Raw genomic sequence first — 72,089 nt, forward strand, 5'->3', positions numbered from 1 at the left:
TCTCAAGATTGTTTTTGCAATTCTAGGTCTTTTTTGGTTCCAGATAAACATTTGTATCATTTGTTCTATTCTCCTAAAAAATGTTCTTGGGATCTTGATGGGTATAGCATTAAATTTGTAGGTGGCTCTGGGTAGTATATTCATTTTGATGATGTTAATTCTTCCAACCCATGAACATGGAATATCTTTTCACTTCTTTGTGTCTTTTGAAATTTCTTTGAGTAGTGACTCATAATTTTCAGTGTACAAGTCTTTCACTTCTTTGGTTAGATTTACTCCTAAATATTTTATTGGTTTTGTTGCTATAGTAAAAGGAATTGATTTCTGGATTTCAATTTCTTCTAACTTAGTGTTTGCATAGAGGAATGTCACTGACTTTTGAATGTTAATTTTATAGCCTGACACCTTACTGTATTGCCTGATGATTTCCAAAAGCTTCTTTAGGTTTCTCCATGTATACTATCATGTCATCTGCAAATAAGGAGAGTTTGACTTCTTCTCTTCCAATCTGTATCCCTTTAATTCCTTGCTCCTGCCTGATTGCTATGACAAGAGCTTTCAACACTATGTTGAATAGTAATGGAGATAGTGGGCAGCCCTGTCTAGTACCTGATCTGAGTGGAAATGATTCCAGTTTTTCACCATTGAGTATGATGTTGGCTGTAGGTTTGCTATATATATAGACTCCACTATCTTCAGGAATTTTCCATCTACTTCCATTTTTTGTAGTGTTTTGATCATAAAGGGATATTATATTTTGTCAAAGGCTTTCTCTGCATCTATTGATATGACCATGTGGTTTTAGGTCTTGCTTTTGTTAATGTGGTGGATCATATTGATTGATTTACATATTTTAAATCAACCTTGCATGCCTGGGATAAACCCCACTTGGTCATGATGAACAATCTTTTTAATATACTGCTGTATCCTGTTGGCTAGAATTTTGTTCAATATTTTAGCATCTATGTCTATCAGAGATTTCGGTCTGTAGTTTTCTTTTTTGGTTGTGTCCCTGTCTGCTTTTGGTATCAGGGTGATGTTGGCTTAATAGAAGCTGGCAGGGAGTATTCCAGTGTCTTCAGTCTTCTGGAAAACTTTTAAAAGCAGAGGCATTAGTTCTTTGAAGGTTTTGTAGAATTCATTTATAAAACCATCTGGTCCAGGACTTTTATTTTTGGGGAGTTTTTTGATAACTGTTTCAATTTCATTAGCTTTGATGGGCCTGTTCATGTTATCTACCTCCTCTTTACTTAGTTTTGGAAGTTGGGAGGTATCTAGGAAATCGTCCATTTCTTCCAGGTTCTTTAGCTTGGTGGCATATAGTTATTCATAGAAGCCTCGCATGATATGTTGAATTTCTGCAGTGTCTGTTGTGATAACTCCTTTTTCATTTAGTATCCTATTTATTTGGGTCTTCTCCCTTTTTTGTTTTGTGAGTCTGGCTAAAAGTTTGTCGATTTTGTTCACTCTTTCAAAGAACCAAGATTTACTTTTTTTGATCTTTTGTATGGTTTTCTTATTCTCAATGTTATTTATTCCCGCCCTAACGTTAGTGATTTCCGTCCTTCTGGTTGCTTTAGGGTTCCTTTGTTCTTCTTCTTCTACGTCTTTAAGATGTGCAACCAGGCTGTTTATTTGTGCTTTTTCTTGTTTCCTAATTTATGCTTGTATAGCTATGAAATTCCCTCTTAGTACTGCCTTAGCTGTGTCCCAAATATTTTGATAGCTTGTGTCTTCATTTTCATTGAAGTCTCGAAACATTTTGATTTCTTCCTTTATTTCCTCTTTGACCCAGAAGTTGTTAAGAAGTGTACTGTTGAGCTTCCACATTTTGGGACTGTTACTTATCTGTTGTTGTTTTCTAAGTGTTAGTTTAATTCCACTGTGGTCTGAGAAGATGCTTGGGATGATTTCAATCCTCTTGAATTTGCTGATGCTGTCTTTGTGGCCTAACATATGGTCTGTCCTTCAGAATGACCCATGTGGATTTGATTAAAATGTGTATTCCAGTTTCTTGGGATGAATGATTCTGAAAATGTCCAATAGTTCTAATTTATCTATCTCTTCATTTAGCTCCCTTATGTCTTTATTGATTTTCTGCCTGGATGATCTGTCAAGTTGAGAGAGTGGGGTGTTGAAGTCCCCTACTATGACTGTGTTGCTGTTAATATATTGCTGTAACTCTTTCAGTAGATGTTTGATGTATTTAGATGGCTTCTCATTGGGCGCATTGATGTTAATAATTTTTAAGTCCTCTTGATTGACTGATCCTTTGAGCATTAAGTAGTTTCCATTCCTATCTTTTTTAATCTTACCTATTTTAAAGTCTATCATGTCAGATATGAGAATAGCTGTTCCTGCCCTTTTTTTGTGGCTCATTGGCTTGTATGATAGTTTTCCATCCTTTCACTTTAAGTCTGTGTTTGTCTTATTGAGTTAAGTGGGTTTCCTGTAGACAGCATATTGTTGGATTGTATTTTCTGATCCATCTTCCTACTCTGTGTCTTTTAATAAGTGAGTTCAGGCCATTCATATTTGTTGATATCAAAGATTGAAGATATTTTAATGCCGTTCTTGTAGAGTTTTCGAGTGTTCTGATATATGTCCTATTTATGGTGGTCTGATTGTTTATAGGAGACCTTTCAGAACCTCTTTCAGGGCAGGCTTGATGATACTTGATTCCTTCAACTGTTGCTTGTCTGAGAAGGTTTTGATGCCTCCATTTAGTCTGAATGACAGTCTAGCAGGATATAGTATTCTTGGTTGAAAGCCTTTCTCATTGAGCACTCGATAGATATCTTGTCATTCTCTTCTGGCCTGTAGTGTTTGTATGGAGAAGTCTGCTGCTAACCTTATGGGTTTTCCTTTGTAGGTGACTCTTTGTTTTTCTCTTGCAGCCTTCAGGATACTTTCTTTATCCTTATTCCTTTCCATTCTAAGTATGATATGTCTTGGTGTCTTTAGGTCTGGGTTAATTAAGCTTGGCACCCTCTGGGCTTCTTGAATCTTTATGTCTTTGATGTTGTCTAGACTAGAGAAGTTTTCAGTTATTATGGCCTGGAGAATGCTTTCTTCCTATCCTTCTCTTTCTTCCTCTGGTATGCCAATAATGCGTATATCGTTTCTTTTGAAGTCATCCCATAGGATTCTGTTGTTGTTTTCAGTCTCATAATTTCTTTTTGAGATCTCTTACTTCTTTTTTAGTTGTCTCTAATTCGTCCTCCTCGATCTTGCTAATTCTGTCTTTAGCCTTATTGATTCTATTCTCTCTGCCCTCTACTGTTTTCTAGAGTTCATCTATTTTGTTGCCCTGTTCTGATACTGTTTTAGCTTGTTCAGCTGGTTGCATTCTTAGGTCAGCGATTTCAGCTTTCAGCTCTCTAATAGCCATGAGATAGTGTTTGTTGCTCCTGTATTTCTGATTACAATTTCTTCAATTTTTTTACTCACTCCTGTGATAATTTCCTTAGCCAGTGTTTGGATGTTGAACTCGTTATTTTGTGCTTCACCCTCTGGGGAACTTTTAGCTGGACTCTTGTCCTGGTTCATTTTCCAATATTTCTTCTTGTTGTTTTAACCATTTTATATATTATGTTATGAGTTCCTTCTCCCATTACTTTTCAAATTACTGATCACTATTGCCTGGATTGACTTGTGTCAAAGTCAGGTAATTAAAGGGTTCATAGTGGTGGAAGGTAACAGTTGTTTTTATAGTATTTTAATCCCTGAGTTGGAGCTCAGTGGTTTAAAGCATTTTTTTTTCTTTCTTCCCTGAAGGCTATGGGAGCCTGGGATTTTAAACTATCAATAAGCTTCTTAGCTTAGTCACTGACTCCTGACCAAGAGATAAATCAGGGTGTGGCAGAGTGGTTATACAAAGAGACTTTCACAGCCCCATAGCTATAGCACCGAGGTATAGGTCTTCTCCTGAGTTTCCTGGTTAGATCTCTGTCCCCTGGTGTCCTTCCCTGTTGCTGCTCCAGATTCTGAGGGCAGTAGCAATGGAGACTCAGAGTTGCACTTGGTGAGTCTCTGGGTAGTCCTCTCCACCCTTCAGCTGTCCCCTTGTTGGTGGAACAGACTGGAGGTGGTGTCTCAACTGATAAACTGCTGGACTGTTAGCAGTCACATAACCTCTCCCTACGCTCCTCTCTGTCACCAGCCACATGTGTTTGTACTCACTGGTGACTTAGTGGGTTCCTGTGGTCATTCTAGTTCTGTCTTGTTTCGGTCCTGGGTGGTCTCCTTTGGTACTCCTAGTTGATCTGGGAGAGGAAAGGAGAGGAGAGGAGAGAAAGAGACCTGCTGCTGCTCATATCTCCAACCTCTAGAAGTCCCTTTATGTGTTTCTTATTTTTGTGTTCTGTTGTTCCTCAGTTGTTGTGTTTTGAGTACAAGCAACACTGTGCTAAATACCTTTATGACAAATGCAATCACCAACCTCACGAATTACAATAGCAACTGAAGCAAGGATTGAAGCAGTTTAATCACTACCAGTTAGCCAAACAATGTCTCCAGTCCATGAAAAAATAGCAATCAAGTCCAAGTGAAGAAGAAATAGAAAGGAAAGAAGGGATAGCAAGAATAGACAATTATGCAAATCTACTATGCACTGTATATTCTAGGGATAGCAAGAGGAGAAAGGGAGGTAGAGCAGAGATACACACATAAAGAGTCCACTCTAACTCAGATTTCTTCCCCAAAATAATTCACAAATGAATATCAGTGAATTCAGAAAGACAAAGAAGAAGGAAGGAAGAAATGGAAGACAAGATAAAAAAAAAGAGAAACAAGAGAGAGAAAAGAAAAAAAGATAAGAAAAAGAGCTGTAATACAAGGGCAGTGAAAGGAAAGTTTTTTAACTGATTACTTAATTTTTTATTTTATTATATATTTTTAATTAGCTAGAAGGAGGGAGAAGGGGAGAGTCTGTAGAGGAGGTAGGAGCAGTGAAACAAGTTCCTCTCGCAATGGATAAGATGCCCAGTCCCCTAGCAATGAAAGATACCATAAGAGTTAATTTTGGTCAACCTAAAGGAGAGGGGATTGAGATACACCTTTATATAATTTTAATAATAAAATAGATCAGGGTAAAAAACCTGTCCCAGTTTGCCTCAAGTCTCCTGAGCAGAGGCAGCTGATTGTTAAGAAAGAGAAAAAAAAAACAAAAACCTCAGGACTAGACAAGAGTAGCAGGAATAGACAGTTATGCAAATCTACTATCCACTGTATATTCTAGGGGTAGCTAAAGGAGAAAGGTAAGTAGAGTAGAGATACATGCAGAGCAAGTCCACTTTGAGTCAGATTTCTCTCCCAAAATAATTCCCAAATGTGTATCAGTGAATTCAGAAAGCTGAAGGAGGAAGGAAGAAAGGATGACAAGAATGAGAAAAAGAAGGAAAAAAGAGAGAGAAAAGAAACAGATAAGAAAAAGAATAGTAATAAAAAAGCAGTGAAAGAAAAGAGTTATTTATTTATTTATTACTTAATTAGCTATGCGAGGGGGAGAGAATGGGTAGGGGTGGTAGGAAAAGTCAAACTAGTTATTTTAGCAGTGAATAGGACACCCAGTCCCCTAGCAATGGAAAATACACTAAGAGTTAATTCTGATCAACCTGGAGAGGGGGAAAGGGATACACATTTATCTTGTATTAATATTAAAATAGAACAGAGTAAAAAACCTGTCCTGTCTTCAGCTTGGATGACTCCAGGTTGCCTCAGGCCCCCTGAGCAGAGGCAGCTGGCTGGCTACTTAGAAAAAAGGCCAAAGGTTTCAGAAGGGAATAGAATTAGAATGAATGACACCCCCTGGTGGGACAGGAATCTTGGTAAAGAAAGAAGCTCAGCAGGGGAGCCTGCTAGGAGCAGATCTCTGGTCCTGAGGGTCTGGGTATGGGGGGGTTGGGGGAGGGGTGAGCTTCAGGAATAATAATTTAAAAGAGTTTTTTTCCCTTTCTTTTTACTCTATTTTCTAACCCAAACTGAGTTATAGTCACCTCCTTGGTGTTACCACTAGGACCCCTTATTGACTGGCCTACTAAAGGCAAAAAATCCTACCGTTACCAGTAGATGTGGTTGGAGCTCAAGCCACTTGCAGCTTCTCATTCTGCCATCTTCCAGAATCCCCCCTCAAATGTGTATTCTTAAAGGAGTTCCTATTAATCTATAATATTACTTTTACTGGGTGTAGGGTAACATTCTGAAAATTAAAAGTTATTTAAAAGTGAGATTTTAGGGAGTCTGGCGATAGCACAGTGAGTTAAGCGCATGTGGTGTGAAGCACAAGGACCTGGGTAAGAATCCCTGTTCAAGACGCCGGCTCCCCACCCGCAGGGAAGTCGCTTCACAGATGGTGAAGCAGGTCTGAAGGTGTCTATTTTTCTTTCCCCCTCTCTGTCTTCCCCTCCTCTTTCTCCATTTCTCTATCCTATCCAACAACGATGATATCAGTAACAACAACAATAATAACTACAACAACAATAAAAAAAAAAGGGCAACAAAAAGGGAAAATAAATAAAGTTAAAAAAAGTGAAATTTTAGTGAGAACAAGGAGTGTCATCTTTGTTTGGTTACTATACTGCAGCAAGTAAATATGTATGATGATCTCATAAACTATTTCAGACATTCTACAGGAATTTAGTTGTATATATAAGAGTGACTAAGATATTACAGTTATATACACAAAATTAATGCTACTTAGTGTATGCATATGCATGTAATTTAAAATTTATTAAGTGATTAACTATGAAGGTATTAAGGTTTATATTCAATACTAATTTTCCTATTAAGAATGGTTGATATTGTCAATATACTCTTGAGCTTTAGTTTGATATAACTTAAGGTTTTAAACTTAGTTTAATATTTTAGTTGCCAATGTATAGAAGCATTGTCTTGGTCACTGTGTAAGATTAATAAAATATATTTTCATCTCTCAAGTGACTTAAATTCTAATGAAGGAGAGGGTGCACAAATTTAATATATATGTCATAAATATTTATGTGCACAAATATATATGTCATAACATCAAAGTAAAATTGCATAAGTTGTCAATGGAAACTACTGTTCACATACAAATTATATGTGTTATGCTAGTAAGTGTCACATATTATAAGATACAAAATCAATAACTGAATTTATTAATATATGATATATGCTTATAAGTTCAAAATACATGAAAATACAAATATTTAATGGAATTGCTACAACAAGTTAATTTAATATTACAAATGTCAAAAACTGAGTAACAAACAATAAGATTATAACTACAGAAATTTATTTAAATCTTTTCTGATCCTCTCATAAAAACAAGTCAGACCAAAATAAGAAAACAATTTATAGATGATTCTTTCACTGAAACTGTAAGTGAAGAAATCCTCAAGAACCTAAGAGGGTAAGTGGTATGAATAAAGAACTTAGAAGTGCCAGATCAATGCTGGGTGAAATTTGAAGGATACAATTTATAAATTGAGTCACTGGGACATGTAATCAATGATGTTACTTCTGATTTTGCATTTTTATACTTAGATCCATTTGAGGGATACATCATTACATAAGTTTTTTTTTTATTCCCTTTTATTGCCCTTGTTGTTTTATTGTTGTAGCTATTATTGTTGTCGTAATTGTTGGATAGGACAGAGAGAAATGGAGAGAGGTGGGGAAGAAAGAGAGGGGGAGAGAAAGATAGACACCTGCAGACCTACTTCACTGCTTGTGAAGTGACTCCCCTGCAGGTGGGGAGTCAGGGCTCGAACCGGGAACCTCATGCCGGTCCTTGTGCTTTGTGCCACCTGTGCTTAACCTGCTGTGCTACAGCCTGACTCCCCATTACATAAGTTTTTAACTGACCTATACACAGTTTTCGGGGGAAGGGAGTATATCTAGCAAGCAGAAACTTCATTCATGTCTCTAATATGCCATGCCCGTTATTTGCCAACTTGACCGCCTTTGAAGGGTCCCTCATATGGAATAACCAGCCAACCAGTAGATAATTTTTACTATGAGTGTGAACTCCAAAACATACTTTTCTGTGAATTTAGGTAAAACATTCTAGCAGATTTCAATGCTATTTGATCAGATGCTTGGTAAATAATGGGATAATAGAATTTTCAGAGGTTTGTCTAATTTAAAATGCAAATACCTATTTAAAATTCAAGTACCTGCCAATATGAAGGCCACTAGTCTTTTCAGGATCAAAGAGACTCAAAGTAATCAATTTTTCAACTGAGTTGATAGTAAATCTTGTGAAAAGATCTCTTCATTTGGAGGATTTTTTTTACATTTATTTATTTATTCCCTTTTGTTGCCCTTGTTTTGTTTTTGTAGTTATTGTTGTTATTGATGTCATCCTTGTTGGATAGGGCAGAGAGAAATGGAGAGAGGAGGGGAAGACAGAAGGGGTTGAGAAAGATAGACACCTACAGACATGCTTCACCTCCTGTGAAGCAACTCCCCTGCAGGTGGGCAGCCAGGGGCTTGAACCGGGATCCTTACTCTGGTCCTTGTGCTTTGTGCCACGTGAACCCTCTGCTCTACCACCCGACTCCCTCTTTTTTTTTTTTTTTACCAGAGCATTGCTCAACTCTGGTTTATGGTGGTGCAGGGGATTGACCCTGGGACTTTGGATCCTCAGGCATGGGAGTATGTATGCATAACATTATGCTCCCCCTGCCCGGAGGCTTGGTTTTGATCTCTGTTCCTTCTATCATAGATTCCAACAGTAGTAGCTAGATCAGCCTTTGTAAAAATGAATTCATGTGGTTAGGCTCCATTTCTCTCAGCACAGCCACTTCATCCTTTTGAGTGATTCTGCCTTATAAAAATCATCAGTGTGCTAGTTTTAAAATATCTTCATTTCTACTTTCAAAATAATGGACTTGTGCAACTATCCCCAATGTTTAGATAGTACAAGTGTTTTTGGAGAACATTTTAATAGAGGAAATATGAGTTCTAATGTCACTGGAAAACTATATATGACTACGTCATTATCATAAGCAAACAAACTATTCAAGATTTTTTTTTATTATTAATGAAAAAGGAAAGACTTCACATGTTAAACCAATGTTCATGTGTCTTGTACTTGTTATTAAAACTACATTTTCATGGCAACTTCAGTAAAGACAACTACTAGAATTGATGTGCAGTTGTCTATATTCATCTTAAATGGCCCATCTGGTTTCTGTATGAACAACACTAGATACCCGAAATGAATATGCATCTCCTAGATACTTTAGCTACCATGAATCACCTAAAATTTCAGTGAGTACAGATTGTCATTTTATTTATTTATTTATTTTTAAAGATTTTATTTGTTTATTAATGAGAAATATAGGAGAGAGAAAGAACCAGACATCAGTCTGGCACATGTGCTGCTGGGTATCAAACTCAGGACCTCAAGCTTGAGAGTCCACAGCCTTATCACAGCACCACCTCCCAGACCACTGTAATTTTATTTTTAATAACTTGGTTGTTAAAGGGAAGACTTAGGAGGGGGGTGGGATATGGAGATTGGGTGGTGGGAATTGTGTGGAGTTGTACCCTTTCTACCCTATGGTTTTGTTAATTTATCCTTTCTTAAAAAAAAAAAAATTCCACTTAGTTTTCACTTTTAATGGTAGTTCTTATTCACAATGAAAGACTCACCTTAGCTTAACTCAATAACTGGAAAATATGTTAATACCAACTCAATATTCAGTATTGATAGAAATGACAATAGGTCATTATAAGTCTGTATATCATGTATTAACTTGTCTCCATATACACCTATAAAAATAGCAAGTCTATATGAATGTTTAAGTTGCCATGGGTCAGTGTTATGGAGACCCTAGTACTGATAGTGTGATCATACTTTGGGGGGGATAGAGATCAAGGTAGTCATATTAGTGTATATTAGAGGGCTACAGGGGTCTTTCCACTTGAAAAACTAGGTTATCTCACTTATTAATTGGGCTTAATAAAGTAGGAAAAGGGAGGAGAACACAAAGTGAAACATGGACTGGACATGTTTTATACCAAAGCAAAGAACTTTGGGCAAGGTTCAATCCCCTGCACCACCATAAACCAGAGTTCATCAGTGCTCTGGTAAATTAAAAAAATAAAGGAAGGAAGAAAGAAAGGAAGAAAGAAAGAAAGAAAGAAAGAAAGAAAGAAAGAAAGAAAGAAGAAAGAGAGTAAGAGAGAGAGAGGAAGGAGGAAGGAAGGAAGGAGGACTGAATATGGTGTATTGCACCAAAGCAAATGACTCTGGCAAGAGAGAAGAAGTGTGAATAGAAAGAAATATAATATAATTTTATAATAATAAAATTTATGCATATGTAAATGATTTCTCTGTAAGGCACCTTTTCAAAAAAAAGGAACTTAAAAAATTGTGCTACTATAAACATAGTTAAAGTACAGATCTCTTCAGATAGGTGCTTTTGTTTCTTTTGGGTAAATCCTTTGCATAGGTCCATTTCTAGTGTTCTGATAAACCTTCAGATTGTATTCCATTAGGGTTGAATCAACTCATACTTCCATCTGCAAGGCAAAAGTGACATTTTTCTTCATTCTCTTCAACATTTATTTTTTTCTGTTCTTTCCTAATAGGTTACATTCGCACTGGTATAAAGTGATATCTCATTATTCACATTTCTCTGATAATCAGTGACTGTGAGCATTTTATCATGTGTCTGTCTGTTAACTCTCTGAAAACCTCTTTTTCAGTGAAGTTTCTGCCCCATTGTCTAATGCTTTTATTTTTATTTATTTATTTTGCTAATTTTACTGAGTCCTTTTTGTATCTTGGTTATTGGTCCTTTTCAAGTATATTGTATACATATCATCTGAAATATATATATATATATATATATATATATATATATTTAAATATTTTATTTATTTTCTCTTTTGTTGTCCTTGTTGTTTTTCGTTGTTGTTGTAGTTATTATTGTTATTGATGTTGTCATTGTTAGATAGGACAGAGAAAAATGGAGAGAGGAGGGGAAGACAGAGAGGGGCAGAGAAAGATAGACACCTGCAGACCTGCTTCACCGCTTGTGAAGCGACTCCCCTGCAGGTGGGGAGCCGGGGGCTCAAACCGGGATCCTTATGCCGACCTTGTGCTTTGCGCCACCTGCGCTTAACCCGCTGCGCTACCGCCCGACTCCCATCATCTGAATTACATTGTATACATATCATCTACCGTACTGTAGTGTGTTTTTCTGTTTGAATAATGGTAGTTTTTACTGTACAGGATCCTCTTTTCACTTTGATGTATTCTTATTGGCTTATTTTTGTTTTGGTTTTTTTCTTTGCTGTTGGACTTGAGCTTTTGTTGACATTTCTGAAGCATAGTTCATGAAGTTTTCTATCAATGTTTTCTTCTATATATTTATAGCCTATTATCTAATTTTCATGTTTTTGATCTACTTGGAGTTAATTTTGTACATGGGAATATGTGATGGTTTAATTTCATTTGTTTGCATCAATATTTGTTGAACAGACTTTTCTTTAGCCATTTAGTGTTTTATCAAAAATGAGTTGTTCATAGGTGTGGGGTCTTGTATCTGGGATTTATATCTCTCTGTTTTAGTTCCATTATCAGAAAGTCTTGATTACAGTAACTTTGTGGTAAATTTTGAGGTTAGGAAGTGTGATGGTTCCAGTCTTGTTTTCTCTCAATATTTCTTTGGCTATCCTAGGTATTTCTTGGTTCCAGATAAATTTCTGTAACTTTTGTTCTATTCTTTTAAAAATTTTGGTGGTATGATGATAAATTTGACACTAAATTTGTAATGGCTCTGGGGTAATGGCTCATTTTCACAATGTCAATATTTCTAATCCAGGAACGTGATCTTTTTCCATTTCTTTGTATTTCTATTTCCTTGAGGAGTGACTTATATTTTTTGTTGTACATATCTTTTACTTCTTTTGCTCATTTTATTTCCTAATATTTAATTGAATTTTCTACTATAGCAGAAAATAATTGATATCTGGAAGTGTTCTTCTCTTTAATAATCTAATTTTTGTATATTGATTTTGTGGCCTGCCACTTTACTATATTGTTCAATAATTTTCAGGAGTTTTATTGTACTCTTTGGCATTTGCTATATACATAATCATCTACAAACAGTGGCAATTTAACTCATTCTCTTCTAATCTGTATCCCTCTGGTCTCTTTTTGTTTCCTGATTTTTATATTTAACATTTCCAAAACTATATTGAAAAGTAACAGAAATAATGAGAAGCCCTTCCAGGTACCTGAATGAAGAAGAAAACATTTCAGATTTTCACCACTGAGTATATTTGCTTTAGATTCTTTGTATAGCAATTTAACTTCTTCTTCTAGCATTTGCCCTTCTTCTGTAGCCAGTCAACAGCATCAGGTTGAGCCTGATGTAAAGTTTCGAGACTTCCTTTGAATCTGGAGAGGTAGCAGTCGTTGACTATGTGGGTCATAGTCTGTCTGTAGCCGCAGGGGCAGTTCGGGTCGTCTCTGGCTCCCCAGCGATGGAACATAGTGGAGCTCTGGCCATGGCCTGTTCGATAGCGATTGAGGAGGGCCCAATCATAACGTGCTAGGTCAAAGCCGGGTTGACGCTTGCAGGGGTCTGTGATGAGGTGTTTGTTCTTTACCTCAGCTGACTGCCAACTCTGTTTCCAAGAGACTGGAACAGAGAAGTTCAGTATAGGCGTAGGGGACCAGATTGGGTGATGAGACGTCAAGCGTTGGACAGGGTGGGTGAAGATACCTGCGTATATTGGCAGGTGTGGTCAAGTGTAGATGTGGGAAATGAACTTAGATGATGCCGCATCCTGACGAATATCTGGCGGGGCGATGTTGCTAAGAATTGGCAGCCATGGAACCAGGGTGGAACAGATGGTTCCAGAAATTATCCGCATGGAGAAATATAATTTGGAATCGACCAAGTGGACATGGGGGCTACGGAACCATACTGGGGCACAGTATTCTGCAGTGGAATAGCATAATGCCAGAGATGATGATCACAGTGTGGAAGCGCTCGAGCCCCATGAGGAGCTGGCCAGTCTTGCAATGATGTTATTCCTTGCGCCCACCTTTGCTGCAGTTTTTATGAGATGTTCGTGAAATGACAGAGCGCGATCGAGAGTAACGCCAAGATAGACTGGCTGGGCTTCATGCTGGATTCTCGTATCGCCAAGCTCCACATTAAGCTCACATGAGGCCGAGGCATGGTGTAGATGGAAAACAGATGATACCGTTTTTGCATTGCTAGGGATTGTCGCCATTTTTCACAGTAATCAGATATCAGAGACATGTTTTTCTTGAGTGTTCCCTCAAGGATGTCGAACTTTGATGCCTGAGTTGCACAGCAGATGTCATCGGCGTAGATGAACTTCCTTGAAGAAGTTTCTGGGAGGTCATTGATGTAAATATTAAATAGCATAGGAGCCAGAACAGAGCCCCGGGGGAGGCCACTTGAGACAAGTCTCCATCTGCTAGACTTGTCACCCAGATGCACCCGGAATCTTCTGTTTTGGAGAAGAAACGATATAGTGTTTAACTATATATTAACTATATATATATTAACTATATATTAACTATATATATTTAACTAGTTTGAAGGATCAAAAATGTTTCGATCATTAAAGGATTCTGGACATTATCAAAGGCTTTCTCTCCATCTATTTAAATAATCATGTGATTTTTGGTTTTACTTCTGTTGGTGTGGTGTATCACATTTATTCATTTGAAAAAGTATACTGAATCAACTTGTATCCCTGGCATAAAAACCTACTTGGTTCTAGAGCACAATCTCCATAATTCATCGCTGTATCTGATTGTCTATGATTCTGCTGAATATTTTAGCATCGATGTTCATAAGGGCTACTGGTCAATAGTTTTTGTTGTGGTTGTGTTTCTATCTGATTTTGGTAATAGGATGTCGTTGGCTTCACAGGTAATATTAGGGAGACTTGCAATGTCTTCAAAATTTTAAAAGTGCTTGTAGAGTATAGGTAAGTTCTCATCTTTAAAGGTTTTTTAGAATTCATTTTTAAAACCTTTTTGGTACTGGACTTTTGTTATTAGGGATTCTTATTATTAATGTTTTAAGTTCTTTGGATATAGATAGATAGATAGATAGATAGATAGATAGATTTTTTTTTTTTGCAGCACCTCCTGGCTTAGACTTGGGAGGGTGTATGTCTTTAAAAATGTAGCCATCTTTTCTAGAATTTCTAGTTTGAAATACAGTTTTTCATAGAAGCTTTACATGATACTTAAGATTTTTATGCTGTCTGAACTGGAAGACGCTTTGAAGAGGGTTAAACCGGGAACAGCTGCTGGCTATGATAGCATCACCCCAGAACTCATTCTTAACCTGGGTCCCGCAGCAAAGAAGTGGCTCGCTTCATTCCTGTCCCACATCTTAGAATCTGAGTCTATGCCCAAAGTTTGGCGTCGCACGAAGATTATAGCGGTTTTGAAACCAAAGAAAGACCCAACACTGGCCGCCAGCTATAGACCAATTTCTCTCCTTTCCGTGTGTTACAAACTCCTTGAGAGGCTGCTTCTGTCACGTATTTCTCATCTTACAGAGAAATTCCTATCACCCGCCCAAGCTGGTTTCCGCCCAGGAAGATCTACCTGCGAACAAGCCCTGGCCCTCTCAACTTACATTGAAAATGGATTCCAGAAGAATTTAAAGAGGGGTGCTGTCTTTGTTGATCTCACAGCAGCCTATGACACGGTCTGGCACCGTGGTCTCCTAGTCAAGATCTCAAGATGCCTGCCTCCATGGGTGGCCAACACTATATTGTTTCTTCTCCAAAACAGAAGATTCCGGGTGCATCTGGGTGACAAGTCTAGCAGATGGAGACTTGTCTCAAGTGGCCTCCCCCAGGGCTCTGTTCTGGCTCCTATGCTATTTAATATTTACATCAATGACCTCCCAGAAACTTCTTCAAGGAAGTTCATCTACGCCGATGACATCTGCTGTGCAACTCAGGCATCAAAGTTCGACATCCTTGAGGGAACACTCAAGAAAAACATGTCTCTGATATCTGATTACTGTAAAAAATGGCGACTAATCCCTAGCACTGCAAAAACGGTATCATCTGTTTTCCATCTACACCATGCCTTGGCCTCGCGTGAGCTTAATGTGCAGCTTGGCGATACGAGAATCCGGGTGAAGCCCAGCCAGTCTATCTTGGCGTTACTCTCGATCGCACTCTGTCATTTCACAAACATCTCAGAAAAACTGCAGCAAAGGTGGGCGCAAGGAATAACATCATTGCAAGACTGGCCAGCTCCTCATGGGGCACGAGCGCTTCCACACTATGATCATCATCTCTGGCATTATGCTATTCCACTGCAGAATACTGTGCCCCAGTATGGTTCCGTAGCCCCCATGTCCACTTTGTCGATTCCAAATTATATTTCTCCATGCGGATAATTTCTGGAACCATCTGTTCCACCCCGGTTCCATGGCTGCCAGTTCTTAGCAACATCGCCCCGCCAGATATTCGTCGGGATGCAGCATCATCTAAGTTCATTTTCCACATCTACGCTCAACTGGACTGGACCTGCCAATATACGCGGATATCTTTGCCCACCCTGTTCAACGCTTGATGTCTCATCATCCAATCTGGTCTCCTATGCCTACACTGAACTTCTCTGTTCCAGACTCTTGGAAACAGAGTTGGCAGTCAGCTGAGGTAAAGAACAAACACCTCATCACAGACCCCTGCAAGCGTCAACCCGGCTTTGACCTAGCACGTTATGATTGGGCCCTCCTCAATCGCTATCGAACAGGCCATGGCCGGTGCGCTGCTATGTTCCATCGCTGGGGAGCCAGAGACGACCCGAACTGCCCCTGCGGCTACAGACAGACTATGACCCACATAGTCAACGACTGCCACCTCTCCAGATTCAAAGGAGGTCTCGAAACTTTACATCAGGCTCAACCTGACGCTGTTGACTGGCTACGGAAGAAGGGCAAACGCTAGAAGAAAAAAAATGTACTTTCTCAGGTGTTTTGGTAATTGTTTTACATATTTTATTGCTTCTTTATCTGAAGTATAGATGTTAATTATTGTAAGCTCTTTTTGATTGACTGACCCCTGATCATTATGTAGTGTCTGTCCTTAATAATAATTCATTTAATTATATGAAATATGTTGTATCACAATGAGGATGTTCTGATCCTGCTTTTCTTTTCTCTCCTTTCTTTTCTTTCTTTCTTTTTTTTTTTTTTTTTTTTTGATATCTAGTGGCTTGTATGACGGTTTCCCATCCTTTCGCTTTGAGTTCATTCTTATTCTATAGGTCATGTGGTTCTCTGCATGCAATTTATGGCTGGGTTAAGTTTGTTGATCTACATTCTGACTCTGCCTTTTGATGAGTGTGTTCATACCATTAACATTTAGTGGAATTAAGGATTTGCGATACTTCAGTGACATTATATATATTTTTATACAGTCTCTTTCTCTGTGTTTGCTTTTTAAAGAGTCCTTTAGAACTTGTAGAGCTGATTTGATTGTGATTGATTCTTTAAGTTTTCCTTCTCTGAGAATGTTTTTATTTCTCCATCCAGTTTAAATAAAAATCTGTTGGGGTAAAATATTCTTGTTTGAAAGTCTTTCTCATTTAGTACTTGGTAGATATCTTGCTGCTCTTTACTGGCTTTTAGGGTTTATGTTGGAAAATTTGTGGATAGCCTATGGGTTATCCCCAATAAATAAATCTGTATAACTATATCCTCTTATGAAACTCATTTTTTCTCCCACTGCTTTGACTATTGTATGTCTCTGTATATGTATCTCTAGATCAATTCTACTTGGTATTCTCTGAGATACTTGTATTTATTTATTTATTTATTTATTTATTTATTTATGTTGATACTGGTATCTTTACATCTTTCCAGTTATTTATTTGGGGGGAAGTCCTTCTCTATAATTTCCTTGAGTCTGTGTGCTCTTCCTCTATTTCTTCTTCACCTCCCTCAGGCAGACCAATGACTAAAACTTGTTCCTCTTTAAGTCTTCAAACATTTCTAGTGTTCTTTTTATTGTCTCTTAACCTCTTTTATAAGCCTTTCATTTGGTTTTTCCTGCTTCATCTTCGTACTTCCATTCTTCCTTCAGTGAGCTGCTTTGTTCTGCTTTCTAGTCCTCCAAGTCTGCTTGTTAGTTTTGTATTGTATCCATTTGTGCACCTGCTGTAGCTTCTTGTTCATTTATTGTGTGTCTTTGTTCATCTATTGTGACTCTCAACTCTGCTATGGTATTGCTTTGTTGGGCTATTGTGATATTTACTTTAGATAATGTTGCTTTTAGTTCATATGTTTTCATTCTTAGTTTTGGCTCCTATTCTCTCTTCCCTTTCCATTGTGCTTTCTTCCATGAATATTATTACTTCAATGGTAAACATTTGGACTACGTTTTTAGAGTCTATCTCATTTTTTAAAATTTATTGGAGCTTGTGGGGGGAGGGATTTTGTCATGATTTGTGGGCGGATTTCTTTTGCTTCACCACTCCACCTGCTGCCAATACCCTTCAAGCTACACAGATCTCAGAGCTTAGTGGTTGGCCAGGAATGGTGGGAGTGTTATGCAGAAAGAGATGCTGCCCTGTGCTATCTGCAAAGTATTTGGGATAATCAGTGTACTAGAAGGTGGTTGGCAGTGTATGTGAAGGAGTGCTGAATCTGAGGAACTGCAGAGTTGTCCCTTGGATAGTCACAGATTTGAGGTCTGCCATGTACAGAACATGATCCAGCAGATTCTGGGAAGGGCTCAAGCAAGTACCGATGGTGAGTTGTAAGGGGTTATCATGCCATTGGAGGAATCCTTATGCAGGCTTAAAGCAAGCTAGCTTCTCCCTGGAAATGGTGTAGAGACTGAAAATAGTAAGCAGCAGGAACCAAAGCTACAAAAATTCTTTCAGGGCTCAAGGCAAAGACTGTCAGTAGGATAAAAGGGCTATTTTACCTCTATAGGAGACCCTCTGAAGACTTACAATGGCATGGCTTCTCCCAGGAATGATGTAGTGACTAGTAATGAAGTGTTCCATATGAGTTCTACTATTTCAAAACTATTTAAAAACCAAGGCCAATCTATTTTATTATTTTTTTTTAGCCCTGACAACCTGCCGGGATAGCCTGAGGGTACTTCTTCCCGAGCTAGTGCTCTCTGGGTTGGAGAGAACTCAACTGGAACCGATCTAGGCTGCTGCGTGGGAGAGGGATCAGGAACTTGTGCCGCACTAACTTCACAGGAGATACACTCTGGAACTCTCAGAGCCGGAAAGCAATTTCCAAGTGTCTTTAATCTGAAGAGCAGCTTTTTTTATACTCTCCAAGTAGGGTGGAAACAGGATGTGATATAGAGAGGGTGGAGCGAAAAGTGACTGGTGGAAGATCAGGGTGTGACAAGGAGAGGATCAGGGTGTGACAAGGAGAGGGGGTGGAGCAGGTAAGAATTCTACCACTAAACCACCAATGCCCTGGAGGGAGTGTGGTGCTTTATGTAAATGTAAAAGTGATTTATGTAAATAGACCAAAGCTTTGAATGGGATTAAATCTATCCCTATATAGGCATATGGTTAAGCAGAAGCCAGGGGGAGCTGGCATACTATCCAACAACAACCCATTCCATGAATATTACTCTCAGTTACCCACACCTTGTAATTATTTTTTCTACTTCCAATCCTAGATCAAAATGCTACTACTACTACTACTAATACACTATAGCATAGAGGCCAGCTGGTGGTGCACCTGGATATGTGCACACACTACAGTGCACAAGGACCCAGGCTAATGTCCCCAGTCCCTACCAAGGGAGAAGCTTCACAAGTAGTAGATCAGGGCTACAGGTGTCTCTCTTCCTCTCTAATACCCCCTTCCCTCTCAATGTATTTCCATTTCTGTTGCACGTTTTAATTGTTGTAGTTACTATTGATGTTGTCATTATTGAATAGGACAGAGACATGGAGAGAGGAGGGGAAGACAGAGAAGGAGAGAGAAAGATAGACACCTGTAGACCTGCTTCACCACCTGTGAAATGACTCCCAGGCAGGTGGGGGGCCAGGGGCTTTAACCGGGATCCTTAGGCTGGTCCTTGCACTTTACGCCATGTGCACTTAACCCACTGCGCTACTGCCCGACCCCCAAATTTATTATTTTTTTTAATAATATTTACTTATTCCCTTTTGTTGTCCTTGTTTTTTTAATTGTTGTAGTTATTATTGTTGTGGGATAGGACAGAGAGGAATGGAGAGAGGAGGGGAAGACAAAGAAGGGGAAAGAAAGATACCTGCAGACCTGCTTCACTGCTTGTGAAGTGACTCCCCTGTAGGTGGGGATCCCTGGGCTCAAACCAAGATACTTACTCGGGTCCTTGGAGTTAGCACCACGTGAGCTTAAGCTGCTGTACTACCACCTGACTCCCTTCAAATAATTTTACATATCTAGCATAAATGTATTTTATGAGATGATTTATATTGCTGCAGCTCTGATTACCTTTAGAGATTATTGAGCTGATTGCTTCTATTGGGAAAGAGTGAAGGCATTTCTGCAGGCTTAGAAAGTTTAGAGACTTCAATGAATCAAAATCTTCTGGTACAATCACACACATTTATATAAACTCTCCATTTTATTAACTGTGTCCATTTTACTTTTTAAATAATTGTCTTGGGGAAATAGTGATTTACGGCATAGTTGTTACCTCCTGGGTACAGTTGTCATATCTTCATCATAGATATCTGAACTAGACTTCACTACCCATCCATGAATTTCTCCAACCCCTTATTCCTAACCCAGTTATTCTTTACTTTGCTACAATACACCATATTCAGTCTAGGTATCACCTTGTGTTTCCTTTTTTCTTTATTTCAACCAGCAAGTGAAACCTGCTGGTATTCACTTTTTTTTTTCCATCTGATTTATCTCACTTAACATACTGCCTTCTAGGATTAGGTAAAGGAAATTTCATTATATTTACTGCTGCATAGCATTCCTATGTGTGTATATACATACCACAGATTTATTAATCACTCTTTTGTCATTGGGCATCTGGGTGTTTTTCAAATTTGATCTACTACAAATTGTACTCCTCTGACCTCAAACATATATCTCTTTTTTATTCTTAAGATAGACCCCTAGGGTCTGTGAAGTATGTACAAATCCACTGCAAATGTTATGAGGAATCTCCAGACTGATTTACTGACTTTTGTATATATATATTTTTATTTGTAACTTTTTTTTTAAGTTTATTTATTGGGTATTTAATGTTTTACAATTGACAGTAAATACAATAGTTTGTACATGCATAACATTTCCCAGTTTTCCACATAACAATACAATCCCCACTAGGTTCTATGTCATCCATTTCTGACCTGTATTCTCCCTCCCCTGACCCACCCCAGAGTCTTTTACTTTGGTGAAATATGCCAGTTCCAATCCAGGTTCTACTTCTTTTCTCTTCTGATCTTGTTTTTCAACTTCTGCCTGAGAGTGAGATCATTCCATATTCAACATTCTGTTTCTGACTTATTTCACTTAACATGAATTTTTCAAGGTCCATCCAATGTCAGCTGAAAATGGTGAAGTCACCATTTTTAATAGCTGAGTGGTATTCTATTGTGTATATACACCACAACTTACTCAGCCATTCATCTGTTGTTGGACACTGGGGTGGCTTCCAGGATTTGGCTATTACAAATTGTGCTGCTAAGAGCATATGTGTACACAGATCTTTATGGATGGGTTCCTTAGGATATATTCCCAGGAGAGGAATTGCAGGATCATAAGGTAGGTCCATTTCTAGCCTTCTGAGAGTTCTCCAGACTGTTCCCCACAGAGGTTGGACCAAGTTACATTCCTACCAGCAGTGCAAGAGGGTTCCTCTGACCCCACAACCTCTCTAGCATTTGCTGCTGTTACCTTCTCTGATGTATGACATTCTCACAGGAGTGAAATGATATCTCATTGTTGTCTTTATTTGCATTTCTCTGACAATCAGAGACTTGGAGCATTTTTTCATGTGTTTCTCAGCCTTTTGGATCTCTTCTGTGGTGAATATTCTGTCCATGTCCTCCCCCCATTTTTGGATGGGATTATTTGTTTTCTTATTGTTGATATTTGCAAGTTCATTATACATCCTGGTTATTAGCCTCTTGTCTGATGTATGGCATGTAAAGATCTTCTCCCATTCTGTGAAGGGTATCTTGTCTTGGGAAGTGGTTTCTTTTGCTGTGCAGAAGCTTTTTAATTTGATGTAGTCCCATAGGTTTATGCTTGCCTTTGTCTTCTTTGTAATTGGATTTGTCTCATTGAAGATGTCTTTAAAATTTATGCGGAACAGATTTCTGCCAATATTTTCCTCTAAGTATCTGATAGTTTCTGGTCTAACATCCAAGTCCTTGATCCACTTGGAATTTAATTTTGTATTTGGTGAAATATAGTGGTTTAGTTTCATTCTTCTGCATGTTTCAATCCATTTTTTCCAACACCATTTGTTGAAGAGACTCTGCTTTCCCCATTTAATAGTCTGGGCACCTTTGTCAAATATTAGATGTTCATAGATATGGGGGCTTACTTCTGGGCTCTCAATTCTATCACACTGGTCAGTGTGTCTATTCATGTTCCTGTACCAATCAGTTTTGATGACAATGGCCCTATAATACAATTTGAGATCTTGGAGTGTTATGTCTCTGGTTCTCTTCTTTCTTCTCAAGATTGTTTTGTCAATTCTAGGTCTTTTCTTATTCCAAATAAACATATGCAGCATTTGTTCTATTCTCCTAAAAAATGTGGTTGGGATCTTGATGCGGATAGCACTAAATTTGTAGATGGCTCTCTTTAGTATATTCATTTTGATGATGTTAATTCTTCCACCCCATGAACATGGAATATCTTTCCACTTCATTGTGTCTTTTTCAATTTTCTTGAGCCAGTGACTCATAATTTTTAGTATACAAGTATTTCACTTCTTTGGTTAGGTTTACTCCTAGATATTGTATTTTTTTTGTTGCTATCATAAGAGGAATTTATTCTGGATTTCAACTTCTATTAACTTAGTGTTTGCATCAACGTAGATGAACTTCCTTGAAGAAGTTTCTGGGAGGTCATTGATGTAAATATTAAATAGCATAGGAGCCAGAACAGAGCCCTGGGGGAGGCCATTTGAGACAAGTCTCCATTTGCTAGACTTGTCACCCAAATGCACCCGGAATCTTCTGTTTTGGAGAAGAAACAATATAGTGTTGGCCACCCAGGGAGGCAGGCATCTTGAGATCTTGACTAGGAGACCACGGTGCCAAACTGTGTCATAGGCTGCTGTGAGATCAACAAAGACAACACCAGTCTTTAAATTCTTCTGGAATCCATTCTCAATGTAAGTTGAGAGGACAAAGGCTTGTTCGCAGGTAGATCTTCCTGGGCGGAAACCAGCTTGGGCGGGTGATAGGAATTTCTCCGTAAGATGAGAAATACGTGACAGAAGCAGCCTCTCTAGGAGTTTGTAACACACGGAGAGGAGAGAAATTGGTCTATAGCTGGTGGGCAGTGTTGGGTCTTTCTTTGGTTTCAAAACCGATATAATCTTCGTGCGACGCCAAACTTTGGGCATAGACTCAGATTCCAAGATGTGGGACAGGAATGAAACGAGCCACTTCTTTGCCACGGGACCCAGGTTAAGAATGAGTTCTGGGGTGATGTTATCATAGCCAGCAGCTGTTCCCGGTTTAACCCTCTTCAAAGCATCTTCCAGTTCAGACAGTGTAAAGGGAGAGAGTTTTGGAGATGGACAAGATAACCGGAAGTGGGATGACCACTCATGGGAAATTTCTCTTTTCCAGACTGGGTCGATCTTAGCACGTCCAACTTGAGTTAGGTGACTGGCTACTGAGTTTGGAGATACGGTAGGATGGGAGACAGGATGGGTTGGCTACCGGCACCCACTCTGTGAAGAAGCTTCCAGGCCGTCCTACTTGAGTGGGTGAAGTTCAGACTTTCCATGAGTAGTTGCCAGCGGGCTGGGCGTGCTGCATCCAGGGAGGCAATGAGATGGTCAGCCACATCTGGATCGCCTGACTCATCATACTGCTTTAGTAGTTGCTAGCATTCAGCATCAAGACAAGGCGTATAGTTAGCACGTCTCCCACGAGGAATGGCTTGGGAAGCTGCTTTGAAGATGGCTTGGCAGAAGTGCCTGTAGGAATCTTCAGAGGGGATAGAGTTAATGGGAATTGCAGGAATAGATTTGTTGGTAAGATCACTGAACAGACGCCAGTTTGCTTTCTGAAATTTCCATCTTAGTTTCTCCAAGCACAGAATCAGTGGGAGCTGGAGACCAATGTGGATGATAGCTGGGCAGTGATGACTGTGAGGGAAAATCTTGAGAACGTGTCTCGTAGCGGGAAAGGCTTGGCCATTGACTGTGCTAATCCAGCACAGGTCGGGTGACGAGTCTTTATTCCATCTAGCACTGTGAAAAGAGCCTGGCTGTTTGGGATCGTATAATAGGGAGAGGTCATTCGCTGAAGCCCAGTTGGCTAAGATAGAGCCGTCAGCTCGAGAGGAGGAATATCCCCAGTCTTGGTGATGACTATTAAAGTCTCCAACGTAAACGGCTGGGTGATTGGGGCTAGGCAGGACCTCATTATCCCATGAGGCACTGGGAGGCTTATATACATTGACGAGCTGAATAGTTCCAATAGTAATGGAGTCGTAGAAGGTCGAAGAGGCCGTATGGTAAACGTCCGCAAGACACGATTTGGCGTAGATGGCTCGGCCGTGTTTAGGATGGAGATTATAGCATATTAAATCAAATCCACTGATGGTGAATCAAGGAAATTCATCGACTGCTATATGTGTTTCCTGTAGGCAGATAACATCTGCCTGATGCTGTAACACTCACGAAGACATGTCTCTGATATCTGATTACTGTAAAAAATGGCGACTAATCCCTACCACTGCAAAAACGGTATCATCTGTTTTCCATCTACACCATGCCTCGGCCTCATGTGAGCTTAATGTGCAGCTTGGCAATACGAGAATCCGGCATGAAGCCCAGCCAGTCTATCTTGGCGTTACTCTCGATCGCGCTCTGTCATTTCACGAACATCTCATAAAAACTGCAGCAAAGGGGGGAGGTAAAATGGCGACGGCCTGAGAAGTCGCTAACAGCGAGTGCTCTGATAGCATCGTCGGCAAAGGTAGGATTTTCTGCCTTTAGCAGGCCAGTCAACAAGGGGGGAGCACCAAAGAAGTGATTACAGTTTAATTTGGGTTAACAATTAGAGCAAAGGGGACACGGACTAGCGGGGCTCCAGAATTCCCAGGCGGCGCCAGGCAAGGCGAGTGCGCCGGGCATTGTCCTCCGCCCGCCCGGGAAGGCGGCTCCTCCGCCGCCAGTTGCAGAGCGCGGCGGGCAGAGGACCCGGAGAGAGCACTTTAGCTCGGGGGCTGCCTCTTGGGAGTCGCTAGGGTCCACCGCGACCCTGAGGGTGGATCCAAAGACTTCTTGAGTATAGCTCTCATTGGATCAAAGGACTTGGAGCTAGTTTTCATTTTTGAGAAATCCTTTAAAAAAGTCTGGAGGGCGGGGTTTCCCGGAAGATGGCGCCCGGAGAAGCAGAAGCGGCTAGCCTTTGAGCTCCGGACACATCTCGTGTAAACAATAGGATTTTCTGCCTTTAGCAAGCCAGCCAATAAGGGGCCATAACGGTCATACCAAGGATGTTTCTATAACTTAATTTGGGTTAAGAATTAGAGTAGGGGAAAAAATTCTTTTTTCTTCCTTTTAATTTTCAAGCATACATCCTTCACGCCGCCCCCCCCCCCCCCATAAGCAGTGCCTGGGACCAGCTACTAGCAGGATACCCCATACCACCAAACAGGTTTTTTTTTTTTTTTTTTCCTCTTTCCTTTTTTTTTTTTTTTTTTTTTTAATTCACTGATACACATTTGGGAAGTTCCTCGCACTGCTCTTTAATTACAACTCTACTTCATATCTTCTCCCTTTTCTCTCTCTTATCTCTCTCTATCTCTCTCTCTCTTTTTTTTTTTTTAATCTTGTCATACACTTCTTTCTTCTTTGCCTTTCTGAATTTGTGAATTACTTTGGGGAAGAAATCTGACCCAGAGTGGACTCTCTATGTGTGTATCTCTGCTCTAGTTCCCTTTACACTCTTGTTACCCTTAGAATATACACTGGATAGTAGATTTGCATAACTGTCTATTCTTGCTATCCTCTCTTCCTTTTCTCTTTCTTCACTGGGATTTGGTTACTATTTTTTCACGGACTGGAGAAATTGTTTGGCTAACTGGTAACGATTAAACTCCTTCAATACTTACTTCAATTGCTACGGTTATTCCGGAGGTTGGTGAGTGCAATTGTCATAAAGGTATTTAGTACAGTGTTACTTGTGCTCAAAACACAACAACTGAGGAACAACAGAGCATTAAAAAAAAAAGAGAGAGAGAAACACATAAATTAAAAAAAAAATGGGTAGATTAAAAACAAATAAAACTGCTACCCCAATGAATGAAGACAAGAGCCCAGAAGAAACCACAAATCAGTCAGAAGTAACCATAGATAAGAAAAGTATGCAAGCAATAATAAACTTATTAATCACAGAAATGAAAACAACATTGGAGGAAAGAAATGGCAGTATTAGGGAAACAACAGTTGAGACCCCCAAGGAAAATACCGATTATCTTGAGACAATTAGAGAACTGAAAGCTGAAATAGCTGTAATGAAGAAAGAAGCTGAGGCAAGGGAAAGCAGACTAACAGAAGCAGAAAACAGAATTAGTCAGACAGAGGATGAGTTAGAGAAAACTAAGAAAGAGGTGAAAGAGCTTAAAAAGAGATTGAGAGACACTGAAAACAACAACAGAGACATATGGGATGATCTCAAAAGAAGTAACATTCGTATAATTGGCCTGCCAGAGGAAGAAAGAGAGGAAGGGGAAGCAAACATCCTAGAGGAAATAATACAAGAAAATTTCCCAGACCTGAATAACAGAAAGGATATCAAGGTGCAAGAGGCCCAGAGAGTACCAAACAGAATCAACCCAGACCTGAAAACACCAAGACACATCATAGTCACAATGAGAAGAAGTAAGGATAAAGAAAGGATCCTAAAGGCTGCAAGAGAGAAACAAAAAGTCACATACAGGGGAAAACCCATAAGACTTTCTGCAGATTTTTCAACTCAAACTCTAAAAGCCAGAAGGGAGTGGCAAGATATCTATCGAGCCCTGAATGAAAAAGGGTTTCAACCAAGGATTATATATCCTGCTAGACTTTCATTCAAGCTAGATGGAGGGATCAAAACCTTCTTAGACAAACAACAGTTAAAGGAGGCAACTATCACCAAGCCGGCCCTGAAAGAGGTACTAAAAGACCTCTTATAAACAAGAACATCACTATAATACTTGTAATATATCAGAGTAAACAAATTGTTTTTTAGAACAATGGCACTACAATACATTAAATCCATAATATCAATAAATGTCAATGGCTTAAACTCACCCATCAAAAGGCACAGGGTGGGGGGATGGATCAGAAAACATAACCCAACCATATGCTGCTTGCAAGAATCCCATCTGTCACAACAAGATAAACACAGACTTAAAGTGAAAGGATGGAAAACTATCATACAGGCTAACGGTCCACAAAAAAGGGCAGGAACAGCCATTCTCATCTCAGACACGATAGATTTTAAATTAAATAAAGTAATAAAAGATAGGCAAGGACATTACATAATGATTAGTGGATCAATCAGCCAAGAAGACTTAACAATTATTAACATCTATGCACCCAAGGAGGGACCATCTAAATACATTAAACACCTATTGAAAGAATTTCAAAAATACATCAATAGTAATACAATAATAGTGGGAGACTTCAATACCCCACTCTCACACTTAGACAGATCAACAAAGCAGAGAACCAATAAAGATACAAGAGAATTGAATGAAGAGATTGACAGACTAGACCTCTTGGACATTTTCAGACTCCTCCACCCCAAAAAACTGGAATACACCTTCTTTTCAAATCCACACAACACATACTCAAGGATAGACCACATGTTAGGCCACAAAGACAGCATCAATAAATTCAAGAGCATTGAAATCATCCCAAGTATCTTCTCAGACCACAGTGGAGTAAAACTAACTTTTAACAACAAACGGAAAATTATTAAAAAACATAGAATTTGGAAACTAAACAACATGCTCCTTAAGAACCACTGGGTCAGACACTCACTCAAACAGGAAATTCAAATGTTCCTGGAAACTAATGAAAATGAAGACACAACCTATCAAAATATTTGGGACACAGCTAAAGCAGTACTGAGAGGGAAACTTATAGCTATACAATCACATATTAAACACCAAGAAGAAGCCCAAATGAACGAACTTACTACACACCTCAAGGACTTAGAGGAAGAGGAACAAAGGAACCCTAAAGCAACCAGAAGGACAGAAATCACTAAAATTAGAGCAGAAATAAACAACATCGAAAATAAAAGAACCATACAAAAGATCAATGAAGCCAAATGTTGGTTCTTTGAAAGATTAAACAAAATTGACAAACCCCTAGCCAGACTCACCAAACAAAAAAGAGAGAAGACTCAAATTAATAGAATTGTAAACGATACAGGAGATATCACAACTGACACCACAGAAATCCAGAGAATTCTGCGAAACTTCTATAAAGAACTATATGCCACCAAGCTAGAGAATCTGGAAGAAATGGAACAATTCCTAGAAACCTATGCACTTCCAAACTGAACCAAGAAGAACTACAAAATCTAAATGCACCAATCACAGACAAAGAAATTGAAACCGTTATTAAGAATCTCCCCAACAACAAAAGTCCTGGACCAGATGGCTTCACAAACGAATTCTACAAAACTTTCAGGAAACAGTTAAAACCCATACTTCTTAAGCTATTCCATAAGATTGAAGAAACAGGAATACTCCCTTCCACCTTCTATGAAGCCAACATCACCCTGATACCAAAAGCTGATAGGGACAGAACAAAAAAGGAAAACTACAGACCAATATCTCTGATGAACATAGATGCCAAAATATTAAACAAGATCTTGGCCAACCGGATACAGCAACACATCAAAAAGATTGTTCATCATGACCAAGTGGGATTCATCCCAGGAATGCAAGGCTGGTTCAACATCCGTAAATCAATCAATGTCATTCATCACATCAATAAAAGCAAAGCCAAAAACCACATGATTACCTCAATAGATGCAGAGAAAGCCTTTGATAAAATCCAACACCCATTCATGCTCAAAACTCTACAAAAAATGGGAATAGATGGGAAATTCCTCAAGATAGTGGAGTCTATATATAGCAAACCTACAGCCAACATCATACTCAATGGAGAGAAGCTGAAAGCATTCCCCCTCAGATCAGGGACTAGACAGGGCTGCCCACTGTCACCGTTACTCTTCAACATAGTATTGGAAGTTCTTGCCATAGCAATCAGGCAAGAGAAAGAAATCAAAGGGATACAGATTGGAAGGGAAGAAGTCAAGCTCTCACTATTTGCAGATGATATGATAGTATACATAGAAAGACCTAAAGAATCCAGTAGAAAATTACTGGAAGTTGTTAGGCAATATAGCAAGGTATCAGGCTACAAAATCAATGTACAAAAATCAGTGGCATTTCTTTATGCAAACACTAAATCTGAAGAAGAAGACATCCAGAAATCACTCCCATTTACTGTTTCAGCAAAATCAATCAAATACCTAGGAATAAAGTTGACCAAAGAAGTGAAAGACTTGTATGCTGAAAACTATGAGTCGCTACTCAAGGAGATAGAAACTGATACCATGAAATGGAAAGATATCCCATGCTCATGGATTGGAAGAATAAATATCATCAAAATGAACATTCTCCCCAGAGCCATATACAAATTCACTGCAATACCCATCAAAGTTCCACCAAGCTTCTTTAAGAGAATAGAACAAACACTACAATCATTTATCTGGAACCTGAAAACACCTAGAATTGCCAAAACCATCCTAAGGAAAAGAAACAGAAATGGAGGCATCACACTCCCAGACCTTAAACTATATTATAAAGCCATCATCATCAAAACAGCATGGTACTGGAACAAAAATAGGCACACAGACCAGTGGAACAGAATTGAAAGCCCAGAAGTAAATCCCAACACCTATGGGCATCTAATCTTTGATAAGGGGGCCCAAAGGATTAAATGGAAGAAGGAGGCTCTCTTCAATAAATGGTGCTGGGAAAACTGGGTTGAAACATGCAGAAGAATGAAATTGAACCACTTTATCTCACCAGAAACAAAAATCAATTCCAAATGGATCAAAGACCTAGATGTCAGACCAGAAACAATCAAATACTTAGAGGAAAACATTGGTAAAACACTTTCCCATCTACACCTCAAGGATATCTTTGATGAATCAAACCCAATTGCAAGGAAGACCAAAGCAGAAACAAACCAATGGGACTACATCAAATTGAAAAGCCTCTGCACATCCAAAGAAACTATTAAACAAACAGAGAGACCCCTCACAGAATGGGAGAAGATCTTCACATGCCAGACATCAGACAAGAAACTAATCACCAAAATATATAAAGAGCTCAGCAAACTTAGCCGCAAAAAAGCAAATGACCCCATCCAAAAATGGGCAGAGGAAATGAACAAAACATTCACCACAGAGGAGATCCAAAAGGCTAACAAACATATGAAAAACTGCTCTAGGTCACTGATTGTCAGAGAAATGTAAATTAAGACAACACTAAGATACCACCTCACTCCTGTAAGAATGGCATACATCAAAAAGGACAGCAGCAACAAATGCTGGAGAGGATGTGGGGACAGAGGAACCCTTTTACATTGCTGGTGGGAATGTAAATTGGTACAGCCTCTGTGGAGAGCAGTCTGGAAAACTCTCAGAAAGCTAGACATGGACCTTCCATATGACCCAATAATTCCTCTCCTGGGGTTATACCCCAAGGACTCCATAACACCCAACCAAAAAGAGGTGTGTACTCTTATGTTCATAGCAGCACAATTCATAATAGCTAAAACCTGGAAGCAACCCAGGTGCCCAACAACAGATGAATGGCTGAGAAAGCTGTGGTATATATACACAATGGAATACTATGCAGCTATCAAGAACAATGAACTCACCTTCTCTGACCCATCTTGGACAGAGCTAGAAGGAACTATGTTAAGTGGACTAAGTCAGAAAGTTAAAGATGAGTATGGGATGATCCCACTCATCAACAGAAGCTGACTTAGAAGATCTGAAAGGGAAACTAAAAGCAGGACCTGATCAAATTGTAAGTAGGGCACCAAAGTAAAAACCCAGTGGTGAGGGGTAGACATGTAGCTTCCTGGGCCAGTGGGGGGTGGGAATGGGCGGGAGGGATGGGTCACGGTCCTTTGGTGATGGGAATGGTGTTTATGTACACTCCTAGCAAAATGTAGACATATAAATCAGTAGTTAATTAATATGAGAGGGGGAAATCAATTGTATGTCTCAAAGGTTCTCAAAAGACAAACTGAATCTTTTTAATAGATAGGCAACGTATTTGATATGCGGACTCTCTCAAAAGCCTAGACCAAGTAGATTAGAAGCTTCCAATAGCACAGCTATATACAAGATACTGGGTACTGTACAGCAAACCATAACAAAGGGACTTTTCAAAGTTAACCCAATTAACAAATAATGTGATGATAATATTAACTATTGATTGTCTTTTTGAAGCCTAAGACAACAGGAACCTCACATCTTCACTATAGAGCCCCTACTTCCCCCAGTCCTGGCACCCATGGATAGGGCTCACTTTCCCGTATGCTTCTCCCAATCCATACCAAATAATATTGCATCCGTCGATCACAACCTAACCAAAGCAACGATTGCCATCTCAACATGCTTCACCTCAGAGTGTATCCAGAGACTTCACGTGTGGAATAACAACCCTTCAGCTTCATTACTCGGGTGAGACCTTTCCTTTTATAGTACACTCTAATTTCATCTCAGGTAGTTCACTTTCTAACAAAGTCCCATAACCTAGACATACACCAGTTTCTGTGAGAGAGAGCGTATGCGCACACGTATCCATAAACTACTGCAAAATATATACCTGAAAGCAGGATTACACTAGAGTTTGCAGTGAGTACCTCCCCAACACTTCCTCTCCACTATTCCAATCTTGGGATACATGTTTGCTCAACAAATTGTTTGGCTTTGTATGTTAACTCTCTTTTCAATCACCAGGTTCCAGATGCCACCAGGATGCTGGCTAGGCTTCCCTGGATTGAAGACCCCACCAATGTGTCCTGGAGCTCAGCTTCCCCAGAGACACACCTTACTAGGGAAAGAGAGAGGCAGACTGGGAGTATGGACCGACCAGTCAACGCCCATGTTCAGCGGGGAAGCAATTACAGAAGCCAGACCCTCTACCTTCTGCAACCCTCAATGACCCTGGGTCCATGCTCCCAGAGGGCTAGAGAATGGGAAGGCTATCATGGGAGAGGGTGGGTTATGGGGATTGGGTGGTGGGAATTGTGTGGAGTTGTACCCCTCCTACCTTATGCTTTTGTTCACTAATCCTTTCTTAAATTAAAAATTTAAATAAAAAAAAAAAAACTGCAGCAAAGGTGGGCGCAAGGAATAACATCATTGCAAGACTGGCCAGCTCCTCATGGGGCACGAGCGTTTCCACACTATGATCATCATCTCTGGCATTATGCTATTCCACTGCAGAATACTGTGCCCCAGTATGGTTCCGTAGCCCCCATGTCCACTTGGTTGATTCCAAATTATATTCCTCCATCAGGATAATTTCTGGAACCATCCATTCCACCCCTGTTCCATGGCTGCCAGTTCTTAGCAACATCGCCCTGCCAGATATTCGTCGGGATGCGTCGGGATCTAAGTTCATTTCCCATGTCTACGCTTGACCGGACCTGCCAATATACCTGGATATCTTCGCCCACCCTGTCCAACGTTTGACGTCTCTTCACCCAATCTGGTCCCCTACGCCTACACTGAACTTCTCTGTTCCAGTCTCTTGGAAACAGAGTTGGCAGTCAGCTGAGGTAAAGAACAAACACCTCATCACAGACCCCTGCAAGCGTCAACCCGGCTTTGACCTAGCACGTTATTATTGGGCCCTCCTCAATCACTATCAAACAGGCCATGGCCGGTGCACCGCTATGTTCCATCGCTGGGGAGCCAGAGATGACCTGAACTGCCCCTGTGGCTACAGACAGACTATGACCCACATAGTCAACGACTACCACCTCTCTAAATTCAAAGGAGGTCTCGAAACTTTACATCAGGCTCAACCTGACGCTGTTGACTGGCTACGGAAGAAGGGCAAACGCTAGAAGAAGAAAGTGTTTGCATAGAGGAATGGCACTGATTTTGTATATTAATTTTGTAGCCTGACACCTTACTGTATTGTCTGATGATTTCCAAAAGCTTCTTGCTGGACTCCTTAGGTTTTTCTATGTATACTATCGTGTCGTCTACAAATAGGGAGAGTTTGACTTCTTCTCTTCCAATCTGTATGCCTTTAATTCCTTGCTCCTGCTTGATTGTTATGGAAAGAACTTCCAATACTATGTTGAATAATAATGATGATAGTGGGCATCCCCGCCTAGTACCTGATCTGAGGGGAAATGCTTCCAGTTTTTCACCACTGAGTATGATGTTGGCTGTAGGTTTGCTATATATATAGACCCCACTATCTTCAGGGATTTTCCATCTATTCCCATTTTTTTGTAGTTTTTTGATCATTGATGGATGTTGTGTTTTGTCAAAGGCTTTCCCTGCGTCTATTGATAAGACCATGTAATATTTGATCTTGCTTTTATTGATGTGGTAGATTATGTTCATTGATTTAAATATATTAAACCAACCTTGTATCCCTGGGATAAACCTCACTTTGTCATGATGAAAAATCTTTTTAATATAATGCTGTATCCGGTTGGCTAGAATTTTGTTCAATATTTTAGCATCTATGTTCACCAGAGATATTAGTCTGTAGTTTTCTTTTTTGGTTGTGTACCTGTCTGCTTTTGATATCAAAGTGATGTTGACTTCATAGAAACTGGAAGGGAATATTCCAGTGTCTTCAATCTTCTGGAAGACTTTTAAAAGTAGAGGTATTAGTTTGTCTTTGCAGGTTTTGTAGAATTCATTTGTAAAACCATCTGATCCAGGACTTTTATTTTTGGGAAGGTTTTTTATAACTGTTTCAATTTCATTAGCTGTGATGGGCCTTTTTTATAACTGTTTCAATTTCATTAGCTGTGATGGGCCTGTTCATATTATCTAGTTCCTTTTTATTTAATTTTGGAAGTTAGTAGATATCTAGGATATCATCCATTTCTTCTAGGTTCTCTAGCGTGGTGCCATATAGTTGTTCATAAAAGCCTCACATGATATGTTGAATTTCTTTGGTGTCTGTTGCAATATCTCCTCTTTCATTTATGATCTGAGTTATTTGGGTCTTATCCCTTTTTTGTTTTGTGAGTCTAGCTAAAGGTTTGTCGATTTTGTTTACTCTTTAGAAGAACTAACATTTACTTTCATTAATCTTTTGTATGGTTTTATTATTTTCAATGTTATTGATTTATGACCTAACTTTAGTGATTTCTATCCTTCTGGTTACTTTAGGGTTCTTTTGTTCTTCTTCTTCTAGTCTTTAAGATGTGTAATCAGGCTGTTTATCTGTGTTTTTTCTTGTTTGCTAATGTGTGCTTGTATGGCTGCGAACTTCCCTCTCAGTACTGCCTCAGCTATGTCCAAATATTTTGATACCATGTGTCTTCATTTTCATTGAACTCCTGAAACATTTTGATTTCTTCCTTGATTTACTCTTTGACCTAGTAGTTCTTAAGGAGTGTACTGTTGAGCTTCCATGTCGGGGTCTCTAACAGGGTGATCTCCAGGGGAAAGGTAATGGACCGGTTCTTTCTAGAGTAAAGACACTGGGGAGCCCTTCAGTGTGCTCAGAACTCATTTATTAGCAGGTGGACATGAGTTAAATAGAAAACCAAACAAAGGGAATTATCTTTGAAATATGTCAGAAATTACAGGTTTCTTAAAGGTCAGCTTGCCCCTATTGTCGGGGCTGGTATGACAAGAATTGATGCAGATACATAAAGGTCAAGATAATTAGTCTCCTGATGCAGGCATTTAATTACCCAAAGGTGTTTGAGGGGAGGAGAGGGGATGAACCAGTTAAGACAAAATCAAGAGAAGATAAGCAAGGTTTGATGCAAATTGAGGACATCAAAGTGCACTGCTAGGAGTGTGTGATAAGGTGTGTTCTCCTCTGTGAACTTTGAGTAAATGAATCTTACAGTAGGTGGCCATGTGGCCTGCAGTTAATGGGGAAAAGTATTGGGGTTTCTGTGGGCCTGAGAGTCAAGAAGGAAAGAACTAAGTCTGATTTTTCCCCCTTTTGCTCACCTCGGTTGAGAGTGACTCACCAAGAGGGTATCTTCTCAGACCTCCATCCAAGGATGGGATAGTTCTCCCTAAGCTCTATGAAGCTTACACATAGTCCCAGCATTTCCACATTTTGGGACTATTACTAATCTTTTGTTGATTAGCAAATGTTATTTTAATTTCACTGTGGTCTGAGAAGATGTGTGGGATGATTTCAATGTTCTTGAATTTGTTGATGCTGTTTTTGTGGCCTAACATATGACCTATCCTTGATAATGACCCATGTGGGCTTGAGTAAAATGTGTATTCCAGTTTCTTGGGATGAATGACTCTGAAAATTTCCAATAGTTCTAGTTTATCTATCTCCTCATTTAGCTCCCTTATGTCTTTATTGCTTTTCTGTGTGGATGATTTGTCAAGTTGAGAGAGTGGGGTGCTGAAGTCCCCTACTTTGACTGTGTTGCTGTTAATATATTGCTGTAGCTCTTTCAGGAGATGTTTGATGTATTTAGACAGCTTCTCATTGGGTACATAGATGTTAATAATTCTTAAGTCCTCCTGATTGACTATGCCTCAGCATTAAATAGTGTACATCCCTATCTTTTTAAATTATATTTATTTTAAAGTCTATTGTGTCAGATATGAAAATAGCTGTTCCTGCCCTTTTTTGTGGGTCATTGGCTTATATGATAGTTTTCCATCCTTTCACTTTACGTCTGTGTTTGTCTTGTTGAGTGAGGTGGGTTACCTGTACACAGCATATTGTTGAGTTTTGTTTTCTGATCCCTCATCCTACTCTGTACATTTTGAATGAATAGGTGAATTCATGTCATTGACATTTATTATTGTCAAAGATTGAAGACATTGTAATGCCATTGTTGAAGTTTTTAGAGTGTTATGATATATGCCCTTTATATGGTGGTCTGACTATTTATAGGAGACCTTTCAGAACTTCTTTCAGTGCATGCTTTGTGATAGTTCATTCTTTCAGCTGTTGCACCATGGAGAAGAGAGCGGATGTCCAGAGCAAAGGGGTACACAAATCTTTATTATAGGATGGGGGGGTTGGTTCAGACCACGTGGAGCCAGCCGGCAATGGCTGTCAATGACGTCAGGGTGTGCAGGGGTTCAGATGGTTTTTCCGGGATTCCTGTGAAAGAAACACAAACAATCTGCTTCTCGTGGTTAATTTGAACTTGTAACAAGTTATAGGTTTGTTATATTTGATACCTCGATGATGATAATTGGTTTAGAATCTCTTTATGATTTTATTTAAAGGTCATCTGTGACCTCCTGTAGCAGCCTCTACTGCAGGATCTTGAGACCAATTTTAGCTAAAATATGTATTTTAAACAGACTCAAATTGCTTAGAGAGTTAATGCATATTCATGACAATGATTTCAACGTTTACAGTGCCAGATTGATGCCAGATCTGTTGTGGATTAATTTCCACAAGATAGTTTACAGGGCACCTTTGGGGGCCCTTCAAAGGTGTCCTGTATATAAAATTTATATAGTTTAGTTTTGGGAATGAATAGTCACGTTGAACATTTAGACTTTTACCTAAATAGTAAGTTACCTTAACAAATTAATTTTTACCTTGTCTGGTAAAAGTGTAGCTGTAGGGTTACACTTTTGACCGTTAAGTTAGTGTTACCAAACTTGAGACATACCCATAAACATTTAGTTATAAGAAACTGGAGGAAAAAGAACTTTTGTTATAAAAACACATTATTTAAAAACAAATTTAAATCTGTCATTAGTCACACAGTTTAAGACTAAACACTTACATATATACCAAAGCTATATATAAAAATTCAAAAGAGGGAGAAAGAAAAAACTTTTTGGAATGTTTCTGGACGTCTCCAGAAACTTTAGCTGCATCCAGCATTTTTATATAAAGCCAATTACCTTTTAGAGTACTCCAAGCAGATGGGTCATGCAAAAAAAAGTTTTTTTGTTATTCAACACACTCACTCACAAAAACAACTGGCCAGTTATAACATAAGACATACAGGGAAAGGGTAGGAGAGAGGTCTCTGTGAGCCAGATTTTGTAGGTTCTGCCATGTCGTATTACGGGTCCTGGGATATATCCTGCATCTGGTCCTCTTGTAGTATTTCTTGTTCTTCAGGAACAACAGCGCCATCCTGCGGGTATTGTCAGACATGGTGAGCAGGAACCCAGACATGTTTAGAGAAATTTTGACGGAAAATGCATGCGAAACCCCTTCCCATGGTCAATAATGGGTCAGGCCCTTTCCAAATTTTATCGAGTGGGTCTCTCCATTTGACCTTAATAGATGGGAGGGTAGATGGTGTTTGCCAGTGAAGAATAATAGGGGGTAAGGCCGAGTTATTGTAAATATTAAAGAGATTTAACGTAGTTAAGGCTTTTGCTAGCTGGATATTGGGGGGATATGTTCCTCCTTTATCTTTATTTAGTTGAGCCTTCAGAGTTTGAGGGGCCCTCTCGACAATGCCTTGTCCCTGTGGATTGTAGGGAATGCCCGTGGTATGAGTAATATTCTAGAGGGAACAAAAATCTTTAAATTGTTTGCTTTTAAACATAGGTGCATTGTCTGTTTTCAAAAATAATGGGACCCCCATAACGGCAAAACAAGAGAGCATATGGCTTACAAGCTTTTTAGCACTTTCTCCTGTCTGAGCTGTAGCCCACATAAATTTAGAAAAGGTATCAATTGAGACAAACACATATTTCTGTTTGCCAAAGTTTGGTATGTGGGTGACATCAATTTGCCAAATAGCATTAGCTTTTAAACCTCGGGGGTTAACCCCAAGGGTCTGGATAGCAGGTGTCTTTATGAGACTTGCACAAGAAGAGCATGTAGCGAGGATATGTTTTAACTGTGATACAGGAACATCAGGGAATCGAGCTTGAAGCCCTTTAAGATGAACATGGGTTAGAGAGTGAAAATTAGCACGATCAGAGACAGAGACTGGGAAAGTTCCTGTGGAGGCGAGGCGGTCAACTGTGGCATTCCCTTCGGACAGGGAACCAGGAAGAGTGTTGTGGGAACGAAGGTGTTGAATATACAGTGGTTGGGTTCGAGAACAGAGCATAGAGGCGATTTGAATCAAGAGAGGGGAAAGTGGGTTGTCATCAATCTTCACATACGAACGAGCAAGCCATGGAAGTAAGTTAACAGTATACACACTGTCAGAAAAAAGGTTGAAGGATTCTGGTACAGCTTTTAGTGCAAGAAAAACAGCATAAAGTTCTTTGTACTGAGGGGAATTATCAGGAAGCTCAGTAAAGAGAGGTTTAGGAGATTGTTTGTCTGGGTAATATATAAGGGCAGCAGCTCCCCTTTTTCCACCATCAGTAAAGATTGTAGGAGCAGAGGGAATGGGATCCCGAGAGAAAAGTTTAGGTGCTAGTAGAGGCAGAAGAGGTAAAGAAGCTATCAATTTATTAGAAGGAAAATGGTTATCTATTTGTCCTGGAAACCCCACGAAGCTTATGGCAAAGTGGGAATGATGGCGTATAAGCCATTCTGTATCTGTGAGAGAAAAAGTGCAGAATGATTAAATCCAGTTCTTTCCCTAAGACCTGCACAGACCTATTTCTCCCTTGGCAAACCATGAATGCTAACGCATCTATCTCAGTGAGGAGTCTTGGAGCTCCTCCTACTGGCATGTGAAGCCATTCGAGAACCCCATGGTCTTGCCACAGTGCCCCTACTACTGTGGGGGTGGAGTTGAAGATTAGAAGGTTTACCGGAGAGGAGGGGGAGAATCGAACAAGGTGCATGTCCTGGAGGGCCTGGTTAACCCTTTCCAGTGCCAAGGAGGCCTCAGGAGTTAACTAACGTTTTGAAGAGGGCTGTTTGTTTCCTTTCAACAGGTCAAACAGTGGTTGGAGGCAGCTTGTGGTCAGATAGAGATACTGCCTAAGCCAATTTATATTTCCTAGAAAACTTTGTAAAGAAGCAAGAGTAAGGTTAGAAGGGAAGGTAACATTAGGTTTTAAGGGACGAATTTGCGTTAGAGAAATCTATGAACCTAGGAAGGATATTGGAGGGATTAGCTGTATCTTCTCAGGGGCTACATTAAGGCCGCTTTTCTTTAATGCAGGAATGAGAAAATCACGTAAGGCATAGAGATCTGTATCTGATTGAAGCTCGCCAATGACTCATCAGAGCCTTGGTGAAAAGAGTTAATGGGAGCTGATGGATCTGCATCGGGTGTGGTCACCCTTTCCCATGCTTGTGTTTTACAGATGCGTACCTGTTCAAAATAACTGGTTGGAAACCTGGCTTCTGCCTGCTGAGCTCCAGATTCATAAGCTCCTGCTCCAAACAAGGCATCAGAATTCCATTCTACCTGTTTGTTACTATTTTCCTGTGATTGTCTAGAGCACTCATCGCAGAAGCATGCCTGCCATTGAAGATAGAGTGGGTCTGGGAGTGCAGCACGAACCAGATCTTTCCAGTCTTGTGGTGTATTGAGATGCTGGTAAAAGCTCCTTAAGACGGACTTGGTCCATGGAGAATGCATTCCGTCCTCCCTGACTGCTTGTCTGAGTGTTCCAAGATTTTTAGAGGAATATGGCTGCCACGGCTGAGGGTTTTGTTTAGAAGGGGCCAAGTTTACCGGGAATGTGTGGATTTGGTCAGATGGCGCGGGAGAGGGAGCTACAGAAGTGGAAAGTTCCATAGAAACTGCTGTAGTGGCTGCAGGGGAGACTAAACACATATCTACGGGGACGGAGCTCCCGGGGTGGACTGCACATGGTTTAGAATCCTTAAATGCTGAAAAATATCCTTTAGCTCTTGTATCTCAGCCACTAGGTCCCTTAATGGTGACGTATCAGCAGTGGGTGGGGTCAGGGAAGAGGAAGCCTCAGGCGGAGCTGAAACCACGGCGGCCGGGGCCGGGGGCGGGGTCAGGAAAACGGAAGTTGCAGGCGGAGCTGAAACAGGAATGGCATGGGCAGGGGGGGGTTCAGGAACGCAGAAGCTGCAGGCGGAGCTGAAACCAGGATGGCAGGGGCAGGGGCGGGGTTCAGGAATGCAGAAGCTGCAGGCGGAGCTGAAACCGGAATGGCAGGGGCAGGGGGGGTTCAGGAACGCAGAAGCTACAGGCGGAGCTGAAACCAGGACGGCAGGGGCAGGGGCGGGGTTCAGGAATGCAGAAGCTGCAGGCGGAGCTGAAACCAGGACTGCAGGGGCAGTGGCGGGGTTCAGGAACGCAGAAGCTGCAGGCGGAGCTGAAACCGCAGCTGCAGGGGCAGGGGCGGGGTTCAGGAACAAAGAAGCTGCAGGCGGAGCTGAAACCGCAGCTGCAGGGGCCGGGGGTGGAGCTGAAACCAGGGCTGCAGGGGCCAGGGGCAGAGCTGAAACCGGGGAGGCAGGGGCCTGAGGCGGGGTCAGAAATGCAGAAGCTGAAGGCGGAGCTGAAACCGGGGAGGCAGGGGCCGGGGGCGGGGTCACGGACACAGAAACCTCAGGTGGAGCAGAAACCGGAGCGGAAGGGGGCAGGGTCAGAGGAGGAGCATCCGAACACTTGTGCATGTCTGTGGGAACGAAATTCTTGGGTTTAGCTGCTGATCGCTTAGGATGTCTAAGTCTTAAGCACATGTGATTTAACTCTCATACCTCAGCCTCAAGGTCACTTATCCTTATGGCATACCACGTTTTACATATCTTGAAAGTGGCGACCACAGTTAAAAAAAATCCAAGGGGTAGCGAAAATTAAACCGTTTATGACAGCGCGAAACTGTCCCAGGTCAAGAGATAATGACTGGGACACCTCCTCATAAAACAAGAAATTTCCCATGGTGGAGGGGAACGTGGGGCCACAGAAGTGGGTGGATGCCACTTACCTGTGTCTGGGTTGTTTCAGAGACCTCAGGCCAGGCGTGGTGTGGGTACGGAACACGATGGGTGCCAGATGTTGTTGCGGTGGTCTGGTGTTGGGCTGCACCACGGAGAAGAGAGCGGATGTCCAGAGCAAAGGGGTACACAAATCTTTATTATAGGATGGGGGGGGTTGGTTCAGACCATGTGGAGCCAGCCGGCAATGGCCGACCACGGGGGGAGAGCAGGGAGCGAGACCTCAGAGAGGGAGAGCCGAGAGCCCAGAGAGAGAGAGGGGAGGGGTGAGGGGGCTTTTTATTGGGCGACAACCAGGGGTGCCGTGTAGGGCCAGGATTGGTTGAAAGGGGGCACTCTAGGATTTTGCGGGGCATAGAAAAACCTGGGGGCGGAGACTGCATCAGAATAACTCCTCAGCAACAAAGTAGTGTTTTCTCTCAGGTCCTGTCTTTGGTAATTGGGTTAACTTTGAAAAGTCCTTTTGTTAGAGTTTGCTGTATAGTACCCAGTATCTTGTACATAGCTGTGCCACTGGTTGCTTCTGATCCACTTGGTCTAGGCTTTTGAGAGAGTCTGAATATCAAATAGACAGCCTATATATTAAAAAGATTCAGTCTGTGTTTTAAAAACTTTGAGACGTACAATTAATTTTCCCCCTCTCATATTAATTGACCATTGATTTACATGAATACACTTTACTAGGAGTGTACATAAACACCATTCCCACCACCAAAAGACTGTGTCCCATCCCACCCACCCACCCCCACCCCTACCAGCCCAGGAAGCCATATGTCTAACCCTCACCACAGGGTTTTTACTTTGGTGTCCTACTTTATTATGACAATAAAGTTATTTAGTACAGTGTACTCAAAAACACAACAACTGAGGAACAACACAACATAAAAATAAAAAACAAATAAATTTTTTAAAAAATGGGTAGATTAAGAACAAATAAAACTGCTACTACATTGAATGAAGGCAAGCACCCAGAAGAAACTATAAATCAACCAGAAGTTTGTTTTTTTTTTCCCCTACTTTCAATTTAGTCAGATCCTGCTTTTAGTTTCCCTTTCAGATCTTCATTCTCAACTTCTGTTGATGAGTGGGATCATCCCATATTCATCTTTATCTTTCTGACTCAGCTCACTTAACATAATTACTTTTATCTTTGGCCAAGATGGGTGAGAGAAGGTGGGTTCATTGTTCTCGATAGTTGTATAGTATTACATTGTGTATATATACCACAGCTTTCTCAGCCAATCATCTGTTATTGGGCACACAGCTGCTTCCAGGTTTTAGCTATTACAAATTGAGCTGCTATGAACATAGGAGTACACACCTCTTTTTGGTTGGGTGTTGTGGAGTCCTTGGGGTAAAACCCCAGTAGAGGAATTACAGGATCATAAGGAAGGTCTATGTCTAGCCTTGGTAGAGTTCTCTAGACTGATCTCCATAGAGGCTGGAACAATTTACATTCCCACCAGTAATTCACAGCCTCTCCAGCATTTTTTGCTGCTGTCTTTTTTGATGTATGCCAATCTTACAGGAGTGAGGTGTTATCTCAATGTTGTCTTAATTTGCATTTCTCTGACAAGCAGCGATCTGGAGCACTGTTTGTAAGCATTTTGGATCCCCTCTGAGGTGAATGTTCTGTTCATATCCTCTGCCCATTTTTGGATGGGGTCATTTGCTTTTTTGGTGCTAAGTTTGCTGAGCTCTTTACATATTTTGGTGATTAGTTTCTTGTCTGATATATGGCATGTGCAGATCTTCTCCCATTCTGTAAGGGGTCTCTTTGTTTGTTTAATAGTTTCTTTTGATGTGCAGAAGCTTTTCAATTTCATGTGGTCCCACTGGTTTGTTTCTGCTTAGTCTTTCTTGCAATTGGGTTTGTTTCATCAAAGATGTCCTTGAGGTGTATGTCAGAAAGTGTTTTATCAATTTTTTCCTCTAAGTATTTGATTGTTTCTGGTCGACATCTAGGTATTTGATCCATTTGGAGTTCATTTTTGTTTATGTGAGATAAAGTGGTTCAATTTCATTCTTCTGCATGTTTCAACCCATTTTTCCCCAGCACCATTTATTGAAGAGAGCCTCCTTCTTTCATTTAATGCTTTGGGCCCCCTTATCAAAGATTAGATGTCCATAGCTGTGGGGATTTATTTCTGGGCTTTCAATTCTGTTCCATTGTTCTGTGTGACTATTTTTGTTCCAGTACCATCCTGTTTTGATGATGATGGCTTTATAATATAGTTTGAGATCTGGGAGTGTGATGCCTCCATTTCTGTTTCTTTTCCTCAAGATGGTTTTGGCATTTCTAGGTGTTTTCAGGTTCCAGATAAATGATTGTAGTGTTTGTTCTGTTCTATTAAAGAAGCTTAGTGGAACTTTGATGGGTATTGCATTAAATTTGTATATGGCTCTGGGGAGAATATTCATTTTGATGATATTTATTCTTCCAATCCAAGAATATGGGATGTCTTTCCATTTCTTGGTATCAGTTTCTATTTCCTTGAGCAGTAACTCATAGTTTTATGTACACAAGTCTTTCACTTCTTTGGTCCACTGTATTCCTAGGTAATTTATTGATTTTGCTGAAACAGTGATTGGGAGTGCTTTCTGGATGTCTTCTTCTTCAGATTTAGTGTTTGCATAAAGAAATGTCACTGATTTTTGTACATTGATTTTGTAACTAGACACCTTGCTATATTGCCTAATAACTTCCAGTAGTTTTCTGCTGGATTCTTTAGATTTTTCTATGTATACTATCATATCATCTGCAAAGAGTGAGAGCTTGACTTCTTCCCTTCCAATCTGTATTCCTTTGATTTATTTCTCTTGCCTGATTGCTATGGCAAGAACTTCCAATACTATGTTGAAGAGTAATGGTGACAGTGAGCAGCCCTGTCTAGACCACAATCTGAGGGGGAAGTCTTTCAGCTTCTGTCCATTGAGTATTATGTTGGCTGTAGGTTTGCTATATATGGATTCCACTATCTTGAAGAATTTCCCATCTATTCCCATTTTTTGTAGAGTTTTGAGCATGAATAGGTGTTGAATTTTATCAAAGGCTTTCTCTGCATCTGTTGAAATAATCATGTGGTTTTTGGTTTTGCTCTTATTGATGTTGTGAGTGACATTGATTGACTTATGTGTGTTGAACCAGCCTTGCATTCCTGTGTGACGAACAATTTTTTTGATATGCTGTTGTATTCGGTTGGCCAAGATCTTGTTTAATATTTTTGCATCTATGTTCATTAGAGATAATTGTCTGTAGTTTTCTGCATTTGTTGTGTCCCTATCTGCTTTTGGTATCAGGGTGATGGTGGCTTCATAGAAGGTGCAAGGGGGTATTCCTGTTTCTTCAATCTTATGGAAAAGCTTAAGAAGTATGGGTACTGTTTCCTGAAAGTTTTGTAGAATTCGTTTGTGAAGGCATCTGGTCCAGGACTTTTGTTATTGGGGACATTCTTAATAATGGTTTCAATTTCTTTGTCTGTGATTGGTGCATTTAGGTTTTGTAGTTCTTCTTGGTTCAGTTTTCTAAGGGCATATGTTTCTAGGAATGCTTTATTTCTTCCAGATTCTCCCGCTTGGTGGCATATAGATCTTCATAGCAGTTTCACTTGATTTTCTGGATTTCTGTGGTGTCAGTTGTGATATCTCCTCCATCGTTTACAATTCTATTAATTTGAGTCTTCTCTCTTTTTTGTTTGGTGAGTCTGGCTAGGGGTTTGTCAATTTTGTTTAATCTTTCAAAGAACCAACATTTGGCTTCATTGATCTTTTGTATGGTTCTATTATTTTCAATGTTGTTCATTTCTGCTCTAATTTTAGTGATTTCTGTCCATCTGGTTGTTTTAGGGTTCCTTTGTTCCTCTTCCTCTAAGTTCTTGAGGTGTGCAGTAAGGTCATTCATTTGAGCTTCTTCTTGGTGTTTAATATGTGATTGTATGGTTATAAGTTTCTCTCTCAATACTGCTTTAGCTATGTCCCAAATATTTAGATAGGTTGTGTCTTCATTTTCATTTGTTTCCAGGAATATTTGAATTTCTTGCCTGAGTGACTCTCTGACCCAGTGGTTCTTAAGGAGTATGTTGTTTAGTTTCCAAATTCTGTGACTTTTACTTATTTTCTGTTTGTTGTTGAATGTTAGTTTTACTCCACTGTGGTCTGAGAAGATACTTGGGATGATTTTGATGTTCTTGAATTTATTGATGCTGTCTTTGTGGCCTAACATGTGGTCTATCCTTGAGTATGTGTTATGTGGATTAAAAAAAAGTTGTTTTCCATTTTTTTGGGTGAAGAACTCTTTAAATGTCCAATAGGTCTAGTCTGGCCATCTCTTCATTTAATTCTCTTGTATCTTTGTTGATTTTCTGCTTTGTTGATCTAAGTGTGAGAGTGGGATGTTAAAGTCTCCCACTGTTATTGTATTACTATTGATGTGTTTTTTAAGTTCTTTCAGTAGGTGCTTGATGTATTTAGATGGTCCCTCATTGGGTGCATATATGTTAATAATTGTTAAGTCTTGTTGGCTGATTGATCCTCTAATAATTATGTAATGTTCTTGCCTATCTTTTATTACTTTATTTAATTAAAAATCTATTGTGTCTGAGATGGGAATTGCTTTTCCTGCCTTTATTTGTGGTCCGTTAGCCTGTATGATAGATTTCCATCCTTTCACTTTAAGTCTGTGTTTATCTTGTTGTGTCAGATGGGATTCTTGCAAGCAGCATGTGGTTGGGCTATGTTTTCTGATCCACCCCCCCACCCTGTGCCTTTTGATGGGTGAGTTTAAGCCATTGACATTTATTAATATTGTGGTGTATTGTAGTGCCATTGTTCAACAAATTTTTATTTGCTCTGATATATTGCAAGTATTACAGTGATGTTCTTGCTTATAAGAGGTATTTTAGAAACTCTTTCAGGGCTGATGGTGATGGTAATGGTTGCCTCCTTTAACTGTTGTTTGTCTAAGAAGGTTTTGATCCCTCCATCTAGCTTGAATGAAAGTCTAGCAGGATATACTATCCTTGGTTGAAACCCTTTTTCATTCAGGACTCGATAGATATCTTGCCATTCTCTTCTGGCTTTTAGAGTTTGAGTGGAGAAGTCTGCTGAGACTCTTATGAGTTTTCCCCTGTATGTGACTGTTTGTTTCTCTCTTGCATCTCTTAGGATCCTTTCTTTATCCTTATTTATTCTCATTGTGACTATGATGTGTCTTGGTGTCTTCTGGTCTTGGCTGATACTGTTTGGGACTCTCCTGGCCTCTTGAATCTTAATTTCCTTTCTGTTGTTCAGGTCTGGGAAGTTTTCTTGTATTATTTCCTCTAGAATATTTGCTTCCCCTTCCTCTCTTTATTCCTCTGGCAGGCCAATTATATGAATGTTACTTCTTTTGTGATCATCCCATATGTCTCTGTTGTTGTTTTCAGTGTCTCTCAATCTCTTTTTGAGCTCTTTCACCTCTTTCTTCATTTTATCTAACTCATCCTCTTTCTTACTAATTCTGTTTTCTGCTTCTGTTAATCTGCTTTCCCTTCCCTCAGCTTCTTCCCTCAGTTCAGCTGTTTCAGCTTTCAGTTCTCTAATTGCCTCAAGATAATCAGTATGTTCCTTGGGGGGTCTCAACTCTTGTTTCCCTAATACCATGATTCATTTCCTCCAATGTTTTCATTTCTGTGATTAATAAGTTTATTATTGCTTGCATACTTTTCTTATCTATGGTTACTTCTGGATGATTTATAGTTTCTTCCGGGCTCTTGTCTTCATTCATTGTAGTAGCGGTTTTATTTGTTCTTGATCTACCCATTTTTTTGATTTATGTGTTTCTTATTGTTATTTTGTGTTGTTCTTCAGTTGTTGTGTTTTGAGTACAAGCAACACTGTACTAAATACCTTTATGACAAATTCAATCACCCACCTCAGAAATTACAATAGCAACTTAAGCAAGGATTGAAGTAGTTTAATCACTACCATTTAGCCAATGTCTCCAATCCATGAAATAATAGCAACCAAGTCCAAGTGAAGAAGAAAGAGAAAGGAAAACAGGGATAGCAAGAATATATAATTATGCTAATCTACTATCCATTGTATATTATAGAGGTAGCTAGAGGAGAGAGGGAAGTAGAGCAGAGATACACACATAGAGAGTCCACTTTGAGTCAGATTTATTCCCCCAAATAATTCACAAATGAATATCAGTGAATTCAGAAAGCCAAAGAAGAAGGAAGGAAGAAAGGATGACAGGAATGAGAAAAAGAGGAAAAAGAGAGAGAGAAAAAAAAAGTTAAGGAAAAGAACAGTCATAAAAGAGTAGTGAAAGGAAAGAGTTATTTATTTATTTATTATTTAATTAGCTAGGTGGGGGGAGGAGGATGTTGGGTGGGGGGAAGGGAGAGTGAAACAAGTTACTTTAGCAGTGGATAAAATACCTTGTCTCCTAGCAATGGAAAATACACAGAGTTCTGTTCAACCTGAAGTAGAGGGGGAAAGGGGTATGCTTTTATCTAGTATTGACAATGAAGTAGAGCAGAGTAAAAAATCTGTCCTGTCTTCAGCTTGGATGGCTCCAGATTGCTTCAAGCCCCCTGAGCCTCTTCTAGATGTTTTAAGAAAAATATTTTGAGCCTACATTAATTATTTTGCACTGAAAAATTTACTTTGTATTTGTTATTTTACTCTTCAATGTTTTTGATATTTAGATAAATACATCATTTTGTTTACTTCCATTGCACAATTCAGTTGCATTTTTCTGCTATATGTTTTCAGTAATCATCTACTGTATGGATTTATTTCTTCTATTTTTTTATATTTTTTATTAGTGACTTGATAACACTTTACAAACTTACAGGATTTTAGGGGAATAGATTCACACTGCACCCACAACTATACCCCGAACCCAACATCCACTGTTTACATAAATTATAAAATACAGTATTTTTGGGGTTTTCCCACAAGATGGCGGACGGAGAAGCAGCTAGCCTTTGAGCTCCGGACACATCTCCTGTAAACAATAGGATTTTCTGCCTTTAGCAGGCCAGCCAATAAGGGGGGGCACCAAAGAAGTGATTACAGTTTAATTTGGGTTAAGAATTAGAGTAAAGGTGACACAGACTAGCGGGGCTCCAGAATTCCCCAGCGGCGCCGAGCAAGGTGAGTGCGCTGGGCATTGTCCTCCACCAGCCCAGGAAGACGGCTCCTCCGCTGGTTGCAGAGCGCGGCAGGCAGAGGACCCGGAGAGAGCACTTTAGCTCGGGGGCTTCCTCTTGGGAGAATCCAGGGTCCACCGCGACCCTGTGGGTGGATCCAAAGACTTCTTGAGTATAGCTCTCATTGGATCAAAGGACTTGGAGTTAGTTTTCATTTTTGAGAAATCCTCTTAAAAAGTCTGGAGGGGGGGTTTCCTGGAAGATGGCGGACGGAGAAGCGGCTAGCCTTTCAGCTCCGGACACATCTCGTGTAAACAATAGGATTTTCTGCCTTTAGCAGGCCAGCCAATAAGGGGCCACAGCGGTGACACCAAGGAGGTGTCTGTAACTTAATTTGGGTTAGGAATTAGAGTAGGGGAAAAAAATTCTTTTTTCTTCCTTTTAATTTTCAAGCATACATCCTTCCCGCCGCCCCCATCCCCCCATAAGCAGTGACTGGGACCAGCTACTAGCAGGATACCCCGTACCACCAAACAGGGTGTTTTTTTTGTTTTTTGTTTTTTTTTTAATTCACTGATACACATTTGGGAAGTTCCTCGCACTGCTCTTTAATTACAACCCTTCTTCTTATCTTCTCCCTTTTCTCTCTCTTATCTCTCTCTATCTCTATTTTTTTTTTTATCTTGTCATACACTTCTTTCTTCTTTGCCTTTCTGAATTTGTGAATTACTTTGGAGAAGAAATCTGACCCAGAGTGGACTCTCTATGTGTGTATCTCTGCTCTAGTTCCCTTTACACTCTTGTTACCCCTAGAATATACACTGGATAGTAGATTTGCATAACTGTCTATTCTTGCTATCCTCTCTTTCTTTTCTCTTTCTTCACTGGGATTTGGTTACTATTTTTCACGGACTGGAGAAATTGTTTGGCTAACTGGTAACGATTAAACTCCTTCAATACTTACTTCAGTTGCTACTGTAATTCCGGAGGTTGGTGAGTGCAATTGTCATAAAGGTATTTAGTACAGTGTTACTTGTGCTCAAAACACAACAACTGAGGAACAACAGAGCATAAAAAAAAGAGAGAGAAACACATAAATAAAAAAAAATGGGTAGATTAAAAACAAATAAAACTGCTACCCCAATGAATGAAGACAAGAGCCCAGAAGAAACCACAAATCAGTCAGAAGTAACCATAGATAAGAAAAGTATGCAAGCAATAATAAACTTATTAATCACAGAAATGAAAACAACATTGGAGGAAAGGAATGGCAGTATTAGGGAAACAACAGTTGAGACCCCCAAGGAAAATACTGATTATCTTGAGACAATTAGAGAACTGAAAGCTGAAATAGCTGTAATGAAGAAAGAAGCTGAGGCAAGGGAAAGCAGACTAACAGAAGCAGAAAACAGAATTAGTCAGACAGAGGATGAGTTAGAGAAAACTAAGAAAGAGGTGAAAGAGCTTAAAAAGAGATTGAGAGACACTGAAAACAACAACAGAGACATATGGGATGATCTCAAAAGAAGTAACATTCGTATAATTGGCCTGCCAGAGGAAGAAAGAGAGGAAGGGGAAGCAAACATTCTAGAGGAAATAATACAAGAAAACTTCCCAGACCTGAATAACAGAAAGGATATCAAGGTGCAAGAGGCCCAGAGAGTACCAAACAGAATCAACCCAGACCTGAAAACACCAAGACACATCATAGTCACAATGAGAAGAAGTAAGGATAAAGAAAGGATCCTAAAGGCTGCAAGAGAGAAACAAAAAGTCACGTACAGGGGAAAACCCATAAGACTTTCTGCAGATTTCTCAACTCAAACTCTAAAAGCCAGAAGGGAGTGGCAAGATATCTATCGAGTCCTGAATGAAAAAGGGTTTCAACCAAGGATAATATATCCTGCTAGACTTTCATTCAAGCTAGATGGAGGGATCAAAACCTTCTTAGACAAACAACAGTTAAAGGAGGCAACTATCACCAAGCCGGCCCTGAAAGAGGTACTAAAAGACCTCTTATAAACAAGAACATCACTATAATACTTGCAATATGTCAGAGTAAACAAATTGTTTTTTAGAACAATGGCACTACAATACATTAAATCCATAATATCAATAAATGTCAATGGCTTAAACTCACCCATCAAAAGGCACAGGGTGGGGGGATGGATCAGAAAACATAACTCAACCATTTGCTGCTTGCAAGAATCCCATCTGTCACAACAAGATAAACACAGACTTAAAGTGAAAGGATGGAAAACTATCATACAGGCTAACGGTCCACAAAAAAGGGCAGGAACAGCCATTCTCATCTCAGACACGATAGATTTTAAATTAAATAAAGTAATAAAAGATAGGCAAGGACATTACATAATGATTAGAGGATCAATCAACCAAGAAGACGTAACAATTATTAACATCTATGCACCCAACGAGGGACCATCTAAATACATTAAGCATCTACTGAAAGAATTTCAAAAATACATCAATAGTAATACAATAATAGTGGGAGACTTCAATACCCCACTCTCACACTTAGACAGATCAACAAAGCAGAGAACCAATAAAGATACAAGAGAATTGAATGAAGAGATTGACAGACTAGACCTCTTGGATATTTTCAGACTCCTCCACCCCAAAAAATTGGAATACACCTTCTTTTCAAATCCACATAACACATACTCAAGGATAGACCACATGTTAGGCCACAAAGACAGCATCAATAAATTCAAGAGCATTGAAATCATCCCAAGTATCTTCTCAGACCACAGTGGAGTAAAACTAACTTTTAACAACAAACGGAAAATTATTAAAAGACATAGAATTTGGAAACTAAACAACATGCTCCTTAAGAACCACTGGGTCAGAGACTCACTCAAACAGGAAATTCAAATGTTCCTGGAAACTAATGAAAATGAAGACACAACCTATCAAAATATTTGGGACACAGCGAAAGCAGTACTGAGAGGGAAACTTATAGCCATACAATCACATATTAAACACCAAGAAGAAGCCCAAATGAACAACCTTACTACACACCTCAAGGACTTAGAGGAAGAGGAACAAAGGAACCCTAAAGCAACCAGAAGGACAGAAATCACTAAAGTTCGAGCAGAAATAAACAACATCGAAAATAAAAGAACCATACAAAAGATCAATGAAGCCAAATGTTGGTTCTTTGAAAGATTAAACAAAATTGACAAACCCCTAGCCAGACTCACCAAACAAAAAAGAGAGAAGACTCAAATTAGTAGGATTGTAAACGATGCAGGAGATATCACAACTGACACCACAGAAATCCAGAGAATTCTGCGAAACTTCTATAAAGAACTATATGCCACCAAGCTAGAGAATCTGGAAGAAATGGAACAATTCCTAGAAACCTATGCACTTCCAAAACTGAACCAAGAAGAACTACAAAATCTAAATGCACCAATCACAGACAAAGAAATTGAAACCGTTATTAAGAATCTTCCCAACAACAAAAGTCCTGGACCAGATGGCTTCACAAACGAATTCTACAAAACTTTCAGGAAACAGTTAATACCCATACTTGTTAAGCTATTCCATAAGATTGAAGAAACAGGAATACTCCCTTCCACCTTTTATGAAGCCAACATCACCCTGATACCAAAAGCTGATAGGGACAGAACAAAAAAGGAAAACTACAGACCAATATCTCTGATGAACATAGATGCCAAAATATTAAACAAGATCTTGGCCAACCGGATACAGCAACACATCAAAAAGATTGTTCATCATGACCAAGTGGGATTCATCCCAGGAATGCAAGGCTGGTTCAACATCCGTAAATCAAACAATGTCATTAATCACATCAGTAAAAGCAAAGCCAAAAACCACATGATTATCTCAATAGATGCAGAGAAAGCCTTTGACAAAATCCAACACCCATTCATGCTCAAAACTCTACAAAAAATGGGAATAGATGGGAAATTCCTCAAGATAGTGGAGTCTATATATAGCAAACCTACAGCCAACATCATACTCAATGGACAGAAGCTGAAAGCATTCCCCCTCAGACCGGGGACTAGACAGGGCTGTCCACTGTCTCCATTACTCTTCAACATAGTATTGGAAGTTCTTGCCATAGGAATCAGGCAAGAGAAAGAAATCAAAGGGATACAGATTGGAAGGGAAGAAGTCAAGCTCTCACTATTTGCAGATGATATGATAGTATACATAGAAAGACCTAAAGAATCCAGTAGAAAATTACTGGAAGTTGTTAGGCAATATAGCAAGGTGTCAGGCTACAAAAATCAATGTACAAAATCAGTGACATTTCTTTATGCAAACACTAAATCTGAAGAAGAAGACATCCAGAAATCACTCCCATTTACTGTTTCAGCAAAATCAATCAAATACCTAGGAATAAAGTTGACCAAAGAAGTGAAAGACTTGTATACTGAAAACTATGAGTCGCTACTCAAGGAGATAGAAACTGATACCAAGAAATGGAAAGATATCCCATGCTCATGGATTGGAAGAATAAATATCATCAAAATGAATATTCTCCCCAGAGTCATATACAAATTTAATGTAATACCCATCAAAGTTCCACCAGGCTACTTTAAGAGAGTAGAACAAACACTACAATCATTTATCTGGAACCTGAAAACACCTAGAATTGCCAAAACCATCTTAAGGAAAAGAAACAGAAATGGAGGCGTCAGACTCCCAGACCTTAAACTATATTATAAAACCATCATTATCAAAACAGCATGGTACTGGAACAAAAATAGGCACACAGACCAGTGGAACAGAATTGAAAGCCCAGAAGTAAATCCCAACACCTATGGGCATCTAATCTTTGATAAGGGGGCCCAAAGTATTAAATGGAAAAAGGAGGCTCTCTTCAATAAATGGTGCTGGGAAAACTGGGTTGAAACATGCAGAAGAATGAAATTGAACCACTTTATCTCACCAGAAAAAAAAAAAATCAACTCCAAATGGATCAAAGACCTAGATGTCAGACCAGAAACAATCAAATACTTAGAGGAAAACATTGGTAAAACACTTTCCCACCTACACCTCAAGGACATCTTTGATGAATCAAACCCAATTGCAAGGAAGACCAAAGCAGAAACAAACCAATGGGACTACATCAAATTGAAAAGCTTCTGCACATCCAAAGAAACTATTAAACAAACAGAGAGAGCCCTCACAGAATGGGAGAAGATCTTCACATGCCAGACATCAGACAAGAAACTAATCACCAAAATATATAAAGAGCTCAGCAAACTTAGCCGCAAAAAAGCAAATGACCCCATCCAAAAATGGGCAGAGGAAATGAACAAAGCATTCACCACAGAGGAGATCCAAAAGGCTAACAAACATATGAAAAACTGCTCTAGGTCACTGATTGTCAGAGAAATGCAAATTAAGACAACACTAAGATACCACCTCACTCCTGTAAGAATGGCATACATCAAAAAGGACAGCAGCAACAAATGCTGGAGAGGATGTGGGGACAGAGGAACCCTTTTACATTGCTGGTGGGAATGTAAATTGGTACAGCCTCTGTGGAGAGCAGTCTGGAAAACTCTCAGAAGGCTAGACATGGACCTTCCATATGTCCCAATAATTCCTCTCCTGGGGTTATACCCCAAGGACTCCATAACACCCAACCAAAAAGAGGTGTGTACTCCTATGTTCATAGCAGCACAATTCATAATAGCTAAAACCTGGAAGCAACCCAGGTGCCCAACACCAGATGAGTGGCTGAGAAAACTGTGGTATATATACACAATGGAATACTATGCAGCTATCAAGAACAATGAACCCACCTTCTCTGACCCATCTTGGACAGAGCTAGAAGGAATTATGTTAAGTGAACTAAGTCAGAAAGATAAAGATGAGTATGGGATGATCCCACTCATCAACAGAAGCTGACTTAGAAGATCTGAAAGGGAAACTAAAAGCAGGACCTGATCAAATTGTAAGTAGGGCACCAAAGTAAAAACCCAGTACTGAGGGGTAGACATGTAGCTTCCTGGGCCAGTGGGGGGTGGGAGTGGGCGGGAGGGATGGGTCACAGTCCTTTGGTGGTGGGAATGGTGTTTATGTACACTCCTAGCAAAATGTAGACACATAAATCAGTAGTTAATTAATATGAGAGGGGGAAATCAATTGTATGTCTCAAAGTTTCTCAAAACACAAACTGAATCTTTTTAATATATAGGCTATGTATTTGATATACGGACTCTCTCAAAAGCCTAGACCAAGTAGATTAGAAGCTTCCAATAGCACAGCTATATACAAGATACTGGGTACTGTACAGCAAACCATAACAAAGGGACTTTTCAAAGTTAACCCAATTAACAAATAATGTGATGATAATATTAGCTATTGATTGTCTTTTTGAACCCTAAGACAGCAGGAACCTCACATCTTCACTATAGAGCCCCTACTTCCCCCAGTCCTGGAACCCTTGGATAGGGCCCACTTTCCCGTATGCATCTCCCAATCCAAACCAAATAATATTGCATCCGCCGATCACAACCTAACCAAAGCAACGATTGCCATCTCAACATGCTTCACCTCAGACTGTATCCAGAGACTTCACGTGTGGAATGACAACCCTTCAGCTTCATTACTCGGGTGAGACCTTTCCTTTAATAGTACACTCTAATTTCATCTCAGGTAGTTCACTTTCTAACAAAGTCCCATAACCTAGATATACACCAGTTTCTGTGAGAGAGAGCTTATGTGCACACGTATCCATAAACTACTGCAAAATATATACCTGAAAGCAGGATTACACTAGAGTTTGCAGTGAGTACCTCCCTAACACTTCCTCTCCACTATTCCAAGCTTGGGATCCATGATTGCTCAACAAATTGTTTGGCTTCGTATGTTAACTCTCTTTTCAATCACCAGGTTCCAGATGCCACCAGGATGCTGGCTAGGCTTCCCTGGATTGAAGACCCCACCAATGTGTCCTGGAGCTCAGCTTCCCCAGAGACCTACCCTACTAGGGAAAGAGAGAGGCAGACTGGGGGTATGGACCGACCAGTCAACGCCCATGTTCAGCGGGGAAGCAATTACAGAAGCCAGACCTTCTACCTTCTGCAACCCTCAACGACCCTGGGTCCATGCTCCCAGAGGGCTAGAGAATGGGAAAGCTACCATGGGAGGGGGTGGGTTATGGGGATTGGGTGGTGGGAATTGTGTGGAGTTGTACCCCTCCTACCTTATGCTTTTGTTCACTAATCCTTTCTTAAATAAAAAATTAAAAATTAATAAATAAATAAATAATAAAAAAAAATAAAATAAAAAAATACAGTATTGTTGCTCTCTCTTTTCTTTTTGTTTTGCAAGTCCTTATGCCATATATATATATATATATATATATACATATGTGTATATATATATATATATATGTGCCTACATATGAGCAAAAGTATACAGTAATTGTTTTCTCTTCTAGACATAATCTCCTCCATCTACTTTGTACTGAACAATATAGTGTCATCATTAAAAAATTTATTCTTTGTACATTTAAATCTTTATTATTTCTGATTTTAATTTTTATTTGTATTTATTCTAAGAACATCTAAGCAGATCCATCATCTGCTAATTAAAATAAACATAACTTAGACTATCATATTAAATATAAATGCCCTAAAGAAATTAGAGTAGAGTATATATAACATGAATGGAAGTGGGGAATGATTTTATTTCTTAAATGGAGTAACTTAACATCAGTATAAAAATAGTTTCATAAGAAACAATAGACACTTAGCAGATGTTAGCTTGAGGGACAAAATTAAATATTTCCCTACCTATATTTTTATCTTCAACTGATATTCTGAATAAAAAAATGATGGAGTTTACTCTAGAATTTTAGTTTATATTAGCTGGTCCCACTGCCTCAAGCCATGGAGGTAGGCTATTGCTCCTTTCTATAGTTTTGGAAGGCTGTAAAGATAAGTTTACTCTACAAAATTTGATCATAAGTTCTTTCTTTATCTCTTCCTTCTATTATTTATCTTTACCTCTTTTTGGATGGAGAAAGAGAAGTTGAGAGGTGAGGGGGGAGATAGAGACCAAGGGGACATCTATAGTATTGTTGCTTCGATGGTCATGAAACTTTCAACCTGCAGTTGGGGACAAAGGGATAGAACCCAGGTTTTTGTGGATGGAAAATTGTGTGTTCAACCAGATGTGCCACTGCCTATCCCTCACATTCTCAATTTCAAGAGGTTAAATTAAAGTATTATATAAAAATAACTTCAAATATTTATACCAACTCTAAAGGATATCTGTAAATTTCAGATTTAACCCACCCTCCATTTCTTTGTGTTTGCAGGACCTTGAGGGATTTCAAACAAGTTAACTTTTTACTATCTCCCTGTCCACCACACACACACACACACACACACACACACACACACACACACACACACACACACACACACACACACCATGGTTTGCAAGTCCTCTCTCTCATGGTCTGCACACACCCTAAAATTATTAATCATTACCCCACCTTTATTTGTGTGCTATCATGGTATAAAAAAGAAATTCTACGATAATTTGGAGCCCAAAATATTGTGGCATCAGCTGATCTGGGTCCAATGCATCAATAAAACTCTGTTTTCCTTGCATCCCAGATTTTTATGGCTTTTGTTAACAAATTCCCCATTTACAAAGTCATGATCTGTCCTTCATTCCAGACCATCCCCATGAACTCATTTGATAGAGAAAACACCATCCTCTAGTTTTTAAGCAAGTAAGTCTAGTTTTTATTTTTTTAATTTCTTTACTGGGGGTTTGTTTACAGTTAACAGTAAAATTTTTAGTACATGCCTAACACTTCTCAGTTTTCCACATAACAATTCAACATCCACTAGGTCCTTCTCTGCCATTGTGCTCCAGGACCTGAACCTTCCTCCCAACCACAGAGTCTTTTACTTTGCTGCAATACATCAACTCCAGTTCAAGTTCTGATTAGTGTTGTTTTTTTTTTCCTTATGATCCTGTTTTTCAAATTATAAATGAGAACATCCTATATTTATCCTTTTCTTTCTGACTTATCTCACTTAACATTATTTGTTCATGCTCCATCCAAGATGGGATGAAGAAGGTGCAATTATTATTATTATTATTATTGCCTCCAGAATCATTGGGGAGATCAGTACCTGCACCAAGAATCTGCTGCTCCTGGAGGATGTCCTTTTCCCTTTTGTTGACCTTGTTGTCTCATCAGTGCTGTGATTATTATTGTTGTTATTGATGTCACAGTTGTTGGATAGGACAGAGAAAGTGAGAGAAGTGGGGCAGATGGAGGAGGAGACACCTGCAGACCTGCTTCACCTCTTGTGAAGTGACCCCCCTGCAGGTAGGGAGTCAGGGGCTCGAACTGGGATTCCTACAGTGGCTGTATTGTTTATATAGACCACAGCTTACTCAGCCACTCATCTGTTGTTGGACACCTGGGTTGCTTCCAGGTTTTGGCTGCTACAAATTGTGCTGCTATGAACATGGGTATACACCAATATTTTTGGATGAGTATCTTGGTTTCCTTAGGATATAGCCCCAGGAGAGGAATTGTAGGGTCATAGAGTAGATCCACTTCTAGCCTTCTGAGGGTTCTCCAGAGTGCTCTCTGTTAGAGGCAGTAACTCTAGCATAGTTTTAAGTGTAGTTTTAAGTATAGTTGCTTTTTGCCCTCCTGCCCAGTGAGTTGGAAAAATTCCTTGCCCTTTTCCCCTTGACAAACAGGACCTAAACAGTGAAGGCCATCAGTTATTTTGAAGGCCATCAGTTATTTTGCAAGCTGCTTGAAGGACCCTGCATCTGGCAAGCCTTATCAGGGCCTTTGCATAGGGTTTAAGGAATGTTGTTACCAAATAGTTACAGCAGATGACCAGATAAATTGCAAACAGATGGCCAGGTGGTCTCAGCAGATAGCAAAAGAATGTGGTGACCCCCACTTTGGCCGGGTCCTATTGGATTAGTTCATGGTGTGATGTTTAGAACTAGCTCATGCTTTGCTCTGAATGGATCATGCTTTTGCTGAGTTTGAAATGATTGGATTTTGCGTTTTCTATAGCATGTTATTGGATATAGGCTGGTAAGGTGATGTGTTCCCCCTCCCTGAGTGTAGTATGAATTCCTATGAATTGTGTGGTTTGAGCCTTGTTCAGGGTAGAGCTGGTGGACTGCTGCCAGTTGCCACTCGGCCTGGATTCGAATTCGTTAATAAAATCTTTTTGCTTCCTTGCAGTGGATGGTGGTTTGATTGTGCTCACTAACACTCTCCACAGGGGATGGACCAATTGACATCCTTACCAGCAGTGCAAGAGGTTTCTTTTGGCCCCACAACCTCTCCAACATTTGCTGCTGTTACCTTTTCTGGTGTATGATATTATCACAGGGTTGTGGTGGTATCTCACTCTTGTCTTTATTTGCACTTTTCTGACCATCAATGACTTGGAGCATTTTTTTCATATGTTTGTTGGCCTTTTGAATCTCTTCTATGGAGAATATTCTGTTCATATCCTCTCCCCATTCTTGGATAGGGTCATTTGTTTTCTTGTTGCTAAGTTTGGTGAGCGCTTTATATATTTTTACCCTCTTTTCAGTTACATGGCATGTAAAGATCTTCCATTCTGTGGGAGGTCTCTTTGTTTGGGTAGTGATTTATTTTCCTGTGCAGATTTTTACTTTGATGCAGACCCATTGATTTATTTTTTGCTTTAGTTTTCTTTGTAATGGGATTTGTATCACTGAAAATGCCTATAAAATTTACACTGAAAAGAGTTCTGCCAATGTTTTCCTCTAAGTATTTGATAGTTTATGGTCTAATATCCAAGTCCTTGTTCCATTTGGAATTTACTTTTGTGTTTGGTTAAATATAATGGTTCAGTTTCTTTTTTCTACGTGTTTCAAGGAAATCTATGTTTTAACATTTTAAAACTATTTTTATTTTATTTTTTAAAGTATTTATTTATTCCCTTTTGTTGCCCTTGTCGTTTTATTGTAGTAGTTATTATTGTTGTTGTTTTTGATGTTGTTGGATAGGACAGAGAGAAATGGAGAGAGGAGGAGAAGACAGAGAGAGGGGGAGAGAAAGAGACACCTGCAGACCTACTTCATGGCTTGTGAAGTGACTACCCTGCAGGTGGGGATCTGGGAACTTGAACTGGTACTTGTGCTTTGTGCTACCTGCACTTAACCCACTGTGCTACTGCCTGGCTCCCTTAAAATCCATTTGTAAAATCCATTCAGTTGCCTCTAGATATTTTTTCATCAGGATACCTACTAAATATAACATAATCAAGAACCCATAATATGTTATATTAATTATTAATATGAATTGACAAAAAAGCTTATATTTGTATAACAATTTGCTTTAATTATTTATAAGAGGTCCTTCAAGTCAATAAGTTTGGTCCACATGAGAATCTTTTTTTCATTTTGTATTTTATTTTTTCTAGCCACCAGTGTTATAACTAAGTCTTTGTTCCTATATGACAAATCCACTGCTCCTGACCATCATTTTTCTTTCCCCTACTTTTAATTATTTTATACAACAGAGAGAAAATGAGAGGAGTGAGAGAAATAGAAAGGGGTGAGAAAAATAGGGAGGAAAAACAGATATAACTACAACACTGCTTCACTACTCCTAAAGCTTCCTCCCTGCAGGTAGAGCCCTACAGGGACTTGAACTCTCATCCTTGAATAAGGTAACATGTATACTCAGCTGGATGCCTCACTGCCTGGCCCCAAATAAACTTTTTGCAAGGATGCTGATATTAACATATGAAATATCTAAAACATGAAATAATATCAATGCTAAATATATGTAACTGTTTTATATGTTAAAAAGTCTTTTTGATATATACTAAATGTTTCAGTCAACAGATTTACTCTTTTTTTTTTTCTCCAAATGGCACAAGATAAGTAATCAAAATGGGGAAAAATGAAACTTCAAGACAAAACTATGAGATATTCTCGATAAGATTCCAAGGATATATTTTCACAAAACACTCACAATATTATCTCCCCTACCACAAATTCAGGATAACAACCATAACTCTCACAAAGTTTTATAGACAGTTTGGCTTTTTTTTTTTTTTTTTTTCTTTTCCCCAGAGCTCTGTTCTGGTTTATGATAATGGTGATGGGTCTATTGAATTCAAGACCTTGGAGCCTCAGGCATGAGTTTGTTTGTATAACTATTATGCTATTTTCCCCACCCTCAGTTCTTTATATTGCACATATGAATGTAACCATCCAGTTATTTTTCTTTCAGAGACATTTGAAAAGTCTAAATGACAAGGATGAATATTACATGATCTCACACATAGCTGGAATTTAACAAACAAGAACAGAGGCTCTCTCTGTGTGTAGGTGGGCCTGCCATCATATGAGTAAAGGGCTTGCAGGCTTTTTTTTTTTTTCTCTCTCTTTATCTCTCTTTTTGTCTTCCTTGTCCATGGCAAGAACTCTGGATTAGAAAGGAAGGGTGTAGCCAGGCATTGTGACCCTGCTGCATGATGGAAGAAAGGAACCCAAATTGGGAGCAAAAGTATTTTAAAAGTATCCTTAACAGGGAGATGAGAAAGTTTTGAAATTTTTAAATGGTGTCTTAAATCAGGCTTCATTTCTGAAATCTACAAGTCTCAGGCTCCACTAGAAGCCATGAACCATTCTCTTAAAAAGATCGTCTTAAACTCCAGTAATAAACCCTGAGGGTACAACAGTTCTTAGCTTTATATAAGTACCTAATTTGAGTGTATCCAACTCAAATAATAGCCTGAAGCTTGTGGGAGGATGAGAGGTAGTAAGGGTGAGGTCACATCATGTCTCCACTTGATTGTTCAAGCCCTTTGTTTAGAAGCTTTAGTTTATTTAAACAGATCATAAGGATAGATTTTATTTTTACTTTTCCACACTTTAAACCTCTATCTTTATATATTTTTAAACTAATAAATAATGAGTAATCCCAGGAAATACTAGTTCTCAAACTTAAATATCAACAAAATTAGAACCTAGGTTTCCCATCCCTTTCTCCCCTTGATTTTACTGAATATCTGTAGGCATAACATATACCCGCCAAGACATTAAGTAGTCAACTCACTATTTTTAAGGTAAACTATTGTGTTCATGTTGTTTTCCTAATGGTTATAGCTGAGAGAATCTTTCAGTCATAAGAAACACAAGGGTTAGTCCAGGCATATTAGTTAGAGATAAGTTACAAAGACCACACAGCAGCCATAGTGTAATTTTATCACCCTCCTGGCAAAGTTCTATTTCTAATCTAATAAGGTATACAAATGTAATCAGGAAAAGTACTGAAATATGTTCATCATTTCCTTAGCTATTACATATCATGCTTAAAACATTAATTTTACAATAAAACAAGATGCCTAAAGCCACATTGGTGAGGCATTGGATAGTTATTTCAATAGCAATTTTTTTATTATATTTATTTATTTGTTGGATAGAGGCAGTCAGAAATCAAGAGGGAAGGGAGGGATAGAGAGGGTGAGAGACAGAGACACCTGCAGCACTGCTTCACCACTTGTGAAGCTTTTTCCCTGTAGGTCCAGACTGGGAGCTATAACCTAGATCTTTGTGCTTTGTAACATGTGTGTTCAACCAAGTGCACTACTACCTGGCCCCTCGATTGTTATTTTTTAAAAGAAAAGTTTATAGTGAAGCTAATAAAAATTTAAATCAATACAAGAAGATTGCTTGAATAGCTGTATGTTTTCTTATTATTGTAAATAAACCAAAGAATATAAAAGAATGATTTGGTGACAAAGCTGAAAATCCATATAATGTTATTTTACTGACTAATAATATAATTTTCTAACTATTATTAGAAAGCATATAAAATAAGAAAATAAGAAAATTAATGAAAAAAAATTTTGAAGTTTTAAATTAAACTTAAAGATAAATTATCAGAGGTTAAATAATCATTAATGAAATTAACTATTTTATTAACTAATTTAATATAATTACAGTTTATATTACTTATATTTTAGTAGATTTTCTGCTTGGATAAGGAACTGAAAATGTCTATCCATTTTATTTATTCCCAAAGTAAGAAGACCAGATCTTTCTGTAGGACTATACTCATGCTGGAAAACACCTGCCTGAGAAAGATGTAAGCAGGGGGCCTGGGTAGTGGCACAGCTAGCTGAAAGTACACATTACTAGGTAGAAGGAAATAGGTTCAAGCCACTTATCCCCAGTTGCAGGGGAGAAGATTCACAATTGGTGAGCAGTGTTGCAGGTGTCTCTCTCCTACTTTATATCAATTTCTATTCTAAAAAATATTAGTAGTTAATTAATTATTAAAGATGTTTAATGGTATCTCTCTTATTTGAGATTAAAAGATGGTAGCTGGGGAGATGGCCTAGTGAGTTAGTTAAGTATAATATTATTTTCTTTTAATATAAGATTATAAGTTAAAATGACTGTACATTAACACCTTTCCCACCACCAAAGGTCTGTGTCCCCACCCCACACTCTATAGTGAGGTTGAAAATCTACCCTTTTTCCCCACCCAGAGTGAATATAATATTCTTCTATGGGATCTCAAGTTCTACTTCAAGTTAGAGCAGAACATTCTCTGGTTTCTCTTTCTCTTTTAAAAAGTAGATATTTTCCATACATTAATAAAATAGTAACAACAAATGTTGGAGAGGATGTGAGGGGAAAAGGACAGTTCTGCACTGCTGTGGGAGTATAAATTTGTCCAACTACTGTGGAAAACATCCATGGCCCCAGAATTTCTCTCCTAGGGATAAAGTACCTATGGGAAGAGATCCATGTGCACTTATGTTTATGGAAACGCACATTATAATAGTCAAAACTTAAAGGCAACCCATATGTTCAGTAATACATAAGTGGCTAAAAATCTTGGTGTATATTCATGTTAGAATACTACTCTGCTTTTAAAAGTCATCTCTGTTTTCTCATCTTAGATGGAACTTGAAGACATGCTAAGTGAGGATAAGCCAAAAGAAGTACAAACACCAAATGATCTCACTTATAGACAGGCTTAAATAAATAAGGACAGGGAGGGAGAACACATAGTGAAACTTGGACTGAGAATAATGTATTGCATTAAATAAAACATTCACAGAGGACTCAATAGCAGATGACCAGGAAAAAGAAAGAAACAGTGCATGTGATGATGGGTGAACAGAAAGGGCCAGGTGGTAGTGCACCTGGTTGAGTGCACATGTTACAATGCACAAGGGCCCAGGTTCAAACCCCCTTTCTCCACCTGCGGGGGAAAGCTTTGCTATTGCTGAAGCAAGGCTGAAGCAAGTCTCTCTGTCTCTCTCTTCTATCACCCCCATCCCTTCCTCTCAATGCCTGGCTATCTGTATCCAATAAATAAATAAAGATAATAAAAACTAAAATAAAATCAGCTTTTAAAAGTGGTTGAATAAAGATCAGTCTCAGAAAGAAGAAAAGCTAAAAATAGTATCAGCGTATCATTTATGAAACAGAAGAAGTAGCAACACACATGCTCACATATGCTTAACAAAGATATAGAGATGGTAGAGTATGAAAGTGCATTTGAGAAATAAAAGCTTTGCAATTTTGATGGTGAACTTTAACTTGCAATACATTTTGAAATGACTTCTTGAAATATGATTAAATATGAGCAATAAAGCTATTATATATATGATAGGATACCATGCAGCTATTAAGAACAGTGAATCCACCTTCTCTGATTCATCTTGGATGGAGCTAGAAGGAATTATGTTAAGTGAGATAGGACAGAAAGACTATGGACTGTCAACCCACCAGCTTCATTACTCTGGTAATACATTTCCTAGCTCATAGGACTTCTTAATTCCATTTCTGGTGGTAGACCTCTTGACAAACTTCAAACCTAGATATAGACCAGGGTCCATCAGATAGGGCATATGTACATATATCCATAAATTGAGGAAAAACATATACCTTAAAGCAAAAGTGCATAGTAGTTTTCAGTGAGTCAATAAATGTAGCAAGCAAGCAGACTTAAAAAGACACCATAAAGTACCTAATCAAATTGTTTCTGCTTAGACCTAGACACCCTCCTCACCTACCTCCTATTACATGTCCCTCAATCACTCCAAAGCTAAAGAAAGTAAGGACTACAAAAGTTAAATAAGGGAAAGAAACTGGCATACTTTAATGATGACTCTTTAGTCACCACCAAGCCATCCTATAAGCTAGGGCCCTATTCAGGGAGTCCTGGGATTCCCACACAGACATGATAGGCCTAGACCTCTAACAGATCCCTCTCACCACTGTCACTGGTCATCTTCATCAGAAAAAAACATAATGGACCCTTTTGTGGGTTCCCATAGGACCTTTCCCTCAGTGTGGATCAACAATGGTAGGGAATGTTCCCTCCGAAGATGGGTCCTGAAATTAGTGCAACCTGGAATGTTCCTAGTCATGGCAACAGAATGCAAACTGAGAACTATGGAGATGATGAGATTACATGGGCTCCTATCCTGAATAGGGGCCCCAGATCAAATGGTTTACAGTTAACAATATCTATATTTTTCCCATATTTGGGAGCTACCCTCTTCCCTGATCTAGCTTTCTGGTCCTTTTTCTAACTCTGACACCATCTCCCCAGACAATAACATGGGTCCACCTGCATATTAGATATCAGATATGTTATTAGATATGTTATTAGATATATGTTATTAGATATGTTTTTCTTTATATCTTAACTCTTTTTCACCTACCAGGTTCCAGATGCTAACATGATGAAAACCTGACTTCCCTGGGCAGATGACCCATCAATATGTCCTGGAGCCTTGCCTCCCCAGAGCTCTGCCCCATTAAGGAAAGAGTGTGACAGGCTAGGAATACAGATCAACCTGCTAACACCCATGTTCAGCAGAGAAGCAGTTACAAAAGCCAGATCTTCCTCTTTCTGCACCCCGTAGTGATCCTGGGTCCATACTCCCAGAGGAATAAAGAATTGAATATGGAGTTCTGGTGAGAATTGTGTAGAATTGTACCCATCTTATCCTATGGTCTTGTCAATATTTCCATTTTATAAATAAAAATTAAAAAAGGAAATATGACCCTATTGAAGAACTCTCAATTTTTTAAAGATTTATTTATTTATTACTCTATATTGGTCAGACCACCTGCTTATGCATCCAATGTATGGCAGATCAAAATATGGACCTCATGTCTTGAACTCTACAGTCTGAGACATCTCCACTGCTGCTAAAACACTGCATATTGTTTTCCGTATTTTCCCTTAGGGGAATCTGATTACTTCACACACTTGTGACTATTGCAGCCCAAGGGCATAAGTTTATTTAAAGAAAAGACTAGGGGCTGGTGAAATAGCTTAATGGTTATGCAAAAGACTTTCATGCCTGAGGCTGCAAGGTATCAGGTTCCCTCCCTCCCCCAACACCACCATCATAAGCCAGAGCAAAGTATTGCTTGAGACTATCTCTCTCTCTTTCTCCCTCTCTCTCTCTCTTTCTCTCTCTCCTTAAAGTAAAATATAGAAAGGAGGAAAAGAAAGAAAGAAGGAAGGAATTAAAGAAAAGACAGGTAAAACATCAGAAAGAATTGGGAGACTAGGATTTAAAAAATTGGGACCAGTGGGAGTCGGGAAGTAGCACAGTGCATTAATTGCATGTGGCACATGGAGCAGCATAACGATCGCTGTTCAAGCCCCTGGATCCCCACCTGCAAGAGGAGTCACTTCACAAGCAGTGAAGCAGATCTGCAGGTGTCTTTCTCTCCCCCTCTGTCTTTCCCTGCTCTCTCCATTTCTCTCTGTCCTATCCAACAACAATGGCAATAACTACAACAATAAAACAACAAGGGAAACAAAAAGGAATGAATAAATAAAAAATTTTTTAAATTTATTTTATATTTAATAAAGGATAAATTAACAAAAACATAGGGTAGGAGGCGTACAACTCCACACAATTCCCACCACCCAATCGACATATCCCATTCCCTCCCCTGATAGCTCTCCCATTCTCTATCCCTCTGGGAGCATGGACCCAGGGTTGTTGTGGGTTGCAGAAGGTGGAAGGTCTGGCTTCTGTAATTGCTTCCCTGCTGAAAACGGGCATTGACTGGTCGGTCCATACTCCCAGTATGCCTCTCTCTTTCCCTAGTAGGGTGGGTCTCTGGGGAAGCAGAACTCGAGGACACATTGGTGGGGTCTTCAGTCCAGGGAAGCCTGGCCGGCATCCTGATGGCATCTGGAACCTGGTGGCTGAAAACAGAATTAACATACAAAGCCAAACAAATTGTTGAGCAATCATGGACCCAAAGCCTGGAATAGTGGAGAGGAAGTGTTAGGGGGGTACTCACTGCAAATTCTAGTGTATTTCTGCTTTCAGGTACATATTTTGAACTAGTTTATGGATACGTGTGAACATATGCTCTCTCTCACAGAACTTGGTCTATATCTAGGTTTTGGGACTTTGTTTGAAAGTGAACCGCCTGGGATGGAATTAGAGAATACTATGAAAGGAAAGGTCTCACCCGAGTAATGAAGCTGAAGGGTTGTCATTCTACACAGTCTGAGCTGTTGTCATTGACACAGTCTGAGCTGAAGCATGTTGAAGTGGAAATCATTGCGTTGATTAGGTTGCGATCAGCTGATGCAATATTATTTGATATGGATTGGGAGAGGCATGTGGGAAAGTGGGCCCTATCCTAAGGTTCGAGGACTGGGGGAAATATAGGCTCTATAGTGGAGATGTGAGGTTCCTACTGTCTTAGGGTTCAAAAAGACAATGGATAGCTAATGTTATCATCACATTATTTGGTAATTGGGTTAACTTTGAAAAGTCCTTTTGTTAGGGTTTGCTGTATAGTACCCAGTATCTTGTATATAGCTGTGCTATTGGTTGCTTCTGATCTACTTGGTCTAGGCTTTTGAGAGAGTCTGCATATCAAATACAGAGGCTATATATTAAAAAGACTCAGTCTGTGTTTTAAAAACTTCAAGACATACAAATAATTCCCCCCCATATTAATTAACTAGTGATTTATATGACTACACTTTACTAGGAGTGTACATAAATACCATTCCCACCACCAAAAGACTGTGTCCCGTCCCAACCACCCACCCCTAACCCCCACCAGCCCAGGAAGCTGTATGTCTACCCCTCACCACAGGGTTTTTACTTTGATGCCCTACTTTCAATTTAGTCAGATCCTGCTTTTAGCTTCCCTTTCAGATCTTCTTTCTCAACTTCTGTTGATCAGTGGGATCATCCCATACTCATCTTTATCTTTCTGACATAGCTCACGTAACATAATTCCTTCTACCTCTGTCTAAGATGGGTCAGAGAAGGTGGATTCATTGTTCTTGATAGCTGTATAGTATTCCATTGTATATATATATATATATATATACCACAGCTTTCTCAGCCACTCATCTGTTGTTGGGCACCTGGGTTGCTTCCAGGTTTTAGCTATTATGAATTGTGCTGCTATGAACATAGGAGTACACACCTCTTTTTGGTTGGATGTTATGGAGTCCTTGGGGTATAACCCCAGGAGAGGAATTACTGGATCATATGGAAGGTCCATGTCTAGCCTTTTGAGAGTTTTCCAGACTGCTCTCCACAGAGGCTGGACCAATTTACATTCCTACCAGCAATGCAAAAGGGTTCCTCTGTCCCCACAGCCTCTCCAGCATTAGTTGCTGCTGTCCTTTTTGATGTATGACATTCTTACAGGAGTGAGGTGTTATCTCAATGTTGTCTTAATTTGCATTTATCTGACAAGGGAAACAAAAAGGAATCAATAAATAAACAAATTTTTAAAAATTAAAAATTGGGGGAGTTGGACGGTAGCACAGCGAGTTAAGCACAAGGCTTGAAGCGCTAGGACCAGCATAAGGATCCTGATTCCAGCCTCCAGCTCCCATCTGCAAGGGAGTCACTTCACAGTCACTGTGTCACAAGTATACAGGTGTCTATCTTTCTCTCCCCCTCTCTGTCTTCCCCTCCTCTCTCCATTTCTCTCTGTCCTATCTAATTACGACAACATCAACAACAACAACAACAATAATAACTACAACAACAAGGGCAATATAAGAGAAAATATATAAATATGAAAAAATTTAAAAATTGGGACCAGAATGGTAGTTTATCAATTAGTGCCCCAGAACTATGTGTGAAGCCTTGGGACTGCATAAGTTCTGTTGCGGTGATGCCTCTCCTCTCCTCTTTTCTTTCTTTCTTTCCCCTCTTACACACACAGAGAGTCTCTATGTCTGTATTAATGAAAAATTAGTCTGCAAGTGTGAAATTGCTCTACACACACACACACACACACACACACACACACACACACCATGAGATCTAGAGGTGACTTAGCTTTTAGAGTCTAGGCACCTTTTGTCTGAGGTCACAGGTTGATGTTTAATCCACCCGTGGCAACATCTATCTCTCTCTCCTTCATAAGATTAATAAACATGTTTTTTTTGAAAGAGACAAATATTTTCTGTGTCAACTCAACTAATATATAGCTCCCAATTGCTTGATCAAACACCAGTTTAGAAGTAACTCTGTAGTTATAATTTAGAAGCAGTTAACATTCAGATAGACTTTGAGTAAAGTACATATATTGAATGATACTTCTCATCTGAAATGTTTTAAGAACAAAGAAGGCAAGACCATGATCACCATAGAAAAAGGGATTCAGTCTCCAGATGGAAATTTGGAATTCTGCTTAAATTTCTAGCCTTTGCAGCCAAGATTGTAGCAGTAGTTTTTTACGCTAAGGGCCCAGGGGGAAAAAATAAAGCTTTTACTGCTCTGTAGTGCATAACTTAATATTTGCTATGGGAGACAGTTCCTTTAAAATTAAAAATAAAAGTGAATTGGATACATACCTAAGACATCTCTTTTCCTCAGCATTTTTGTGTTTGTCTCACTTTTATCTCTGACGCTTCTGTCTCTCAATTTCATGTGTGGAAGATTTTTTTTTGCACTGTCTGACTGGTATATTAAATATTATAACTAATAAATTAAAAGCATTAGTTAAATACGTAGTAGAAAATGATTAATGAAAATAGATGAAAAATCTAAGGAAGAATAGGGCCCGTTGGTGGTGCACTTGCTTAATCATGCTTGTTACAGTGCACAAGGATGCAGGTTCAAGCACCCTTTCCCCACCTGCAGAGGAAAGGCTTTGCTAGTGGTGAAGCAAGGCTGCAGGTATCTAACCTGTCTCTCTCCCTCTCTATCTTCCCCTTCTCTCTTGATTTCTGGTTGTCTCTAATAAATAAATAAAAAAGATAATGGAAAGTCTAAGAAAGAATATGTTAGAAATAATCAGTTTAAATGTGAAGTGTTTAAATGCAATTATTAAAAAGCTGGAATGATAAAGCCAGGAGGTGGTGCACCTGGTTAAATGCACATTACCATGTGCAAGGATGGGGTTCAAGCCACCCCATCGATCTCTACCTGCAAGGAGGATGCTACACAAGTGGTGAAGCAGGTCTGCAAGTGTTTCTCTCCATCTCTCTTTCCCTCCCCTCTGTTCTATACAATTAAAAATACAATTAAAAAAAAAGGAAAAATGGCTTCTGGGAGCTGTGCATTTGTAGTGCCTGCATCAAGCCCCAGCAATGACCCTGGTGGCAGGAGTGGGAAAAAAAAAAAAGACAGAGTGGGGAGCTGGGTGGTGGCTCAACTGGTTGAGATCACATGTTACAATGCACAAGGACCCAGGTTCGAGCCCCTTGTCCCCACCTGCAGGGATAAGCTTCACAAGTGGTGAAGCAGTGCTGCAGGTGTCTCTCTGTCTCTCACTCTCTCTATAACCTCCCTCCCCTCTTGATTTGACTGTCTCTATCCAATAAATAACGATAATAAAAAAGATAGAGTAAAGTAAACAAATAAATAAATACTGACAGTAAATTATCTTTAAAATTGCCACAATAAATAGGACACACATTATAAAGACAGGATTAACAAACTGTGCTACTACTAATACAGAGAAAGCTATACTGCAATAATTTCAGGAAAAATGAACATCAGTCATGGGAAAGTATCAGGGACCTAAAAAAGACTTTACATTATGATGAAATACATTTTTCTTTCTTTTTTTAAATATTGCTCTTTTAAAATATTTTAACATGTATTTTTATTTATTTATTATTGTATAGAGCCAGAGAGAAATTGAGAGCGCAGGGGGAGTGTAGAGGGAAAGAGATAGAGAGACACCTGCCCTTCTGCTTCACCACTCCCGAAGAAGCTTCCCCCCTGCAGCTGGGGATGGGGAGCAAGAACTTGTGACCTTGTTCCCTATACTGTGTGCACTTAATCAGGTGTGACACATCCTGCCCCCAAACAGTTGATTTAAAAAATATACATATTTATTTTATTTGATAGTACAAAGAGAAATTTAGAAGAAAGAGGAAGAAAGGAAGGGAGAGAGACATAGAGAAGCCTGCATACCTGCTTCACTATTTGTGAAGCTTTCCCCCTAACAAGTGGAAACCAAGAGCTTGAACCCAGGTCCTTGCACCTATAATGTGCTTACTTAATGAGGTGCACCATAACAGTTTTCTAAGGAAACTTAACAGTTCTTAAATCATATCAAGTTAAAAGCAAAGTATAAAATTTGTGAGGCAAAACTTTGGTGCAAACTCTCAGAGGGATAAATAATAGGGAAATTTTTAATGGAGGGGATTGGACAAGGAACTCTGGTTGTGGGAACTGTATGGAATTGTACCCCTGTTATCTTACAATCTTGTTAATCTTTATTGAATCACTACTAAAAAATAAAAATAACTTTTATATAGTAATTCAGAAGTTGCTTTATTATTTTTATTTATTTTATTTTATTTTATTTTAACTTGCCTCTAGGGTTACTGCTGGGACTCGGTGCCTGCCCTATGAATCCACTGTTTTTTGTGGGCTTTTTATTTTTCTCTTTTGCTACCCTTGTTGTTTATTGTTGTTGTTGTTGTTATAGTTTATTGTTGTTGTTGGATAGGACAGGGAGAAATCAAAAGAGGAGGGGAAGACAGAGAGGGGGAAAGAGAAAGATAGACACCTGCAGACCTGCTTCACTGTCTGTGAGTCAACCCCCCCAACCCCGCCTCCACAGGTGGAGAGCCTGGGCTCCAACTAATATCCTTACACCAGTCCTTGCGTTTCACCATGTGAACTTAACCTGCTGTGCCACCACCCCGCCCTGCCCCGCCCCCACTTTATTTCCTAGTTCTGGACAATTCATAAAATGTACTTCACCACTTATGAAGCTTCCTCTCTGAAGGTGGGGTTTCGTTAATTTTCATTTACCTAATAAATTTCATGTTGAGAATTAAAAAATGTACATATCACTTTATAGGCTTTTTATAAATTGGTTTATAGAGATTATATATATATATATATATATATATATATATGTAGAGAGAAAGAGAAGAGAGATGAAATAACTGCTATTATAGTAGGAGATATCAACAGACTTCTATTACTACATCTACATGACAGACTCAAATGACAAAATCAGTAAGGATTCAGTTGAACTGAAACACTAGAAGTCAACAGGTTTTAATTTATGTTTATATAATACTTATCCAATTATATATATCTTCTACCAAAGCTTATACAGAACATTTAACAAGAAAAATCATATTTATGGACATAGAACACATTCAGTACACTTAGAGGAACTGAAATTATTCAAAGTATGTTGTTAATACACAGTGAAATTAAAGTAGCGCAGTAATACACAGAAACTGGAAAATTCCAAAGGATCTGGAGATGATGTTTATTTGTAAATATTCCATTGTTCAAGAAGCCAGACATATTAAAAATAATGTCTGATTTTTAGCGAAGTTAAAGTACAGTTTACAAAAAACTCCTGATATTCATAGAAAGAACTATTTAAAGAGCAATGTATATCACTACACATAAGCAAATTGTAAACAAAGAAAGAAGTAAAAATAAAAAATACAGTCACCAAGGGAAATTAGAAAAATAGCAAAATAAAATTTAAATAAAGAAGAGTAGTGAGCAACTTGGTAGTTGTGCATATGGTTGAGCATCCATGTTATCATGTACAAGGACCAGGATTCAAGTCTGGTACTCACCTTCAAGGGGTGGAGAGGAGGAGGCTTCATGAATTGTGAGTTATTGCTGCAGGTGTTTCTCGCTTCCTCTCCCCTTCACCCCTCTCAAATTTTATCTGTTCTAAATAAAAATTTTAAATTTAAAAAAAGAGTGAATAGAGGAGAAATCTATCAAGTTTAAAAAAATCAACTTTAAAAACTAAATCTATTTTTATTATATTTTTTGGTATTTATTTATTAATTCCCTTCTGTTGCCCTTGTTTTTTATTGTTGTAGTCGTTGTTGGATAGGACACAGAGAAATAGAGAGATGAGGGGAAGACAGAGATGGGGAGAGAAAGATAGACACCTGCAGCCCTGCTTCACCTCTTGTGAAGTGACTCCCCTGCAGGTGGGGAGCCGAGGGCTTGAACTAGGATACTTATGCCGGTCCTTGTGCTTTGTGCCACCTTCACTTAACCTGCTGTGCTACTCCCAATATTTATTTTATTTATTTATTCCCCTTTTGTTGTCCTTGTTGTTTTTTATTGTTGTATTATTATTGATGTTGCCGTTGTTGTTGGATAGAGCAGAGAGAAAT

The sequence above is a fragment of the Erinaceus europaeus genome, chromosome 5 (assembly GCF_950295315.1).
Source record: "Erinaceus europaeus chromosome 5, mEriEur2.1, whole genome shotgun sequence".
NCBI classification, from domain to species: Eukaryota; Metazoa; Chordata; class Mammalia; order Eulipotyphla; family Erinaceidae; genus Erinaceus; species Erinaceus europaeus.